The following is a 72,089-nucleotide window of genomic DNA, read 5'->3' as shown; positions in this document are numbered from 1 at the left end:
GCATGAGAGGTTAGTGGAAATCTATGCAACCCTCATTCCCCATGTTTTATCCATCGCTAAGTTCTGTAGCTTGTTTTACTTCCATAGGCTTCTTGCTCCTTAAACTTCCAGCGTGCGTTTTATTCCACTCTCGGCTCATAACTCATTTATTTTAATGACAAAATTGAAGCACCCTAAAACACTCTTTAAGTTCCCACCACCTTAACAAATTTAGAAGCAAAAGGGCCCATGCATCCTGGTTTCTTTTCTGTTAATTAAAGATAAAGTTTCTCCTCCTCCCATCTAAGACTCCTCTCCTTGTGCCTTGGATGTTTGCAATTTCTCTCCCTCTTCTGCATCCTGTCTTTACCCTCCTCACAAATCATTCCCTTCAACATTCAAACATATCATAATTTCTCACAACTTAAAAATGTTTTCTGTGTTCCGATTTCCATTTCAGGTAGTATGTCAGTTTTGTTCCCCTTTGTACTAAAGTTTTGTGGAAAAAAAAATTGTCTCCTCTTTCTCTATACTGCCTTTAATTTCTCTTCTTCACCTCTTAGGCCATCAGAATTAGACTTTCAGGCCAGGTGTTGTGGCTCATGCCTGTAATCCAAGCAATTTCGGAGGCCAAGGTGGGCAGATTACTTGAGGTTAGGAGTTTGAGACTAGCCTGGCTAACATGGTGAAAGCCCATCTCTACAAAAAATACAAAAATTAGCCAGGCATGGTGGTGCATGCCTATTCCTAGCTACTTGGGAGGCTGAGGCAGGAGAATTGCTTGAACCCAGGAGGTGAAGGTTGCAGTGAGCCAAGATCGCACCACTGCACTTCAGCCTGGGTGAGAGGGCTAGACTCTGTCTCAAAAAAAAAAAAAAAAAAAAAAAAAAAATTAGTCATTCAGCCCCATCATGCCAACCAAACTGTCATCTCTAATGTAGAGTTCAGGAAGCAGAGCTACATCCAGCAAAAGAGGCTGAAAAGGGCACGCCAGTGTGATAGGAGGAAATAAGTGTGCTGCCCTGGAAATCAAGGAGCAAAAGTAATTCAAAAGGAAGAAAACGATGGCCTGATTCAAACACTGCAGAGGATGGAATAAGATGAGGAATGGAAAATGGCCATTGGACTGGGCAATCTGGAGGTCACTATGACCTTGATAAAAGTGAATTCCATAGAGACACTGAAATGAAAAACTTAATAAATGGGCTCAAAAGAGAATGGGAAGTGAGGACTGTAACAGAGTCCCCAAGGTCACAATACTCAGGGAGAACGCACAATGCTCAGCATATCGTTGTGTTTACGGTTATGATTTATTGCAGGAACAGGACACAAAACAAATACAATTGGCAAAAGGAAGACGTGTAAGGAGTGAAGTCTAGGGGGAAATCAGGCATGAGCTTCCAAGTGTTCTCTCTCAGTAGAATCATGTATTTAATTCTCCCAGCAATGAGTTGTGAGAAATGTTACCAACTAGAGAAGGTCATTAGAGTCTCACAACCCGAAAGTTTTATCGGACACTGGTTGTGTGGGCAGTCTTTGACTGATGCATACCAAAATTCCAAATTCCCAGAGTGACAGCAGGTGTCTGACATGAACCATATTGTTTGTGTAAACAGTTTGTATCCAATGAACCACTCTTATGGTTAATGGTGGTGGGAACTCTCCTGAAATCCAAATTCCATTATAAGCAGGTCATTTAAAGTCAGGCTTCTCATATGAACTCTTTTCTGCACAAGCAGAGAGAGTAAGCAGACAGAAACTACTCTTCTGATGAATTTTGCTACAAAAGAGTTAAGAGAAATCAGATGGCAGTTGGAAAGAATATAGAATGTTAAAGGATTTTATTTTTTATTTCCTTATTTTTAATATGAGTGAGTTTCCCGGATGTTTGTATGATGACAGGAATGATACAGTAGAAGAGGAAATTTGGTGAGGCAGGACAGAGGGGGATATTTGAGTGGAAAAGGAGAATGGGATTCAACTCAGAATTAAAACATAAGCCTGGCGGGGTGCGGTGGCTCAGGCCCCTAATACCAGCACTTTGGGAAGCCAAGGCCCCCCGCTCTAATCACGAGGTCAGGAGATGGAGACCATCCTGGCTAACATGGTGAAACCCCGTCTCTACTAAAAATACAAAAAAATTAGCCAGGCGTGGCAGCGGACGCCTGTAGTCCCAGCTACTGGGGAGGCTGAGGCAGGAGAATGACCTGAACCCAGGGGGCAGAGCGTGCAGTGAGCCGAGATCGCGCCACTGCCCTCCAGCCTGGGCGACAGAGCAAGACTCCATCTCAAAAGAAAGAAAGAAAGAAAGAAGCGTAAGCCTACGAGACAACAGGGTAAGTTCAACCATCATATGAGTAATTATGATTGTCAATAGACATACTAAATATGTGTCTACTTCAGTTATAAATTGTATTAACAAGAGAGTTTTGTATGGTGACAACTAATATGATTAAGTATACAAAATCAATAACTATCCTATTTAAAAAATCTAGTGAGAAAGGAAAGATCACCATTCATGGTATCAGTAGGAAAAATACACTTATTTGGTACATGGAGAACTTATATGAAAAAATGCTGTAAAATATCACGAACAGGCATAAAATAGGCAAGAATAAGTGGAGAAATACATCAATCAATGTTCTTGAAAAGAAACACTAAATATTGTAATAAAGTATTTTCCTCTCAAATTAATTTAATCAAATGTACTCATTCAAATCAAAACCAATTTCACAGTGAGGAAGGTTAAAATAATGATTTAAAACTTTTTATTAACTAAATTATCCTCAAGTTATCTGAATCAAATTAGGTTTATTGATTCACATCAAAATTAATTGGATTTTATAGAAGTCAAGCAAGTACTAAATTTTTTCCTCAATATCATTTATTTTGTATTATACAAATAATATATATTGATTGTAGAAAATTTTAAAGTACAAATAAGAATGTTTTAAAAAACACAAAATACAACTATCCGGAAATGTAAGACCCAGCAAACAGCCCCTTCCTCTTTACATTTTATTGCATGTTCTTCCAAGTTTTTCTTAGGCTTGCAGTCCTTGACATGCATGGTTCTGATATGCAAAACTTTCTGTTACCATAGTTCTGTTGTAAGTCAGTCCCCCGCATCTTAGGTTGGAATTTCAGTCACTGCATTATGTTAACTGTGAGTAATTGCATAAACTACAAACTTTACTTCTTGCTCTTCTGTCCACCAATCCCTTTGCATATAACATATGCACCTCAAAAATCAGTGACCAAAGATAACACCTCTTTCAAAGTCTGTCAGTAATTAGTCACTGCACATTTGTTATTCAGCTCATACACAGACAGCAAAGCTTATATGATGCCTCTGTGTTTCCCAGCGATAAACCCATGTAACGTTTTATAGAAATGGATAATTGAAAGAGAGAATTGACCAATAAAGTGAAAGATCAGCAAAGAAACGAAGAGTCATCACGTTGGAAGTGCAATTCAAATAGAATGTAAATGGAATTATAGAAGAAATAGCTAACCCTGGGAACACTGGCACTGTTGCCACTGAAGAGAAGTTTAGTGGGGGCAAGTATATACACATGAATGAGGAGTGTAGTTGTGACAGGAAGGATGAAGATGTCCCAGAGAGGATGATGCCAGTAAAAATACTTGTGTTAAAGAAACTCTCAGAAATATTTCATGACATTGAAAGGGCAAAAGATTTCATGTTGGAAGCCCATCCAAACTTAAAGGGAATATGACAACTGGCCAAGGCATAGAAAAGATGCTTGCTCCATGTCAAAAGTTACGTGACTTCAAGGCAGGCACTATTCAAACTACTCTTCATAATTTTTTTTTTTTTTTTTTTTTTTTTTGAGACTGCATCTCGCTCTGTCACCCAGGCTGGAGTGCAGTGGTGTGATCTCGGCTCACTGCAACCTTCACCTCCTGGGTTCAAGCGATTCTTGTGCCTCAGCCTCTGAGTAGCTGGGATTAAAAGCATTTACCACTATGCCTGGTTAATTTTGTATTTTTAGTAGAGACAGGGTTTCACCATGTTAGCCAGGTTGGTCTTGAACTCCTGCCCTCAAGTGATCTTCCCTTCTCTCCCTCCCAAAGTGCTGAGATTACAGGCATGAGCCACCACACCTGGCCTATAATTTTTATTAATCAATAAAACATTTTAATTCCTAATGCTTCTAATGTGTTATATTAGAGGGTATTAAATAGACACGGTCATGCCTTGTGTAATGACATTTTGGTCAACAATGGACTGCAATGATGGTGGTGCCATAAGATTATAGTGGAACTGAAAAATTCCTGTCATCTAGTGACATCATAGCCGTTGTACCATTACCATGTAGTGCAACACACTGTATTTTTCATGTTTAGATACACAAATATGCACCGTTGGGTTACAACTGCCTACAGTATTCAGTACAGTAACATGCTGTACAGGTTTGTAGCACAGGAGCAATAGTCTATATCATACAGCTTAGGCGTATAGTAGGCTATACATTCTAGGTTTGGGTAAGTACACTCCATTATTTTCAAACAATGATGAAATTGCCTAAGGAGGCATTTCTCAGAATGTATTCTCATTGTTAAGCCACACATGACAGTATTTCATTTCTGTATATAACTTAGACAGCAAGAAACAATTTGTGTAGTCATTTTTACAATTTCACACTACCATACCATGCAAGGTGTGCCAGTATATAGGAAATTATTTCCTTCTTTCTCTTTCCCTCTCTCTTTCTCTCTTTCTTTTTCTCTCCTTCTCTCTGCTTCATCTCTTGACCATCTCCTAATAGTGTATGTACTTTAACAAAAATGGGGCCATAAGGAAACCATTGTTTTAAATTCTACTTTATTGTTTCACATATAATACATTATTTTCACATTAACAAATATAAATAAACATCATTTTACATTTAGTAAATGCAGAATATTCCACTGATTGACTGTGCCAAAACTCATTCAACTATTCTCTCTATAAACGTTTAAATTATTGCTTTTGTTTAGTAGTATGGGCAGAGCAGCAAAGAGCTTTCTAGAAGCTTAATTGCTGAATCAAACAGTATATGTATGCATTTTTAAATTTGATACATACTGTTGAACATATTACTAAACTGAATTTCCAAAAGTTACCCCAATTTATACTTCCAAGAGTGAAGAAGAATCCAACGCTCAGAATCCATATCAACAGTAGCTATTTTTAGCCTTTTTAATCATTGATAATCTGAAAAGTAAATTTTTGCATTTTTTAAATTGTTCCACTGAATTAAATTTGTGTGGTGTCATGTTATATATATTGGTTTTTATCCACAGTTCCTGTCTCCTAACTTCTACGGTACTTTTTATACTCTTGAGCCACTTTAGGCCTCAGGAAACAGAATCTCTCTCTCTGGCCTTCTCCTGACTTCTTTCACCTGCCCAAGGCAGGACTCTAATCTGATCGTGAGTCAAAAGACCCTCATTTCAGAGAGAGTCCTGCCCATAGTCTGGAGGAGGGAATGCTTCATGGAGAGACCTAGAAGAATCTGAACAGACAGGTCTTTCTGGGTTTAGATCATACTGTTTTTGCCCAATCACATTTTGACACAGTTACTCATGCTTCCATCATGGACAACCGATGAAGTCTCCATAAAAGGCCCAAAGGACAGGATTTGAGGAGCTTCTGGATAGCTGAACATGTGGAGCTTCCTGGAGGGTGTGTACCAATGCATCTCTTCATTTGTATCCTTTGCAATATCCTTAATAATAAACTGGTAAACGTAAGTTCTGTGGGCCATTCCAGCAAATTAATCGAATCCAAAGAGGGGATTTTGGGAACCTCAACTTGAAGTTGGTCGGTCAGAAGTTTTGGAGGCCCAGACTTGAGACTGGGGGGAAAGAGGGGGTGGTCTTGTGGGACCGAGCCCTTAACCTGTAGAATCTGATGCTATCTCTGATGCTATCTCTGTCAGAACTGAGTTGAAAGACGTTGATGTGGTGTCCACTGCTTGGTGTGTGGGAAAAAGACCCACATCTTTGGTCACAGAGGTCTTCTGTGTTGATGATTATTGTGATGTGAGAGCAGAGGACAAATTTAGTTTAGGAGAGTTTTTCCCCAACACAATTTGTATTGGAGCAAAATGAGAGACCGTGGCAAATTTCTGTTTTCCATTCAGAAGCATACAATTTTAGGTCATATGGTTTAAAGTTACTCATATTCAAAGAGACTTTTTTGCAGTTCTTCAAAGACAGCTTTTATAGAATCCGATGTTATCTCAGCCTTTACAGACTAGAAAATAGGGGCTACCAGAAACAGAATACAAGTTTTAGATTCTATGTATTGTTCTTTTTACTGACCTGTTTGCCATAGATGTCTAGGCATTCATCATAATCCACTTGGATGTTGTTGTATGCTAAACATGCTTCCAACACTGGAATCCCTAGAAAACAATGCAGGGATTGACACATATTGATTTTGACATTGACTTTATATCAGGAGTAAAAACATAACACTAAGAGTGGACAGAAGTAAGGAAAAAAAAGTTAAAATAAAAGTGAGCAATAAATCAAATGTACTTAAATATCACAGGGTTAATTATCAACTTTATTACAACAAAAACATCTTCAATGTTTAGCAATAGCTTTATATTTATTCTGTGATAAAATGATACCCTTGCTATTTATGAGGTTTGGGTAGCATAGTAGATTTTTAGTAGTTGGGAAAATTTTAACACTGGAAATGTTCAAATTTCCAAGTTTTCTTGAATCCTCAAAAATTCTGATAAGATGAGAACTCTCATTCTTACATGGCAAATACAGACAGGAGCTGAAAAGTAACTGCTTCCTTTACTAAAGAACAAATTTAGTAATGTCTAACTTAACTTCTTTTTTCAATTATATCGCCTGCCTACCCTTTGCTTAAGAAAATAAATCAATCTCGAACCTCCTTGTAAATTTATATTACTAGAAAAAACAAAAGAAAACTCATTATGGACCTTGATTAACCTATCAATTACACTTCAAAGGGATAGCAAATAAGCTTATTATTCTCTTTAGACATTTTATTTCAGGAAATTATTTTTTTCTTCAACGTTGTTCTGCTAAGTTCTTTCCAACTACCTGACCAAAGAGATGACCTAATGCTGACATACCCTGAGTAAATGTGCTGTTTAGGGCTTACACAGGTTTCCACAGAAGTTTCCATGGTCCTAATGAAAGCATTTATCCAACTTGATGTCACTGGACTCTGCTTTGCAGCTGAGAAACTTAGTCCTTTTATTTATCAGCCCCACAAATATCAGCCCACTTTTCCCTAAGAAGAGGGTATATGTAATCTGCCTAAAGTCACTCTCAGTATTTTGTAGGTAAATGTCAATGTCCTCTGAGAAGGTTATGCTCTTCCACTCCAGATGTAAATTATTTGCTTCAGAATTGACTTGGCTCTGAGAAAATTCTTAAAATGTGTGTTTTAGATAAGTAAGTAAACTTATGGCCCTTATTCCTTTCTACCCCCAAGTAACCTTCAAATTCTCAAAGGAAGGAAATAAAGAAAGACAGGGTACAAAAATATTTAACCAGCCATCAGGAGGATGATCCTCCTCTAACCCTTCCCCTGGATCTTGCTGAGGCAGGACACTTCACACCCAGGTATAACACACACTGTTGGAACTGTGCTGAATTTCCCCCCAGCTTCTGCACACTCCCTCCTCCTCCTCCTCCTCCTCCTTCTCCTCCTCCTCCTCCTGCTACTGCTGCTGTTCCTTGTCTTCTTCTCATTTTCCTCCTCCTTCTCTTTCCTATTCCTCTTTTTCTTCTCATCCTTCTCCTTCTCCTCCTGCTTCAACTTCTCCTTCTTCTCCTTGAAATAAGGATCACATAAGTTTATTCCTGTACCTACTCACAAAAAAATCAACACGAATTCCAAGAAAATACAAAATTGGTGTGTTGCTTTGGTCACTTAGTTATCACAAGTTACAATCAGTGTTGTGATTTGCCAAAAGAATGAACATTTCTTGTTAAAGCTCTACAAATAACAAAGTACAATATTCCCTTAACTTCCACTACCATTCCATTTCTAGAAAAATCAATCTATGCTAAAACCATGCAAAATGTATAATTTGTGTTGATATGTAAAATGGGGTTAAGTTCTAGGTTAAGATAAGTGGTTTTTTACCTCAATGAATGTCTGGTGGAATATTAGATTGCCATGCTACTGGGGACTTTTTCACTGTATGATGATGAAAACACCGACATCTTTGTCTCTAGCCTATTAAATGACACTGTTGCCTCCTATTCTTTTGACAACTAGTAAAGCCTCTGAAATTTTTTGAGACATGCCCTAGGACTGAGCAGTATCTCCCTGTTGAGAATGATTGCCCCAGACTTTCTCGTTAACAATAGCTGGAAAACCCCCTTCATCCCAATTTCAAGAGTTCTGCTCTCTCAGTGGACATTACTTCTCTCTAGGTCATTTCCTACTACCCTGGTACTGGCAATTCTTTAATTCCAGTAGGACCTACAATTCAGTAAACATAGTGCTTCTTCGCTGTCCCTCAACCTCCTCATGTCCCTCTTCGCCCTATTTAAAATCCATTTGTTTCTTACACTTTGCACCTGGAGACTCCTTCCAAAGGCTGCGCCTGAGCTCTGCAACCACTTTCCCCATTCATAGCAAGCCAGAAGTGCCTGGGAGTATGGCGTGTTTGCCATAGGCAGTCAAAGACTGATTGGTCCCAGAGTATAAAAACCTCGTTCCTTTGCTCCAAGGCTTGACAAGGCCTAAGGTGTGATTAATTTATTCTCCAGAACTCCCCCACTGAATCAAGGCAAAGCAGGGAGTTCACCTGTAATCACACCACTGTGTGGCTTATTCTCCTTCCTTGCCCTGCATCCTTCACTCCTTTGCTGGTCTTTCCTGGGGAACATCTCTTTGTTAACAATTTGAACATGCCTATTCATCCCGAAGCCTGCTTCTGGAGAATCCAACCAAAGATACTGAACAGAATAACAAACAACCTCACTTCTGAAGATACGTGGCAGGACTTCAAGGAATGGTCTTGTACTGCTTTACAAAGTCGAGACAATGAGCACCTGGAATCTTAACTCATCTCTCCCTGAGTCTATCTGCCCAGAGTTAGTTATGCTACCCTAATCTTTCTTAGATAAGGAACCCTTGGAAGATAAGCACATCCCTCAAAGCAACCATCACCGAGCAAAGACACTGTGCTGGCCCAGCCGTTTCTGTAAGAAGATTCTAGAAGAACTCCAATTTTGAGTCTTATTGATTTTACAAAGATTAGAGAGAATAAAAGATAGCTAGCTGGTTTCTCATTAAGGAAATAGAATTCGTCATGGCAATGAACAGAGGCAAGAACAATCTAGGGTTAGAATGTTGTTTCTCAGCTCCCTAAAATGAATGCTTGTTAATTAGGTCCAATCACTCTTTTCTCGAAGATCTCGTAGCACATTGTGTGTTCCTTAATAAAGTCTCTTGTTTTGATTCTGTGACATACAGCTACATTTTTACTAATTGCCAGGGGTCTTTATCTTCATCATCTTTATAGATGCTCCACAACAACTAACTTCTTGGTCCTCCCAAAGTAAGCTCTCAGTAAATGTCAGTCTGTTGACTGACTCACATAGTGATTGACTGAATATCCTTTTCATGCTCCTGTTGTGGGAGGGTATAACTCTCTTATTCATCAAGTCAATCACATTCTCCCATTAGCACTAGTGTCTGTCTTATCCACCCTTCTCTCTCACTTCATCCCTCCTGTCATAGCCCAGGATCAGGGCTGTGGTATATCTCACCCAAACTCTTGAAATTTCAGCCCTGTTGTCCTCCCTGTCACTGATCATTTTCAGCTCCAGTCCAACTTTCTTATTGTGGTCTCACTCTAAAATCAGAGCATGCCACTCATGTAAACCCTTTAGTGCGCCCTACACGCCTCTCTAACTTCATTTCCCATCACACCTGTGATCCTCTTATAAATTCCAGCTTTTCTGAACAATGTCCCAACATGCCACCTCTTCCAGAGGCATTTCCACAGGCCACTGCCTCGAATTGGAATGTGCACCCTCTTCCTGTGAGCTTGGGAATGCCCCCTCCCCTCAGTTCTTTTCAGCTCCAAAGTGCCTTCTTTGAAACCTTGTTACTTCTCTAGGAAAACCCATGAAAATTCACTATTATTGGCACATATCTCCAATGCAGTTCTCCAGACATGGTAATGAAATTTCTGTTTGGAAGTGTTTTTCACCCATAGACTGTGAATTCCTCCAAGAAGGAGGTTGTCTCTGTTCTGATTTGCATTCCTGGAACTTGGTAATGACAGGTTGAGGGAGTTTTGCACAGAAAAGGTACTCAATCCATTCTGGTGGAATGCAGGGAAGAATGAGGGTTGACTAGCCATTTCTTGAGAACTTCGTTTATTCATTCATTCATTCTTCATTCATTCATCTCTTCATTTTGATTATTATTTTATTGGGTGATTCCTAAAAATGGGTAGAGTATTATAATGGAAGCTCGTGAGAGACCTAATATCATAAAACATGAGGCTACTTGTCAGAGCCAGAAACACTGAAAGCCAAGATCACTTATCTCAGGATTTTGCTTACAGCCAACCATGTAAATATAATATAAATTTACATTATTATAATATAAATATAAATAATATAAATAATATAATTATTATAAATATAATATAAATAATATATAAATATAAATAATCATAATAACATGATCTCACATGCATATATCACTTAACAGTTTTAAAGTACTTAAATGTTTTCACTCTATTTATCACATTTTACGTCATCAGAAAAATTTGGGAGAGGCTTCTGGGTTATAATCACCCCCATATTATTGACAGCAGAACTGATTACATGACTTGTCTAAGTTTACTTGTGTGATGGAGTGTGAAAATAGGCCAGTTTTTCACCCATTTTGGTGCCTATGGTTCTGGCTAGATAACTTTGCAATACTCCTACTCAGACTCCGGCTCCAGCCACATGACTTTCTTTAGTCCATGGAATGTCAGTGAGTCTGACAGGGTCTTGAGGGGTCTTGAAGAGACCCTGTACAACTAGGCTTGCTCACTTTTGCCCTCACCATAACCATGGAAAGGACCTGACCAGGCTAGGCTGCTGTTAACAGGGAAGAAAGAAAACTACCTACAGCAGAGACCAGCTACATCAGTCATCCCAATCAAGGTTAAGAGTCCAGATATATGAGTGACCCAGCCAAGACTAGAAGAGCTGCCCAGATGACGTCGGACTAAATCACCAGCCCTCAGAGTCATTAGTTAATTATATCTTATTGTTTTAAGCCTCTTAATTTTGAGGTGGTTCTTTATAAAATATTATTGTGATGATCCATCCATTTAATAAAAGCAAAGGTAGAACTAGAGAAGATAATGACTAAAATGTTATTTTTATAGCAGTATCTCTTTATAGATACTGGCTGCTCTGTTGGCCATTAGTGGCCCAGGCATTGAAGATGCAACATATCCAATTTAAAGAGTTTCTATTTCCCTCCATTCCCTGAAGGATTATCCATCTTGAGTAGCTCTGTGACTTCTCAGTGGGAAAGTACAGAGATACTTATTTACATCATGGACTTCTCATGATTTTCTAACTTCCAAATTATCTTTCTTATTGGAAATGTAATTTTTTAATAGCCAATTATCCCTAGCTACCCTACATTGAGAAATATGTACCTAGTCCAGTTGTGAGTGGCGACCTATGGAGATGATGGCATTCACTCATGGGAGGCAAGACAGAAGTTTTATATGTAAGTTTCAGGGGCAGAAATGTAAGATATGAAGAGATGGATAGAGAGTCTGTAGAGGAGGTTTATTCCAAGTTCCCTCTTACAATCAGGTATGAAGAGCCCAGAGAGAGAGAGAGAGAAGAAGATCACAAGGCATGAGCTGAAATGAGGGATTTGGATGGGGCTTGGCCAGCTGGATCATGGCAGGATTTGGGAAGGAGGCAGAGATAATGCTCTGGAGCCCAAGTAACAACCTTTTTCAGTGGAACATGGGTCTCATGAAATGAGAACAGAATGGAACACAGCATATGCTTGTCAGTAGCCTTGGACTTTAACAGCAGTTGAACAACTGACAAAATCCATTTTGGTGGGGGCACAATACCTACTTATAGGGCTTGGCATCCATGATTCTGATGCAAGCACTTGTCACATGCCTTATGGGTACCAAACACTGATGAAATGAGAAGATTTCTACAGATTCAATGGATAACCCAGAATAATTGCATGACTTTGAAGTGGGCGTTAACGCCCTGCATTTATGTAGGTGTGGGCAAGGGGCAGCAAGTTTTGGTGTTAAAATAAATGTTTAACCTACAGGCTGGTGATGTCAGAATATTTGGGTTTCAATTATTAAAATTAAAATTGAAACAAAATATCACCATGATGTGTTACCATATCTAAGAGAATGGCTGTGATGAAAAAGGACAGATAATACCAAGTGATGACAGGGATAAAATGCAACAGAAAGTCTCACAGAATGTTGGTAGGAGTGTAAATTTGTACAAACACTGTTGCCCAGTACCCACTAATGCAGAATCTATGCTTATTCTCTGACCCAGCACTTCTGCTCTTAGATATAAACTCAATAGAAATATGTACCTATGTTCACCAGAAGATGTATAGAAAAAAAGTTCATGGCACTTCTTCTTGCCATAGGCAAAAACTGAAGACAACACAAATGGCCATCAGATGATCAAATGAATAAATAAATTCTGAAATGGTCACACAGGAAATAGTATAGAACAATGAGAATCAACAATTTGCAGCAACATTCAATAATCTGAATGAAGCCCACAAACTTAATATTGACCAAGAAGAGAACATCAGAGGGCATGCGATATAATTCCATTTATATAAAATTCAAAAACAGGCAAAATGAAACAGAGCTGTCAGAAGTGAAGATAATTGGTTATCTTGAGAGAAATAGGCAGTGGTATCTAAAAGCGGAATGAGGGGTTTTGGAGAGGATGGCTATGCTCTGGTTCTTGATCTGGGTGCTGGTTACGTGGGTGTTTTTAGGTTATGAAAATTCGTAGAGTTGCACGCTTTTGATTTGTACACTATTCTGTATGTATATTATACTGGAATTAAACATCAAGTGAAAGTAATATGATGTGATAAAAATGTGGTTGTCTTACAAAGAGTTGACACTCTGTGTCTTCATTGCTGAACTAGTAAATTACGATCTCTGAGTTTTAGCTTTCTTGTTTTAAAAATGGGGATAATGCTATCTGTTCTGTTTATTCATGTGGTTGATTTAAAAATCAAGTGAGTTAATGGACATTTAAATAAAAGAAGCTTTGTAAATGGTATAAATGTATACACATGGAAGTTATCCTTATTGGAACAAAAGCAAAAGAGGGTTGTCATTTTAATGTTTAAATGATTTTGCACTGTTAAGGAATACCTCCCTTTGGCAAATGATAGTAATTGTACGTGTTTTGGATCAAGTTTTAAAAAGCAGGTTTGTCAATTATATAATAGTCTTTAATGCACCCAGATTGTTGCTTTTGTTTCAGAAAACAGAAAATTACATGATAGCTTGTAAATGGCACACTCAATTTCACACACTGAGAATGCTTGGAAAGTGAAAGGTCCACACATAATGCAGGAACTCAAATTTAATGGCATCAAATGATACATAATTTGAGGCGTTCAACCACATTTGCAGAAATTAATCACTGAGTGTCAGCGTCTTTCCATCCTTCATGACTTGGTACATCAAAAGAAAACTGCCCTTTTTTGCCATTGCACTACTAATCAGTAATAGTTAGTTCTTTCCATTTAGCATTTCAATCCTATGTTCAGCATCTGGAAACATTTTTAAAGGTTAAACTGCTACTCCCTTATTCAATGTAGTAAAGTTTCAAAAACCATAATGAGCTTTCTTTTTGTGCCTCCCAACATGCTTAGAATCACCTTTAGAAATCAATGGAAACTTTGCATGTTAGAGTAAAAACTGAAAGTAAAGATTAGGAGAGAAAACTAGAATGCATGACCTGCAGTTTCTTCCTCTTCCACTGATGTTTCTTTAGATCAGGGTTTTCCAACAGCATCACAATGGAACTTTGAGGATGGCTATGGTTATGTGCATTGTCCTGTGCCTTGTAGAATGTTTAGCAGCATTCCTGGCCTCTAAGCACCTGATGCCAGTAGCACCTCTCCCCCAACTGTAGCAAGCAAAACCAAATATTTCCAGCTATTGCCAAATATCCCTGGGGCAGGGCAGGTGTTGGATAGTGTGTAAAATCTCCTCCAATTGAGAATCACTGTTCTAGATGAATATCTGCTAGGACCTTTGTCTTCAGATCTGCTTCCTCACATCTACGCCTTCATGCAATTTCTTCCAGACTTTCTGGAAATCATCTGCATCTAAGGTGCCTTGATCAGAGAGTATACACGTAGCCTGATGGTTTCGCAAACCCTGTATTTTTGCCTTGTTCACTGGGCGCAGTGGGTCACTGTCTACTATCTCCACCTTCAGAGCATACTTCTGTTGAAGGTATTAAAATTTGAGAGGATCAGAGAGGGCAGTAAAGACAATATAGGAAAGAAGGCAATCCTTTAAGAGAATAAGGTAATATTCAGGTGTGCCTGGGAAAGACCTTCATGATGCTATGCTGTGTGTCTCTGCGTACCTGGTGCATACTGGTGTAAGAGTCTCTTACACATTCAGGTGCAAGAGGGATGACTTCCGATTACCAGCAAATAAGATTCTTTGCCTTTTCTTTTCTTATTTTTTTTTTCCGGCCATAGAACCATGTTCAGCTCATGAGCAGGGGCTGAATGTAGGTGCCAGGAAACTAGTTTTCTGAGAACAACCCACAGTCTTCGATAGATGGAAACTGGCAGATAATGATTTCAGTTCTTTTGTCCCTTGATGAATGGGAGTTAGTAAATAATGATTCCAGCTCCCTCCACCCTTCATCAGGATCATCAGGATATCCCAGCCAATTCCCCCAGGCAGGATTGAGCTCCAGCTGACCACAGTAACATGGTTGCCTCCTCTTGTTTGTTTCACTTCCCTACTTCACTACAGTTTCCTCTGATCATTGCAGAATAAATTACTTTCCCTTGAATCCTGTTTAGGAGGTTGGTTCTGAGGAAAACTAAAGCAAGAGCATGTGGTGGGATATGGATTTGTGCTGTTACATTTGCCTCCTGTATGCTCCAAGACTGTGAAGCTCATCTTGAGAAAATCCAAATCCATGGGGCTTCTCCTGGTCCAAGTATTATTTGATCAGAAAGAATACTTTCTCCAGTTATACACAGAGAATTTAGTCTTTTCTTCCTTGCTAGGATTTGCATAACAATACATATTTTCAAAGGGTAAACAATATAACATAACTAGGTGATGTTTTCTTAGTCTATTTTGTCATTTACTCAGATAGGCATAAAATGTTGCATGGTAATTCAAAGCTCTTTAAATCTTATAAGGTTATATTCTAGGAACAAATAATTTACGATGACTGTATAATGGGGAAAAGTAATTCTATAGGATTCTGAAACACCACAGACACAAAATAAGTCATCCTAGAGGAGAAAATGTACTTGTTTTACTTTTTAAACATAGTTTAGTCATATTTCCAGTTGATAAAATGCAATGCTTTTTACTCTAACGTCCAAGTTTGAGAATCTCTCCATATACAACTCTTTAGCATGTTTGCATCAAAATTCAACCAGAAATGATTTTACATGATGAATTGAGCTGATTGTGAAAGACTGCAGTTGAAAATGTACATGCAAATTACAAACGTTGACTGGACAATGAGTGGCAGGAAGGGAACATTTATCAATACTGTATGCCTATGAGGTCTTATTTATCTAATCTTTTTGAAATTAGGTTGTCTTTAAACATTTTTGGAATTCAAGACAAAGCATAAAGTCTTTTAAACACATTGCATCTGTTTACTGACTGCTTACTTGAGCAAAGATTACAGTCATTTTTATTATTTATTCATATACTCAAGTTTAAACAGGCATTTTAAAAGTATAAAAAAGACTGACTCACAAAAAAAGAAATAGTTCCAAACAACAGGATACTAATAAAACTTGAAGGGAAGACATTTAGTTTGAAAAAAAAAAAGATATTCAACACTGCAATAACTAAGATAATGTTTCAGAATGAGAGCAACTGGAATGGACAGAATAAAACATGGTAGGGCTAATTGCATAAAGCACTATGCATAGCAGAGTGAATATGCTAATACCGGTATCCATTCCCTTTGGTAGTGTACTCCCACATTGACTCTGGGCTTGTCCTTGGGAATTGCTTTGGCCATTGAGACAGTGGAAACCTGATGCAATCAGACTTGAACGTGTACTTCCTGCTCCACATAGTCTCTCATGCTCCAGCAGGCTAGCCTGGTTTTGTTCTCAGAGCAGTGGCAGCCTTCCAACAGAGACCACATGGAGCAGTACTGAGTTGTTTCATTTGAGGCTGTCCTAGACCAACTAGCCTCCAGGTATCCACCAGCTAAATGTCAATGCTTGAGAGAGCCTAGGAGAGATTACTGGAGACTGACCCAGAAACAAAACTTTCCAGCAGACCCACAGACTTAATGGAAGTAATGAAGATGATTTTAAAGTCACTAAGTCTTGAAGTACTCAGCAATATTAAGTATACCTACTAGGTACAGATAATGAATAATCACTGGAGTAGAAAATAAGATGGGAAATATTTGTTAAGCAGGTGGATTAGCCTTCATACTTATCATTCAGGGTATTGGACGCAAGAGTTAACACACCAAATAAATATAGCCATGATGAAAAGTTTTCCTGACCCACTGTCAGAGACACTTTCTCTATTAGGAGGTTTGCTAAACAATTACAAAGTTAAAAAATCTTTGGGACCAACTTGGGTTCCAGAATTGATACAAAAATTATTTTAAAATAAAGATATTTGTGATTCAACAGATACAGAAAGAAGGTTTCCCAGGGCTTCCCTTATCTCAGTAAAAACAAAAGTTCTGGGAATGAGGCTGCTATAAATCCCCTCTCTGAGGGAGTTTTATGGCTATGAAGAAAAAAATGGAGAAGACCATTTGGATCTGCATAAACAAACAGCGTCACAAACTTTTATCTCCCATTGGTTTTCCTAGAAACCCATTTGTTTTTCCCATAGAAGTCTTTTCTCCACACACCATAAAATTATGTATATAAACCCTCATCTTTAGCTATTTATAGAGCCACAGCTTTCGTGCATTCCCACATGCATATGGATACACTTTGTTTATTTTCCTGCAAATATGTCAGTTTCAATTTAGTTCACATGTCCCCAAACACTGAACTTAAGAGGGTAGATGCAGTTTTTCCTCCTCAATAGAACACACCCAGAAGTCCCATTACTCAACAGTTCAAGTGCTGAGACTAAATTCTCACCTGGAGGCTAGGCATGATGTGGCTCAGGCCTCTAATCCTAGCACTTTGGGAGGCTAATGGATCCCTTGAGCTCAGGAGTTTGAGACCAGCTTGTGCAACCCTGGTGAGAGCCATGAGGAAACCCTGTCTCTAACAAAAAATTAAAAAATTAGCTGGGAGTGGTGGCCTGCACCTGTGGTCCCAGATACTTGGGAGGTTGAGGGCCAGGTGGAGGTCTCAATAAGCTGAGATCGTGCCACTGCACTCCAGCCTGGGTGACAGAGTGAGACCCTGTCCCAAAAAAGAAAAAAAAAAAGGAAAAAATCCTTACTTGGAATCATTCATGTTACATTTGAACCCATGGCCAAATTAAAGTGTTGACATTTTATTAGCAATTATTAATTTTATTAAAATATACCAGTGATGTACATATACCATGTATGCTATTTCAGCACCAGTATGTTTCAACATGATTTTTAGATAATGTTGGTTTTAAATAAAGAAAATGTAAGAATAATTGCCACGGATTTCATACTTGCCACGGATTTCATACTTGCCACAGATTTCATAATATCAAAGTTCTGATCATGCTTTTCTAAATATGTAAATAAGTGAGACTAGCAATTCTTAAACGTTGCTACATATTAGAATCACCTAAATACCTTTAAAAAGACTCTCAATGCCCCAGTAGCACCCCAGAACAAATATGCTGGAATTATGGAACTGTGATATAGATATCAAAAATGTTTCCCTTGAACCTGGGAGGCAGAGGTTGCAGTGAGCCGAGGTCATGCCATTGCACTCCAGCCTGGGGAACAAGAGCCAAACTGCATCTCAAAAAAAAAAAAAAAAAAACTTCAAGTTTGTCAGGTAATTCCAATGTGCAATCAAGTTTGAGAATCAACAACTTAGTCCTAGATCTGTGCTTTCCAATACAATAGCCCTGAGTCACATGTGGCTAACTTTAAAACAGTTTTTTCCAATTCTGTGAAGAAAGTCATTGGTAGCTTAATGGGGATGGCATTGAATCTATAAATTACCTTGGGCCGTATGGCCATTTTCACTATATTGATTCTTCCTATCCATGAGCATGGTATGTTCTTCCATTTGTTTGTGTCCTCTTTTATTTCACTGAGCAGTGGTTTGTAGTTCTCCTTGAAGAGGTCCTTCACATCCCTAGTAAGTTGGATTCCTAGGTATTTTATTCTCTTTGAAGCAATTGTGAATGGGAGTTCATTCATCATTTGGCTCTGTGTTTATCTGTTATTGGTGTATAGGAATGCTCGTGATTTTTGCACATTGATTTTGTATCCTGAGACTTTGCTGAAGTTGCTTATCAGCTTAGGGAGATTTTGGGCTGAGACGATGGGGTTTTCTAAATAGACAATCATGTCATCTGTAAACAGGGACAATTTGACTTCTTCTTTTCCTAATTGAATACCCTTTATTTGTTTCTCTTGCCTGATTGCCCTAGCCAGAACTTCCAACACTATGTTGAATAGGAGTGGTGAGAGAGGGCATCCCTGTCTTGCGCCAGATTTCAAAGGGAACGCTTCCAGTTTTTGCCCATTCAGTATGATATTGGCTGTGGGTTTGTCATAAATAGCTCTTATTTTTTTGAGATACGTTCCATCAATGCCGAATTTATTGAAAGTTTTTAGCAGAAGGGTTGTTGAATTTTGTCAAAGGCCTTTTCTGCATCTATTGAGGTAATCATGTGATTTTTGTTGTTGGTTCTGTTTATATGCTGGATTATGTTTATCGATTTGCATATGTTGAACCAGTCTTGCTGAATAAAATCTTAAAGGAATAAGGGAGATAGAACTTCTAAACAATAATCAATATTGTTCCTGCTAGCCATTTTATTAAATTCGGATTTTTTCATGGTCAAATATTTTTCCACAGATGCTCCTCAACTTACAATGGAGTAACAGCCCAAGAAACCCATCATAAGTTGAAAGCATAGTAATTGGAAAATGCATTTGATGTACCTAACCTACAAACATCGTAGCTTAGCTTAGCCTATCTTAAATGTGGTTGGAACACTTAGCTTAGGGTTGGGCAAAGTCATCTAACACAAATACTGTTTTATAATAAAGTGTTCAATATATCATGTAATTTGCAGACTGTAGTACACTGTAGAGTATCAGCTGTTACCCTTGTGATCAAGTAGCTGGCTGGGAGCTGTGGCTGACTTCTCAGCATAGTGAGAGAGTGTCGAACCAAATATTGCTAGCCTGGGAACATGCTGTAATTCAAATTACAGTTTCTACTGAACTCACACCACCATAAAGTCGAAAAGTTGTAAATCTAATCATTAAAAGTTGGGGACCATTTGCTCTAAGAAACCCCTACATTACTATTCTCTTTATTGAGTGGACAACAGTCTACCTGCGATACTGATGTGGTTGAATTTTTTTGAACAGCATCAATAAAAAGAAAGACCATGAAAGGGAGAATGCTGCATATGAATAATGTATGGCTAATTCTGTTTTCAGTCTAATTTTAAACCATTTAGAGCTAGCATACACACACACACACACACATATATATACACATATATATTTATATTTATATATAAAACTCTGGCCCAGGATATATTTTAACTTATTTCACATCTCCTAGTATCATGCTATTATTCATCAGGTATGGAGACAAAAGTGACTCCATCTTGGATGCTAATCTACAGTGTTAAATTCTGATCAGCCCCAGTCCCGTGAACACCACCTGATTGCTACTTTATTTACTGTCCCTAGTGTAAGAAACTCTACTCCTGCTTTTAGAGTAAAGCAACCTTGATGTTATCACACAAATTAGAGATTGTGACACACATAGCATTCCTTCTTGTTTTGGAGAGCTGCCTTTCATTGTCTTGCTGGAATATGTATACCTTTTCCCTATAGTAGATAAACCTTGGGTCTGGGGAGTAACAGGTGCAGAGATCTACTTGTCTTGTGGCTACCCAAGGCCATGCTTCTGTCTCTAAGTCCCCTAATAAATTCATCAACACCAACAAACTAAATTTGTCTGCCTTCTCTTTGGCTTCTTGGCTCCTTTAGCATTTGGGGGTCACTTTGCTTATATGACTCTTTCATGGAACATCAGATGAGAATTATCATCCATGGCTTGAGACCATTTCTTTCAATTTCTAAAACATTTTATTTTGTAGTACAGGGCTTCCTTTAGTTCCAGATACATTTATTTCCCAAGTCACTGTGACAAAACTTGTAAAATTAATATATTCACAAATTCTCATAATAAAATACCTTTCTCATTATTTAAAATATACTAAAATGTGTATTTTCCCCAAATCATTTGTTTTTGTCACTCCTGGAGTTTGTTTGTACTTATGCATGGTGGAGTATTTCGTTGTCAGCCAAAAGGAAAAAGGAGTCACCTTGTGACAATGCTGGTTATAGGACAAACATGATTGTCATCTTTGTCCCCCTGGTTAATGGTTTCCAACTCAATCATTCATCACCCTTTCATAAATCTAAGCCCCGCCTTTTGTTATTTTCATGTTAGTTTTTATGTATTTTGCTCATAAATCTTCATTAAGTCAGAAAAATTACCTGTATTTTTTGTTTTTCACTCTAAAGTTAAATCTGCCTTAAATGAAACAGCCAAGACAAATAATGAGGAAGAAAAGGATAAACTGTTACATTTGAATGGATTGTGCTTCTCCTGCTTCACCCTCTGAATGTGAACTCAGAAGTAAAAGAGTCAGTGGAATGAGAATGTTGACTTGATATTTACCAACTTTGCTCAAAACATATTTACACGATGCTCATGCATTTCATTGGCTTTCACCATAAGAAAATATGCAAAGCTGGGAACCACTGTGGAGACATGATTAGGAAAGTGAGCCCTCAGCATTAAACTACCTGAGCAAGGTACAATTGGCCCAACCATTTATGTTCCCCTGAAGGCACTTGTCACATTCTGCCTTAAATTATAGTTACAGTTATGCATTTTTCTATGCTATTTGATAAATTCTCTGAGGGCAGGATGCTGCCTAGTACATAAAAACTGGTAATATTTGTAGAATAAATGGAATATTTTAAGCACTTTTGCATGCTCCCCAGAACAATCAGCTCATCCAGAAGCCTATTCACCAAACACATTGATTGAGTGCTCTAGCATGCACCTACTCTGTGACATTGGAATTATTTCAAAAGTAAACTCCTTCCAGGTTTCTCCTTCCTAGTAGCAAGCAGAGTGAATTCAAGTGGAACTCAAATTGGAGTAAACTGTTTAGATATGACTTCATATCGCTGCTTTGCATGTTTGGTGTTGGAGAGTACAGCTAGAGTCTATCTTTAGTTAATGGTTCTTAAGGAATTTATGCAAGTAATTGTAATATTTATCACATTTTTAGTGTGTCAGAGCTAGGGACACCAAAATTTTCTTTTACCTCTTAAATCTGTTTTTTACATATTTATTACCCAGTGAACTGAGAAAAGGCTTTCAAAGTGCTAATATCTATCCTATCTCTTTGTTTTTTCCCTTCAGTGTTCATTCACAAGTAATAGTAGCTGTCATTTACTCAGGTTCTGCTATGAACTGGGTGCTTCACGCACTTGTGTTTCATTTTTTACAGCCTCACAAATTAAAGATTATAATGCTTGTTTTTCAGATGAGAATTAATTTACATAATTTTCACAACCTTTCAAGGTGTATTAGCCAGAGTTCTCCAGAGAAACAGAGGCAACAGGATGGATATGTATCTGTGTATCTATTTTAAATATATGTCAATTTAAAAAATTCACCAAATTGAGTTTCAAAAATCTGATTGGCTTTTATTAGCAATTCATGAACTGGGCAGCATCCAGTCTACAAACTAGAAAGAAACTGATGGGCTAAACAGAGTGGGTGAGTTTTATCAGCAGAAAAAAGAAGAGGAAAGCAGAAAAAAAGAGCAAATAGATGGTTGGTCATTTCAAGGTTACTTTTCTTCTACAGATGTAAGCAACATCTTGTTGGCCTAATTGGATTTCACTGTTATCTCTCTTCTGATTTCTCACAAGGTCAGATCTTGCAAAGAAATAACGCAAGTTTTGGTTTGGTTATGTGACACTAGTATGAGTGACTCCATTTTGGACCTGCTGTCTGTTTTTTTGTTTCGTTTTGTTTTGTTTTTGCAGTTTAAGAGTGAGAAAAAGAGAAGGAGAAAGGTATTGGCTTGTATGATTGTGGCTTATTTTAAGGTATTGGCTTACATGATTGTGGAGGCTTGGCAACCCCAAAATCTGCAGAGTAGGTAGGCGGGCTGCAGGCTCAGGCAAAAGGTGCAAGTCAATGGCTGTTTGCTGCCAGTCTTCCTTCTTGCTTAGGGGAAGTCAGCATTTTTCTACTAAGGTCTTCAGCTGATTGGATGAAAATCATACACATTATTAAGAGTAATCAGCTTTACTCAAAGTCTACTGATTTCATTGTAAATCTCATCTAAAAAATACCTTCACTGAAACATCTAGACTGTTTGTCCAAATATCTGGATACCATGATCTAGCCAAGTTGACACATAAAACTTACCATTATACAAGGTAAATATCATGATCTCGTGTTACAGATGAACACAGGAAGGCTCACAGATAATAACTAATTTGGACAATATAGTTTATTATGAGGTATTTGGACTTTATCAAAGGGGTTTTTGTTTTCCAAAGCCTAGGTGTCTTTCACTATATCTGTTGTCTCTCAAATTAATGATTTTCCAACTGAGCAGAAATATGTTCTCCCAGGGCCAAACTCATGCTAAAAGAAGCATCTACTGGTCCTAACAGTATTGTATAGGTCTAATTTATCCACTGATACACATTTTGCCAAGGATGATGATCTAATCTAATGAAGTAGGCGCCTGTCATGATAAACATCTCAGCAGTGACATAAGTAAGGGCATCATTCTGTCCTTCACAGTCTCTGGAAACTTTTCGACCCTTTCCATGCCTGATACCAACCCTTGAACTTAGGACTCTACTACTCCTTACCTAGAACATACACTACAGCATTTCATATCTCTAGCCTTCACTTTATATTCCTAAATTTTGCATTTAATCAAGCCACCACCAGGCTCCCCTTCTCCCCTTCTTCTGTGCCTCTCAATTATCCACGGAATAAGGGTGAAGTCGTGCTAAGCATTAAAGATTATTTCCAGATGAGCTGAAACTACCTTTCCGGCCGCCGTTTTCATCTTTCACTAAGAACAATACACTCAGATTAAACTTGTCCCCGACAGGGTGCATGGATTCATATGCTGTTTAAGTTTTCATGATTAACCCAACCAGCAGCTACTCTCCTTCCCCAGATCACTGAAGAGTGTAGTCGTTAGGTATTACGAGACCTCTATTTATGCACCCTCCTTATCTGTTAGAGAGAGGGCTGGCATCAGCGCCTGAAAAGGAGCCCCAAAGCCAAATGTATTCGGCCCCCTATTACCGGAGGATGCGCTGTATCCCGCACATCCGCTCTGCCAATGCAAGTGTTCAATAAATGCTTAATATATTCATTGATGAATGCCCCAGAGAGAAAAAATGCAGTTTGTGGGACAAGGACGAAGTCGCCTCTCAGAGATGGGGGAGTGCTGGCTCTCCTCCACCCTCCCCGCCTCCTCCAGGCCAGGGTTCCCGCCCACCCCTCACTCCTACTTTAGGAAAGGGCAGACATTGCGCATGCCCCGTATCCAGGGCCGCCTCCGGGAGCACCGCCCATGTTGCCCCGCTCCCTCCCGGTGCTCGGGCACGCGCGCTCGCTCCCGCAGAGCGTGCCCTGCGTGCGGGTGCCCGCCAAGCCCGCCGGGCGCTGGATCTCCGAGTGCCCCGGCCGGGGCCTGAGGAGCGGGCACAGGGCAAGGCGGCGGACGGCTGCGTCGCCCGAGGCGAGGAGGAGCGCGGGCGGTGAGTGAGGGCGCCGCGGGCGAGCGGGCCGGCGCCTCCGCGCGTGCGCGGCGCGGGACCGCCCGGGCAGGGGCGCGCGCCCGGCGGCCGGCCGGAGGGGCCAAGCGAAGCGAGGAGAAGCTGGGCCGGGGGGCGCAGGTCGGCCTCGGACCCAGGGGTCCGGTGGATCCCATATCCGCCCCCCGGGCTCCAGAGTCGCTCGCCGCGTGGGTTGGCTTCCCGAGGGGTTCCCAGTGGGGTGCGTCGGGCCCGTGCGGTGGTCCTGGTGCCCGGGGCGGAGGGGCAGGGCCGCCTCAGCCGAGGGACCCCGGGAGGGGCGCATGAGCCCTCCTGGCAGTGCGGACGCCCGCGGGGTGCGCGACCCCGGAGGTGGCGGAGGTCCAAGCAGGGGGCGCGGTCGGGAAGCCTTGGCGCCTAGCAGGTGGCGGGGGCCGCGCCCCTCTCCCGGGGAGGCGCGCGGTGGGAAGCGGAGCAAACTTCCCCTAAGTAACTTTCCTGAGGCGCTGCCGGCGGGGCGCGGTGAGCAGGGTCCGGGGGGGACTCCGGGGACCGACGCTCCGGGTTTGCGCGGCCTCAGGCGCCGCGGCAACCCAGCGAGTGGCGGCGGGCGATGGCGGGGGCGGCTTCCTCCTGAGGCTGGAACTCGTCCTCCGAGTTCTGAGTGGCATTCGTGGCCCGTTTGCTCTTAAAATAGACGTATAAGTTTGGTGTTCGGGAAGAAGGATGTTTGCTCTCTTGGGAAGAGAAGGCTTCTACCTCCTGGCGTTTTCAAAGAAAGTATTGTTCCGGCCTGCTGGGGATCCCTATTTATCAAGCAGCCCATTGTCCTGTGTGTGCCTGCTGAAAGCGAGCTAATTCTATTATTAGGCCTCAAAAGACCAAGGGAGATCACGGTGCTTTTTCTTTTTTAAACATTCCCCGCCACCTCGCCAAATCCTGTAATACGGCTTCCCCAAACTTGGCTGCACAGAGGAGTCGCTGGAGAGTTTTAAAACTCTTCATGCCTAATCGCACACCAGACCAATTAACACAGTGTGTTTTTTAAAGATCCCCAGGTGATCGCGCAGCCGAGTTTGGAAATACTGGTTTAATGTAAGAAAGTCAAGAGTTTAGTTTCACATAGTAAGTAGCATGCGGTTTGTAATTGGTGAGATGAAACTCAAATTCATTTTCCTAGACAGGAACTCACAAAGGGGGGTTTGTTTCCCACCAGGGAGGGCGGGAAGTGTCTCTAATGGTTCAAACTTTATGAACTATAATGTGACTCTAGCACTCAAAACAATTGTTCTAAGTGCTGTTTTGAATTTCTGTTGGGGTTACTAAGCCCGCTTTCACTGACCCCATGCCCAGCCAAAGGCTTTCCCCTTCTTTTAACCCTACCTCAGTCCTCCACTCAACCCTCCGCCAGATCCCCTCTTTTAACTTTAACCTCGGGGAGGATCTTCTTCCCCTGTAGGTTACTGGCTTTACAGGGTTACTGCGGGTTCCCATAGCAACGAGTCCTCCAGGGGAAGTGGGCGGGTCCTCTTACCCTTGGGTTTCTGAATAGGACTCTTCCTTTTCAGAAGATTTTTGAATCACCCTTTTTCATTTCTTGGCCTCAGCGCAGGTAAGGGTGAGCTTATACAGTTCCAAGATTTTCTTTCTAAGATACTTACAGATTAGTTATTAATGCCGTTGTATGGGATGGTAACTACTAGCAGCTATGTTCTTTCTTGATTTTTCATTCTTTTCCAATCCTTGCATTGATAACTTGTTTAACGGGCTTCCAAAATGAAGTGGAAACAATGTTTTCTTTTCTTCTTCTTTTTTTTTTTTTTAGCACGTTTTCTTGGAGGTGCACATGCCTAAGAATTGTATGCACTATTTCTCTAAAGTCCTAAGTTACACCTTATATTTAAAAATTAAAGTGAAATATAACTCCACATCTGTGCGGAAAACTTTTGATAATCTGTGGCAAAAATGCTATTAGCTTTTAAATTGTTTTGTTCCTAGAAAGTACTCTGCCTGATAATCTGTGGCAAAAATGTTATTATTAGCTTTTAAATTGTGTTCCTAGAAAGTACTCTGCCAACATTCTTTACAAAATATTAAAACTGCTTGTAATATTATACTTTAACAAAGGAAAGGCACAATTAGGCTACACATTCTCCTACTTACCTGCTGAAACACATGCATCCAAAGATCAATTGGAAAAAATGTTCATTTTTTTTTTAACGCTCAAAATAGGTCTTCTATAGACATCTAATTCCCTTTTGCCTTGCAAGGAACTGTTAAAACTCTTCTGAATAAAATAGTACAGAAATGGGTCATTTACACATTTGTTTTTAATTATTTTTTAAAAAAATCTTTTAAACTTTGCTCTGTAAGTTACCAGAATTTAGTTAATTCCAAAATGCCTTTAGGATTCCAATGATTTTTGAGTTTGTGTTGGGAGTTGAAATGGTTTTCTCTTACTAAAATCTATTTTATGTGCTGTTTAAATTTCTGTTAACTGGGCTATCAAGCAAATTCTGTAAGGTGAATTTTTCCCGTTTACTATGAGAAAGGAATAATGGTGGAAACCCCTCTCATGTGATGGACCTTGTAGTTCCAGCAGTGATGCTGGGCTGCTAAAATAGTGATCTCTCACCTAATCTTCCCTTCTTTCATCACACATTTAAAAATTACGTTTAAGCCTTTTCAATTTAGTATCTCTTTCAACGTAGTTGTCCAGTCTCAAATTCCTTGAAGGTGTGCATTAATGTACACTTATCGACATGTCCTTTGTTTATTCAAATTAAGCAAATACAGTTGAGAATTTCTGTTGTTGCTTTGTTTCCCTTAAAAAAATTAAATAAAAAAGTATTTCCTGTTGGGAGACATTTTGGGAATCACTGAAAAAAATAAAGTAAAAATCACCATCACATCATCCAGAAACAAACAACTGGTAATTAGATGATGTGCTTCCATTTTACCCTTTTTGTTTGTCTGCACAGACATACTTCTAAACAAAATTGGCTTTTAATTTTATCTGTAGTTTTAAATATTCCTCTCTTATTTAGTATGAAGTAAATATTAGAGATGTTTCCTTTTTGCATAAACCCTTTGAAAGTAAGGTTTTTAATGATGAGTACATGCAAGTTTATTGAACTAGTTTTCTGTTGTTTTACATATTATTTTTATTTGTAGTGGCTGAGAATACAGTATTAAACCCTCTGGTTGCAAGTCCTACCATGGCCACTTCCTAAGTAACCTTAATTACCTCTTTAATCGCATTTCCTTGGAATAAGGGTCATTGTACCTGCACCATAGAGTTTTGGTGAGATGGAATGAACTAAGTAGAGGAAGGCCAGCAGGGTTGACCAAAGGATGTAGGGTCAGTAAGTAAGAGTGGACACACAGGTGGAGCTGAGAAAAATGCCCTTGTCTGAAAGTTTAAGTATTTCAGACTTACTCAGGTTACATTTATAGCAGTAGAAATCCTGGGGCAGAGGTGAACTCTGTTATGAGTCTTGTGGCTTGTTGCCAAATTGCTTATGCTGTAACATTCCCTTACAGAGTGTATGGTCTACCTGTAGTGTGTCAACACTCCAGTGTTCATCATCTTTCCTGATTTTTCTATAAAAATATGATATTTTAATTTTTTTTTTGGTAACTATTGAAATTGATAATCTTTTTTTTTGTTGTTTTTCTTTTGTTTTTCTTTTGGGAGCTCTCTCTTCTGGTATTTTGCCTACTTTACTTTTAAGTGGTGATTTTAAAAAAATGACATACCTGTTTTATATAAAAAAGATTGCACCTTTATTGTATTTTTAGTGGGTTTTTTTTTTTTCTTCAAAGGCCATTATTTAATTCACTTTTTGGCATTTTTCAAACAATAAAATACTTTTATTTCTATATAAACAGGTCTCTACCTTGTCCTTTATGATTTTTTTCCTTGTATTTGTTCATGCTTGGAAAGCCCAGAAAGACCCTGCAAATGGCCCCAGTGAAAAATTCAGGAGAAGCAGTAAGCAGTCAAAAGTGGCTGCCGCTGGGGAGGAAGACTAAGGCAATGAGGAAGACCACTCATTTTACAATAGGGCTTTTAGACTTTAAAACTGTATGCATGTATTAAATTTAATAATCTTTATCTGAAAGGTGAGATAAATGAAGCAACATTTTGGAAATATAGTAGATCTTTTTACATTTAATTCTATAATTGTATGTGGATATGAAGCACTCCCATACCGCTGCCTCCTCCTCCTTTTCCCTAGTTAGTGAGTTATACCAGCACTGTTTGTTAATTAGTTCCTCCTTTCTTCTTTGCTTTGTGGTCTTTATTGTTTTTTAAGATCTTGACTAACTGGGGTCTGCTTCGGTTTTAGGTCTCCTCATTTGTGTGTTGATCTGTAGTCTTAATGCCACATCTTTTTAATCATAGATTTAGAATACTTAGAAATATCTGGCAGAGCAAGTCACACTGTCCTTTTAACATTACAATTATATGCACCTGTCCTTTCAGATAAGGATTATTGTATTTAATACATGCACGGCTTTAAAAGTCCAAGAGGCTTATTGTAAAATAAATGGTCTTTCATCTGCCTCTTCTTCCCCATCCCTTACTCTCCCTCCCCAGTGGCAGCCAATTTGGACTGTTCACTGTTTCTCCTGAGTTTTTCACTGGGGCCGTTTGTAGGGTCTTCTCGGGCTGATCAGAGAGTGGTCTTCCAGTAAAGTTTTGCACTGAGGAAAGAGTGTAGGTTTCACTGTTCATGGAGGAGTCTGGCTGGGGTTTCACCATTCTCTGTGTAGTCACTTTGGAGAAGGTTCACCATGCAGACTTACCTATTTACCTACTCTTCCAAGAACAAATCTCTAGTCTTCCTGGGTTCTGGGGTTGTCTGCCAATGGTCTACAGTGAGGAGGTGGGGAAGGCATCTTGGAATTTTAGAGCTTCTCATACAGCTTTTACTAATCTTATTTTAACCCGTCGCCCTTTTACCCTCAGTCTTTTGAGTAGACTGGAGTGAGTGCTTCCCGGCTTTTCTCACTGTTAGTATAGCATTCCCTCTCTCAAGTTGGCTGAGACAGTTGCCACTTGTCCATCTACTTTCTACTTTCATGATTTGTAGTTTCTATTTCAATTCTTTAAGTCCTTGGGTCTCTATGTCTTCTAGAAAGATCCCTTACTGTCACTTAAGTGGAGTTTAGGGGAAGGGTGTAATTGGATATGTGTGTTAAATTTGCCATCTTAATCTGGAAGGCTTGGAAGATGAATCCTTAGAACTAAAAAAATACCGGATCATGTTGCATTTTGTTTGGTTGGCAAGGACTGCCATCTGTAATCAGTATTTCTTTTAAGGGTCATGAAAGATTATTCAGACCTTTTATCTCTCAGCAGAGTTGTTTTCTTCATCTGAGTCCTAATGTTTCCTGTTAGAGTTCTTAGGTATCTGTTTTTGTTACTTTGTGATGGGCTTTTCAGATTGGCTGTTGGTAGACTAAGATGGTGGTTGATTTTGGTGTATTTATTTTATAGCTGGCACTTATGCTAAAAGCTTTGCAGTTTATTTTTGTATGTTCCCAAGTTATATAATCAGTAGCAGATAATGACACTTTTATCTACTTTTAATAGTTAAAACTTTTATTTTGGTTCGGTGGCAGTTTGCATTAGATTTAGCTTTCTGTAACGTTATAACAAGTTTCTGGAACGTGTTTCTGGAACATTATGGAATAGTAATGGTGGTAATGTACAAACTTGTTGTTGTTCTTTATTTTAGTAGGAGAAAGAATAGTAGAATATTGGCTTTTTGGTTTATCATAGTTCTTCATCAGGACAAAGAAAATCTGTCCTTTCATTTCCAAGTTGCCTAGAGGTAATTTTATGTTTTTAAGACATGGGAATTGAATATTAGCAAGTGATCATTAGCATCTGCAGTTTATCAACTGGTATTTCTAAAACGTCTACTGATTTGAGTCCCAAATATTAAATTGGATCAAAATTTTTCTTATGGATGGTTCTTTAGAAAAACAAGTTGAATGCCTGGGAAGAATGAAGTATAACATATTCAATGCATGAGCATATTGTCTTGGTTGTGGTGGTATAGGAGATAGTCACTAGGGAATTTTCACAAGCAAATATTCCAAGTTATATCTGACACTCAAGTCACATCTTTACCTGTTGGCAGTATTTGATGTAATTTGTTATTCCTTCTGTTTTAATATTCTCTCTTCATTTGTTTCTTGAGGACACCACACTGTGTTGTCTTTCCTTCTATACCGTTGTCCTTCTGGTTTGTTTTTAAATTTGTGCTGGTTTTGTCTTTTTACCTGCCTATGAATTTAGAATGTGCCAAGGCCTAGTTCTTGCCAGCTTGTTGGCACAAATAGTCACAGGGCTTTAATAAAATACTGTGCAGCTACTTAAAACTCCTAAATGAATATTTCCACCTCAGACACCTCCAACTACTTTTTTGACTTCTTAACATGAATATGTGAAAGGTACTTCAACCTAAATATGGCCAGAACAAAATTTCTGATCTTTCTCTGCAAACCTACTCCACCTGTAGCCTGCCCCATTTTATTAGGTTGGTGCAAAAGTAATCGTGTTTTTTTGCCGTTAATGGCAAATTACTTTTGCACCAACCTAATGGGTGTTAGCTCCATTTTTTTCAGGTTATTTAAGCAAAAACAAAACAAAACAAAACGTGGAATCCTCCTGACTCTTCTCTTTCTCTCCAACTCTATTTCCAGGTTGTCAGCAAATCCTGTTCTGTCTTCAAAATGTCTCCAGAATCAGTTTAACTACTTTTCCCATCCGTACTACCAGCGTCTTTATCCAAGTCTCCAGCATTTCTTTCCTGGATTATTGCTGTGGCCTCCTAACAGATCACTGGTCTCCTTTTCCTTCCCTGGCTTCTCTTTAATTTTCTATCAGCTTAACATCAGAGTGATCTTTTAAAAACACAAGTCACATTATGCTTAAAACCCTCCAGTGGCTTCCATGTCACTCAGAATAAAGTCCAGTTTTCTTACAATGATTCATAAAACCTTACATGATCTGGGCCGGGTGTGGTGGTTCACGCCTGTAATCCCAGCACTTTGGTAGGTTGGAGTGGGCAGATTGCTTGAGGTCAGGAGTTCAAGACTAGCCCAGCCAACATGGTGAAACCCCATGTCTACTAAAAATACAAAAATTAGCCGGACGTGATGGCATACACCTGTAATTCCAGCTACTCGGGAGGCTGAGGCAGGAGAATCTCTCGAACCTGGGAGGTGGAGGTTGCAGTGAGCCGAGATCGTGCCATTGCACTCCAGCCTGGGGGACAGAGTGAGACTCTGTCTCAAAACAAATAAGGAAATAAAAATTAAAAATAAAGCGCTACATCATCTGATTCTCACTAACTGACCTCTTCTCCCACTTGTCTCCCACTCAGCGCTTTCCATTCCAGCCGTCCTTACTTCCTTACTAATCCTTGAACATGGCAGGTACATTTTCATTTTAGGTCTTTGCACTGGATTTTTTCCTCTGCCTATAATATTTTATCCTACCCCCCAGCTCCCGGATATATTCGTGGTCAACTCCCTCATCTCTTTCAGGTCTTCACTAAAATAGCATTTTGTCTGTGCGATTACTCTAGTTATAATTGCAATCTGCATCCCGTATGTCTCTTGCAGTGCTCTGCATTTTATTTTTCTATCGCATCTATTACCTTCTAAGTTACTATGTATTTATTTACTTATTTATTTTGTGAATTGCCTCTCTTTCCTACGTCTGCTAGACTATAACTTCCTTGAGGGTGAGTATGTTTATTAATGTGTCCCAAGTGCCTAGCACATAGAAGATGCTCAGTAAATATTTTTTGAATAAATGAATATAGTCTATCTTCTCCATTTTTTTCAGTGAATTTCCCATAAAGCAACATATGCATAGTGTTTTAGCATTTGTAGATCTAACATTGACTTATCCCACCAGCAAGGGAGAAGTTCAAGAACATTTATAATTCATAATGGAGATAATAATACAGAGAGTGTTTATGAGAATTAAATAGGGTGCTCTCTGTGAAGTACTAAACTGTATTAATGGATAGGTCCAGGTCACTTAACTGACAAAAAAGCCTAACCAAGTGCCCCGATTCACATCTGAATTATGTGAATTGTATTCTAGAATTTTCTCTGTTTATATTTCAGTTTTTAATCAAGAGTAGGCATGGCATCACCTGGGAGGTTTTCAAAACATACCTGGTTCCCTGGTAAATATCAGTGATATACTGTTACTATATTTTGTTTTTTAACCAGTCTGCAGTATTTTGTCCCTTAGTGTGGGCAATAACCATTTGCTCTCCCCTTTTTAATGCCTTCTTGCTGTTTGGGACATCTTTCATGGCCCTTTTAATGCCTTCTTGCTTTTTGGGACATCTTTCATGACCCCTTCTAGCCTTTTTACCTATGAGGTTCTTGCTGAAATCACTTCTAAGGTGATTTTGAAATCCTCAGAGCCACCTAGATGCATATAATTTAACCTTTTACTAAATCCACAAAATCAAAGGATCTTAGTCCTTTACCTTCAGTTTTCCAGACAAGAGAATGTTGTAGTCATCCCTACAGCAATCCTTATATCAGTCATTTTATTATTTTTAAAATACTTGATTTTTATATTTTTCATATGAATTATATTAAATAATTATTATGCCCCCTGTAGTCCTCACACAAATCTGAGAAGTGGATGAGCACTGTATTTGATCTCTTGGACACTTCTCGTTATTTTCCATGGCTCCTGTGTGTCAGACCCTTGAAGTATTTGCATTCTTTTCTTTTCTTTTTTTTCTAATTATATTTTATTTTAACTTCCAGGATACATGTGCAGGACATGAAGGTTTGTTACATAGGTAAATGTGTGCTGTGGTGGTTTGCTGCACTTATCAAGCAGTCATTTTCAAGTTTTGCTTACTGTGTTTCTAGGCTCCTTTTGTGTCCTTCAAATCCAGGAATATCTCAAAACCAGACTCCCCTTCCTTCTCTTTCTTAATAGAGCAAGAAATATTTGTAGATTTTTACTGTGCAAGCAAGTGGTGTGATTTGCAAGAAAAGAAGATGATTATTTTAGAGATTGTTTATGCAACTGAAGAACACACAATGAACAAAAACCATGATGTATGTTGTCTTTAGAAATGGATAAGCCCAATAGCTGTTACCTATACACAAAAATGTGAAAATTTTCTTCAACTCTACTGTCAAAATAATTCAAGATATACCTAGCTCCTTGTGTATATTTGATCTCTCCTTAATTTTTCTATGATGCTAGATAAGTAAGAACATTCCCCATATTTAATTAGGTGTAAACATTTTAGCAATGATTACCATGCACATTAGAAATAAAATTTCACAAGTTCCAGTGCTTTTAATGCATCTATCCTACCTGATGAATTTGCCTTGCCTTTGTAACTCTGACTAGATCTACTTTTTGTTGTCGTGAAGACTCATTCTTTTGAAAATAGTACTGTCACAAATTCATTTTATACTGAACCCTAAGTATTCAGTACTGCTGGCCAAAGCTGAATGGAAAGCATTGAGCTATGTATCTTTCTGATGATAAATCACATTGCCCTCAGTTTAGGCCATTAATGGACAGCCCAGTTCGAAAACACATCTTGCTTAAAGTTCTACACCTGCTTTGGAGACTCTTGTAAGTATTTGTTGCCTTTGTGAGAGTTTTTGTCTTTTAATGCCACCTAATTTCTTCTACTTACCTAGTTTTTTTGAAAGCAGCGGTCTTGCCTACCCATCACCAGCAAACATACCTACTCTATAGTAAGGGACTGATTTTGGCCCTCTGCTATTATTTTGTACTTTAGGTCTCTGTGGATAGAGAAGGACTTCTAATGTAGACTGTCACCTATTTTCAGACCTTTGTTCATGGAGAATGTAGCAAAAAGTCAAATTCAATAAAGTCCATCTACTTTTTATTTATTTTTATTTATTTTTTTGAGACGGAGTGTCACTCTGTAACCCATGCTGGAGTGCGGTGGCGCCAACTCGGCTTACTGCAAGCTCCGCCTCCCGGGTTCACACCATTCTGCCTCAGCCTCCCGAGTAGCTGGGACTACAGGCGCCTGCCACCATGCCCAGCTAATTTTGTTTTTGTATTTTTAGTAGAGACGGGGTTTCACCATGTTAGCCAAGATGGTCTCAGTCTCCTGACCTGGTGATCCGCCTGCCACAGCCTCGCAAAGTGCTGGGATTAAGGCTTGAGCCACCGCACTCGGCCAAAGTCCATCTACATGTAATGTGTTGTTGGAGAATGATCTGTATTCCTAGAAAACCCGGAAATTGGTAAAATTCTTAATTGAGGTTATATCAGGTGACTTTTCCCAAAATAAATCTTATTTTCAATGGAAAAAAATGGTGAGACGCTACCCAGAAGTCCCTCCTTCTGCTCAGGATGCAGGTTCAGGCTACAGGGAGCTGTTGGTAGCATTCTCTTGCATAGCCCCTCCCCGCTCCACCACTTAGACACCAGTGTTGGTGGAGGTGCATTCCAGAGTGCTCTGGCTCTTCCTGTGGTTTTTTCACCGTCTTTTGTGGCCTTGGGAGACAGGATGAATAAGTGCTTGAAGCTGGAGCTCATCTATTGGAGGGTGGGTTGTTACTGAAAGTGGTCGGCAGTGGAGGGAGCATGCACATGTGCAGTCACTTCTGCAGTCACTTTTGATCCCTGTGCAGCCGCAGTCAGTCTCTTATGGCGAACTTCCTCACCCCTCCCCAAGATGATTTCAGCACCTATTTAATAAATGCTGTATAATTTCTTTATTTAAATTAGTAGATTGTGTAGTTAATTTAATACCATTCAACAAGTATTTCTGTGGGATCAGTGGGGATCAGCTCACGCGTACTTGAATTTTTTTTTTTTTTTTTTTTTTTTTGAGTTAGAGTTGCTCTGTCCCCCAGCTGGAGTGCAGTGGTATGATCTCGGCTCACTGCAAGCTCCGCCTCCCGAGTTTACTTAACGCCATTCTCCTGCCTCAGCCTCCCAAGTAGCTGGGACTACAGGCTTCAGCCACTACGCCCGGCTAATTTTTTGTGTTTTTAGTAGAGACGGGGTTTCACTGTGTTAGCCAGGATGGTCTCGATGTCCTAACCTCGTGATCCGCCCGCCTCGGCCTCCCAAAGTGCTGGGTTTACAAGCGTGAGCCACCGCGCCCGGCCGCGTACTTGAAATTTATTACTTTGTTAGCTATTTTCTCTTATCAGTGATCTCCCCAAAATGTCAGAATGAGTTCTGAACTCTTAGCTAGCGAATATCTCCTAGCAAGTACTCAAAATCGTCACCAGGCAGTGACGGATTTGACTAGGTGGGTGTGGGTTAGGGATGTCAATATATAATGGTGTTTGGGTTGGCTTATAGGAAAATGAGATGCTCAAGATAAGGACAACCTATATTAATTTTGATTTTACGGTGTTTCTATAGTATTATATAGTTATTGAGTGTGAAGTAGTTGTGAGGATCAGAATCCTACTAAAATGTACAACCTCTTAAAATTTTTTTAAGAGTTAAGATGGGAAAGTGTTTGGAGACTAGCTCTAGTAAAAGACTTGAACAACTTGAGCATAAAGAGGCACTGATGCCCCCCCGACCGCCACCTCCCACCCGCACAGTTGAAAATCCATGTGTAACTTTTGACTCACAAATGCTTAACTGCTAAGAGCTTACTGTTGACCAGAAGTTTTATTGAGAACATAAACAGTCAACACATATTTTATATGTCATATATATTATATACTACATTCTTACAATAAACTAGGGAAAATGTTATGAAAATCATAAGGAAGTGAAAATACATTTATAGAACTGTACTGTATTCATCAATATTGTGAGTTTACATCATCTGTTTACAAGATGAGTCATCTCTCTGAAATGGTGAGTGACCACAGCTACAGACCTCAATCTACCATACATATCAAGCAATTCAACTTTTTTCTTGTAATGTATTTTCTATGCTTCTTGGAAGCACTTCCAGCATCACTAGTGGCACTTTGTATGGGTCTCGTGGTGTTATTCGTGGTATACTGTATTGCACTAAACATGATGAGAAATACGCAAGAACCACCAGAGATCACATTTTACTGCCATAAGCAATATATTGGGGAGTGAAAGTGCTCATGCTGAGATGATTAGCGTCATACGGCATTTTAGGCAGATACTGGCGACACTTGAGTTCACCACAGGAGTAACAGGAGATGGCTGTGAAATTATTACAGTAGAATAGTATGTACTACAGTTAATTTTATGCCTTTGTGATTTAATGCTGCCTTTTTACATTTGTTTACATTTCTCTGGACTGGGAATGGCACTATATACCGTCAGTATGTGTGTGCATAAATTTTGATAACTCTGATAGATGTGTGTATGTTTTGTGGTAGTAAATGATAAAACAGATTAATAGCTACATGTTTTATCCATTAACAAAATACAAAACTTAAAAAAAAAGTTTTGATATATCTAGGCTGTGCAGTTCATCGGGTTTTTTTTTGAATTGTTACACAAATCTCCCAACTAATTTTCCAATACAGTTATTGAAAAAAATCTAAATATAAGTGGACCAGAGCAGTTTAAACCCATAGCATTCAAGGGTTCCCTGTATTTTTAAATGAAATGTTATTGCTGGTAGATTAAGTATTCCTTTTGGACTTTTACAAAGTCCTAACCTAAACTTTATTTCCAACAAATCATTTTCTTCTACTTAGTATGTAGGAATATTTTGATATGGTATAGTGTCAAATGCCATACTCTGTAGATATAATATTAAAATGGCCCTGTAGGAAGAGGCAGTTTCTGCCTGATATGTCTCTCTTTAAATGAAAGAAAAAAGTTAACAAATTATCTTAAACATTGGCAGCCATACTTGCTTTAGGAGAACACCAAAGATCGCTACCCTCGATTCTCCTAAGGAAATACGATGTAGGAGAAAGCAAATTTTCGGAGAAAGATGTTTGTTTTCTTGCTGGTTTATGTGAAGTTTGTAGGTGTACTTGTCTACCTCAAAGCTCATTTACAATGTTTTTCTTAATGTCTTCAAAGAGGATGTCAATTAATACGATCTTGCACCCTGTATTCTGTTAGTTTTCTGAGGTTGGGGTATTAACGAGATGCCAACCAGTGCCATTGAACAGATGGAATAGTAGCTCTTTGACTGCTTTTAATTTTTTTTTTTTTTCCCCGAGACGGAGTTTCGCTCTTATTGCCCAGGCTGGAGTGCAATGGCACGATCTCGGCTTACTGTAGCCTCCACCTCCTGGGTTCAAGTGATTCTCCTGCTTCAGCGTCCTGAGTAGCTGGGATTACAGGCGCCCGCCACCACGCCCAGCTAATTTTCTGTATTTTTAGTAGAGACAGTGTTTCGTCGTATTGGCCAGGCTGGTCTTGAACTCCTGACCTCGGGTGATCTGCCTGCCTTGGCCTCCCAAAATGCTGGGATTACAAGCGTGAGCCACCGCTCTTAATTTTTGTGGCAGAGATTGGTTCTTGTATCCTTCATTCTGTCTGTAATGTGCAAAAATATATTTTGGAGTGAATGGTTGAGAATTGTGCTCTGAGAATTAGTTACTGTTTTCTAGGAGAATAAAAGGGAAAAAGCAGGTATGTGTAAGAACTTGGCCCTGATCTTGTATATAGTTCATTAAGAATTTTTTTTTGTTGTTAATAGCTCTATGAGTCCGTTCTAACACTGCTGTAAAGCAGCTACCTGAGACTGTTTAATTTATAAAGAAAAGAGGTTTAATTGGCTCACGTGTTTATAGGGGTCATATCTATTAATATTTAGTCGAAATTAAAGAAAAAAATTAAGTGTTTATTTAAAAATAAATGTTTTCATTGAAGCATATGAAGAAAATCTGGCCTCATACAGATGTATAGCTGGAAAAGAATATTTTAATAGCATTTTCAGATGATTGTGGATATTTGATACCTCACCAAAGCTTCATAAATAGTAGTTTCTTAAATTGCCATGTAGAATCTAAAACCATATCAGTGAATGTTTTGTACACTTGTTATACTTTAAATCCATTGGTCAGTCTTGTACTTTGGATCTTTTACCAATGCATGATTTTATATTGTAATTGCATTCTTATTAGAAAAGGTTGGTTCACTGAGTTATGCAAATCTTTCAAGTGTTGACACATTTCATTATACAGTATCAAAAATCATGTTCATTTAATATCACTACTCTTATCAGAACAGTCTTTTGAGTATCGGGAAGCTGTCAGGCTCGTGGTGGTGTAATCAAGGTTTCCAAATTCTAATTTTTGCTTGAAGCCTTGAATTTTATTATCAGCGATAAATACTGTCAGTTTTCCTTGCAGTGACAGGCTCACTTCATTCATTTTTGAGAAAATGTCTGCCAAATACCTTAGTCTGAATAAGCATACTTTGCTGCTTCTGTCAAGTAACAATGGTATTTCAAGAAGAAAGCTGCTGGTTTGACTTGTAACACAAATAGTTGTACACATGTTTTTTCTCAAGGAAACCATTCTATTTCAATTTCCCCAGAAATGCTTTGTGCACACTTCCCAATTTCATGATGTAGAATATTTTAAAAGTGTGTACTCAACAGCTGAAGTTTAATAAAATCAATAATTTTTACTGTTGCATCTCCCAGAGATTCCCCATGAAACAATACGTTGATTATTGCAAAGGGGAATGCACAGTAGCTATTTTGCATTTACCCAGGCCATGTTACCACTATGCCTAAATCCCCCATCATTCAGGTGTGGGTGAGGAGGACTGGGGAAAAGTAAGGTGACTTTACTGCTCCTTTGGCACTGTTCATTTTTGCTCAAGAGTCACTGGGGGACCTTCAGATGGCTTAGAAACCAACAGCATCAATAGTAAGAAAAGTTACAGAGCGAACTATGGGGCAATTTCTATGTTTTGTAGTTCCTGGAGAAACTCTTGCCTTTTCTGTTAGGAGCAAATGATCCCTATGGCAGTCTTTGTTCTGCATCACCACTAGCAGATGTTGCTGGGAGGTTGCAGAGGGATTTGGTCACTTGTTCTGCTTAGATATTTTCTTGACCAGTGCAAGTCAGAACTGCTTAAAAGGCTTCATACTTTTAATTCATATACACATCAAACGACAGGCACACATGGAATGAATTTTCCTCACCCTGCCTTCTAAGAAATATACTTTTATAGCCAGTGAATTCGTTATTGAAAAATTCAAGCAGATTTATTTATTTATTTATTTAGGCCAACATGAGTTTAAAACAGTTTGTTTACATTTTCAACACTCTTAATGGTTTTTAAAATCATTGCTGGTGGTAAAGGTTCCATAAACACACTGGCCCAGCAAGAGACTTTCCAGCTTTGGCCAAAAATAAGTTATTCCACTACTGATACCATAATTTCCATTTATTTTTACTCCTTTTTTTTTGAGACGGAGTCTCGTTCTGTAGCACAGGATGGAGTGCAATGGCGTGGTCTGTGCTCACTGCAACCTCTGCCTCCCAGGCTCAAGCTATTCTCCTGTCTCAGCCTCCCAAGTAGCTGGGATTACAGGCACGTGCCACCATGCCTGGCTAATTGTTGTATTTGTAGTAGAGATGGGGTTTCACCACGTTGTCCAGGCTGGTCTCGAATGCCTGACCTCAGGTGATCCTCCCGGCTCGGCCTCCCAAAGTGCAAGGATTACAGGCGTGAGCCACCACACCTGGCCTGTTACTTCAGTGTTGTAAGGGAATGTATAGATGGAAGTTGAGAATTCTTTATTTTTTTGTAAAAAAGTCAAGCACCTGATTACTTGTCTGATACCTCTCGGTGAAGTGAGACACAGAGACTTACACATGTAAGCACTATACTTTTCTGCTTGTGCTTTTGCTCTGCAGTAATCTGAAATGAGACATTGCCCATCTTAGAATTGTGGTGTATTTGCAGGGGAGGCATGCATTTTCCTACTGTCCTGTACACACAAGCCCATTTTATTACTTTGTTTGAAGATTGGGTATGTCTAATGTAGTGGAAATTCATCGATTCAATGTTAAGTACAGATGAAACACATTTCAGGACCACATTAGAAAGTCTTTTTAATTATCCTTTTTTTTTTTTTTTTGATTATTCATATGACTGCTTTCCTCTTTTCACGTGAATTGCTGAGAATTTATCATCCTTTCCAGTTCATTAAATCATTAAAATGCTTTACTAGCACTATAAATAAATATGCCAGGCCATGAATTGAGGCTGGTTGATAAAGGCAGCTTTGTCCTGTTAATAGTTCTTGTTCCTGGTTAACCCACACTTCCCTGTGAATATCTATATTACATTAAATTTTAGACTTTTAATGTTGCAAAGCCTTACTCTAAGCATGTAGGGACTTGCTTTAAGTTGAGCTTTGGTGTTTACTGTTGGATTAGCTGTGAGATTAATGTAGTATTATAATACTGCATTTGTGCTTAGACATGTTCAGGAGAGCCCCAGGACACATTTAATAGGTATTCAGGTTCTTTGCCACTCTACCTAGTCTAAGCTTGCATTTCAGTCAGCTAGAAACACCGTACACCTTAGTTTCAGACCGTTTTGATCTAGGACCAGTTGCACTCCACAAGTGTGATCTAGAGTTCTCATTGGACTTGGAAGGATTGGGCTTTAACCTCCTTTTGTATAAACATTGAAAGCCAGGTGTGTGAGCATGGCACTGTTGCAAATATGGAGATGCAGTCCTCAGAGTAAGCACACTTTAATCAGGCAACATAAGGCAAGATAGAATGTGAGAAAGTACTGCAGTTGGGCATGATGAGTCTGGAAGCATCAGGAAACTTTCCTTGCTGAGGTATCCTTTGGACTGCATCTTGAAGAATGGGTGGGTAGGCTTTTGATAAGTAGGGTCGTACAGAAGAAAGCGCAGTGAGGATGGCAGGAAGCAGTGGACCATTTGTAGTGTGGGAATAGTCTGGTTTGCAGGGTGGGTGAATGAAGAGGATGAGTCAAAAGATCTAATTGTGAATTGAGCCAGGCCTTGGAGCTCTAAAATGAATTGCAAACCATGCTTCCTCTCACTGGTAAAGGTGAGGTGGAATTTCTTCCCTTTCTCTGGGGCAGATGCTTGCTTGCATTCCTGTGGCATGTAAGAAGAGACCTTCCTCAGTTTAGATGCTAGCCCCTTAGGGAAGAGCATTACAGAGTACAGTTAAGATTTGACCACATGCCTCTTTTTGTCTCATTTATGATGCTATATTTTAAATTTTACAAGAGGGTGTTACTTCAATCAAATACTGACATCACCCAGGTCTCTTAGTAGACCTGGAACTACGTAGACCTCTACTACGGAACTCTTAGTAGAAATCATGGCATTTCCACAGATGACAAGTAAAATCCTTATGCAGAGAGACCTGACTCAGGTGTAAATTGTGATCACTATTTTCAGAGATTGTCCTTCCTTGGTCTGGTTCCAGTCATCATCACCATGGATCTAGTATGAGTTCATATCTCTGTTAACTGTGGTGGAGTGGTTGCTTCTCTATGTATTATTTTTTTAAAAAATTAAGATACTGACAGTTGAGTTGCCACTCTTTGAAGATGTATTTTGGCTTTAATGTTTTTAATCTGTTTATTATGGTTAATGTTCATATGTATTATAAATGCTGTCCTCCCTACTGTTATGTGGTGCAGAGATTGAAGAAACTCAAATTTAAGAACACGTTTTCATGAATAGTCCCCACTTTAAGGGAGACTTATTTTAGCATTATTTCATGAGCAGTTAGTTTATTTTACTCTAAATCTCTGGGCAGTTCAAGTACTGACCTACTTATATAGTAGCTCTTAATTAAAAAAATAATTATTTGTATTTTAGAGAATATTATTAGAGAATTGAATTATTTTGACATACTCTATTTTCTTAGTTCTAATACATGTGATCAAGCTAGGTATAGAACTGCAATTTTTATTCTGATTATAATAGCATGAGAGGTTGAAGCAACAAAGAAGTACTTTATCAGTGTCAGATTATTATTTCCTGCAGCAAATGGTGGTAGTCTGTGAATGTTACTTGGTGTTGTTATATTTAAAATTATACTAACATTTAAAGTACACTGTGCCTTTCTATTGTATGCTTCACAACAGTTGATGGGGACTGTATACTTTTAAGCTAATTAAAAGCATAAAACGGCCAGGCGTGGTGGCTCACACCTGTAATTCCAGCACTTTGGGAGGCCTAGGCAGGTAGATCACACGAGGTCAGGAGTTTCGAAACCAGCCTGACCAACATGGTGAAACCCCATCTCTACTAAAAATAGAAACTTAGCCAGGCATGGTGGCACATGCCTGTAATCTCAGCTATTTGGGAAGTTGAGGCAGGAGAATTGCTTGAACCCGGGAGGCGGAGGTTCCAGTGAGCCGAGATTGTGCCATTGTACTCCAGCCTGGGCAACAAGAGTGAAACCCCCCTCAAAAAAAAAAAAAAAAAAAAAAAAAAAAAAGGTAGCATAAAACATATCTTTTAATTTGGTTCTAGAAGAGCTTTTACTTTGAGTTTTTGCCAGAAACTGGTTTCTATAATAACGCTGTGTAATGGCCTTCTAATTCTACTTGAATTTTTTGTTAGGGAATATTATTGTTACTTATTTTAGAAATGTATGTGCCTTTTTTTCATTTTTATTTGGTGATAGCTACTCGAGAGAAGGTATGTTAGAAATTGAGTGTGAAGCTGCGTTGTAACTTCATGGATGTTTATGTTTTACCACAGCAAGATTTCTCAGATTTCACTCAGCATAGCAGACCTCTTAGTGTTAGATCTTGTATTGTTTGCCCAAAATAACTAGATTTCATTCTGATCATATATATTGTAAAACAAAGGAAGGCATTTCATTAAATATAATTAATTGAGACCTTGTGGATATGTGTATAGTGATTGTCAAAATGTGAAATTGTAACTGGTCTTTTCTATGTGGTTTTGCCAAAAAAAAAAAAGTTTTTTCTGGCCTTGCCTTTCCCGACCTGTCCTGTTCATTTTACAGTGAGCACAATTTAAAATCTAAGATAATTGATATCATTCAGGTGTTTTGGTGTTGATGGTTAGGAGGCAGTAAATTGTAAGGACAGGAGACTTCATAAGTACTGAGTGACTAAAGGTATAGAACTTACACTTAGAACCGCACTAATAATCAGGAGTGACGTAGAGTATCTGGTTGTCTGGATTCTTTCTTCCCATGCCATGTGTTCCTTGGAAAAGGTGTTTTTCCCAAATAGAACAAGATACTCCGGTAACCAAATGAGAGAAGCTTTGGACTTTGATGATCTGATTGAGGAGATGTTCTTGGTGACTATCTTTCGAATATCAGAGAAAAAAAAAGCTATTACTAGCCAAAGTATAACATATCTTTGGAAACGCTTTTCTTTTTCTTTGACCAAAACATATTATTTTCTTCTTCTGTTTTTTAAAGCCAACAAATGACCTGGAGAAAGCCACAGCAATGGTTGGGTGAGGTTGTTCCATTCCAGCATTCCCAGTAGGATTGAAGTCTTCTATTGGAACAGCCCCATTCAAGCCTTTTTGAAAGGGACCTGCTGAGCCTTGATTTTACTTTTCTTTGGATAGACTATTTTCAAGTACCTAGTAGAGAGTCATATATATATAGGGATCATTTTATTACGATAATGTTTCTCTCTCTTAAGCTAACATGTTAATATGGATTCTATTTGTTTGAAAGTAAGCAATGTCTTCTAAGGAGTCATTTAGCTCTAGATTTAACCTATGTATAAAGTAGTTTTAAGTTAATAAATTTTGAATTGATTGATAAAATATCTTTAGCAAGTATTACCCAGAGAGTTACAGGCTTATACTGATCAGTTTTATGTACATTTTATGTACAGTTTTATGTACAATTGTGTGGCATGAGAAAATATTAGAAATGCATTATATTAATGCTGGAACTCTTACCCGTCCTGGCAATGCAAATTCTCATTTTGAGATTTCCATCTAGATATTCTACCATATCAATGGTTGTCATAGTAGCAGTCTCAATTGAGAATTGTGATTATATACTTTATCAAATAACTACTTGATGAAAGCTCAATTATTCTAATGTAGTTCAGCCAGAATTCTGAGCCATCATCTTGCCTGGTTAAGGAAATAATTAAGCAATCTAAAAAAAATATTTCTTTCTTTCTGTTGAATTGTACAGATTTTACCGTATTTCACTGACTGGAGGGTGCCATCAGGTGTAAGACATGCCATTACTTTATGTACCACTAAGAAAGGAAAAAAAAAGCCTAATAGTTATACTCATGAGATGACATCAATTAAAAAACACAAGCCAGTTCTAGAGATGTTAAAGTGGCAAGGGTAGGAGAGGCACAAGGAATGTACAATCCATAAAATACGGCACATATATACATATAGAGTTTTAGTTGGCTATTGGTCATAATCATATTAAAATGTAAAGAAAATTAAGCAAATCGCTATTTCTGCCAAATATTGTACAGATTTTTTAAATCCTAGAAACCTATAATTGGAAAAGATAGGCGATCGTGTAGTCAATACTTACACCTGAGGAAAGGCACCATGAGATCATCTAGAGCAGAGCTGTCTAATCTTTTGGCTTCCCTGGGCCACGCTGCAAGAATTGTCTTGAGCCACACATAAAATATGGTAACACTGATGATAGCCCATGAACTAAAAAAATTGCAGAAAAAAAAATTCTCATAATGTTTTAAGAAAGGTTACGAATTTGTTTGGGGCGCATTCAAAGCCATTCTAGGCCTCTTGCGGGGCTGTGGGTTGGACAAGCTTGATGCAGAGTATGTAAAATGTAGCAATTGATTGCCTTTTTATTGAAGTACCTTCAACTTTACAAAAGAAAGTATAATATTCCTTTAAATAGCCATCTTCAGAGTATCTCCTGGTAAACTTTATATACCCCTTTTCAAGATCACTAAATGTATGGAAGAGAATAATTTGGGATTTAGATGAGTTGTTTAGTATTCCAAACGAGGTGCACACTGAGACACAGTGTGTATGTAAGAGCTAGAATCGTCAAATGTCACGGTAAGTGCCATATGGAATTTTAAAAAGAATCATCGTTCCCTGCCTTCTAAGAATTACCACATTCTACCTTTGGGCATTCCCCCCCACCCCCTGCCCACCCCAAATCTAAAGTACAATTCAAGGTTAACTGGAGCTCTATGTGGTGAAAAGGTGACTTAATGAAACTGACCATGAACCTTATCCTTGTGGACAGCACTGAAGTATGCCTTGACCAAATACTTGGCCTTAGTTATCACCCTTAGTGCTGGAATTCAAACTGGGTCATTGTCGAGAGAGGCCAAATTGAATTGCTAGTGAGATATGGCTGGGTGGCTAGATGGACTACTTGCAGGAGGCTGTCTCAGGAGGTGGGTACAGCAGTGCATCAGCCAACAGGTGGCCTCATGGAGGTTTGAAGTCCACAGTGGGCACCCAGCCTGAAGTGTGGGTTCAAGTGCAGGTTTGGAAATAATACTGTGGGATTTGGACATTGGGTGTGGACCCGATCACAGTGCACAGCACAGATCTTGATTATTATTGAACCTTCTCTGCAAAATCAGATTCACAGCAAAATGGGACCTGGTTGGCCCACAGGTGGGGCTAGAGGAAGCCTGCAGATAGGATGAAATGTCAGTAGCTGTAGTGTCTGAATGAGTACAAGGATGAGGAGCTAGATTAATCTTTGAGTTTTTGTGTTTTAGATGATTGCATCACAAATGTTTCCTCCTTTGGGTACAATTGCTGCTAATGGTGAGAGCTTACCTTTGTAAAGTGTTTTTGACTAAAGTGCTTTCACAAAACATATAATCTTGCCTTCACAATAAACCTGAGGGAGAAGCTGGGTCTAATTACCCCATTTGGCAGATGAGGAAAATGAGGCTCACAGATACTAACCTTAAGGTCACTTGTTATTGGCTCTTGCTTTTTTCACTATGCTATGCTGCCAGCACTTGACTCCATATTTGTTTCCAAATTTAGAAAGCATATATAGTCTGTTTTCCAGCAGCTGCTGCTGACTTTGGGGACTGCCAACATTTTGTTGCTTATCTTTTTACCTCCCAAATCAAAAGCATAATTTTTGCTCAGTATTGAAGGGACAAACAAGCAAAAAACAAAACACTATTCCCTCATAACTTACCAGGTTAAACTACTCTCTTCTGTGAGGTTATGTTACTCACTTTTGGAAGTGGTAGGTATTTCTTCAGTCTACCTTACCTTGTTTAAACCTCTGTTAACCTCACTGCTATTACTTTTTAGGTGCCTTGTAGTAAACCATGTACAAGTCCAGACAAGGAGTCCAGAGTTAGAGCAAGTTAAACAAGAGTTGCCAGCATTATTAGTTGTTGATGTAGAAGTTGGTGTTAACCGTGAATAGCTGGTTTCTAACTTTATTTTACCTGGAGAGCCTCTTCTGTTTTCGAGCAGCGTCCTCACTGCGGTTCCTTCCTTCCATCTCATTCCACAAGTATCCTTTCCGCATCGTTACCTGTAGTGTGCCCCTACAGGGGTGCAGACTACATATGTTCATGGTGTTCATCTTTGTAAACTTTAAAAGAAAGCTTTTTATTTTAAAGTAGTTTCGAAATATAACAATCATATGTGAGGTAATTACTATGGGTGAATATTAGAGTGAATGAAGCAAACAACATGACAAGCCGTGAGATCCGCCTTGTAATCCAGGTGTTGCCCCACTTCTTTACTATGGAATTTTCACAAACCCCTTAAACTTCTGACACCCAGTTGCCATACCCGTGAGAAAAGAGTTGCATTAAATGATTTCTGGAATCCCTTTCAGTTTCAAACCTCATTCAAGTCTGCAAACTGAATATGTAAGATTGTATTAAATAAAGGTAGGATTGCTGACAAACCTTCCAGTGGTGAAAAGGATGATCTAAGTGAGCTTAAATTCTGTTGATAATTTTGTTGTGATTGAGAATTGAATGGAAATAAGTTAATAGTGATTCAGCTTTCTGGCAATTATAAAATCAACTGAAACCCACTATTATTAGCTAACCTTTTAAGTTTGGTTTCTAATCTTGCTCACCACTGTATGCCCAACACCTAATACATGGCTTGGTCGGTATGTTTTATTTTGGGAATACTTTCATACAAATTTGATGGGCTTCTTGGCCTATATTTACCTCATTAGGGCAGACAGCTCTAAAATTCAGGAGGTCTAGAAACAGGTGATAAAATGCCAACTGGAAAGAAATTTTAGGAGTAAAATGTGGCAGTAGGCATCAGGCTGCTATCCTTTTTTACCCGTCAACCCAGTGGGTGATGTTTCTGGGTTACAGACTCAACCGATGGAGTTTTAACTATTTATATTTAATCAAGGAGGAAAAGAAGCCATAATTTGTATTTAATGTAGTAGACAATAGAAATGAAAGAATAAAGTGATACCAAAATTTTGTATATTCAAATAAGTCTTAAAGTTTTATAACATTTTAACCCTAACATTTTATTGTATTCTGGGTTGCAATTACTCAGGGCTGATGAAAGCCGTCACTTCTCTTTCTAGAAAAATAAATGCACACATACTGCCAATTTCACATGAAGTTTGAAGAGTTTCATGAACTTGTCGTCATCTGGTGGTCCCTAGTCCAAATTCTTGATAGAAAAGAACCTAGTGTGTTAAACCTTAAATGCCCTTACAAGTAACCTAGACCAGCGTTTATTAAACTGTGGTCATGAGATCAGTTGAATGGATTATGACCAACATTAAAAAGAAAAGAAGAAAGAAGAAAATATGAAATATCAGATTGTATATCATAACACGCTAAGAGTAGGTTTTGTTTTTTGAACCACCTCTTTCCATTTGTGTGCCTGTATGTGTGTTTATGTTTAGTACTAAGTCAGAATATAAAATGCCTTTCTGACTGTGGATTGAGTGTAAAGTTTGAAAAACATTCATTCTGGGTGAATCTCTTCCATCTTATAGCTGAGGAAAACTGAGGTCCTTAAAGGCTAAATGATTTGTTCACATACTTGCCTTTCTGTATTTTAAGTGGCCCAGCCAGGACTGAACTAGATTGATTGCTGATTTTACCATGCTACATTGCTAATTTGTTGAAATAGAATAGTGAAGTAGACCATTTTAAAATACTAAGTGATTTGTCTGCTTCATAGTTGACATTTTTTAATTCCTTATTTTTCCGCCTGAAATCATCACTGTCATTATCTTTTAAAATAATTGGGGCCTGTGCTTCCTTTCCAGAAAATATCTTGGTCCCTCTCAGTTGGCTGTCTGCACACCTCAATCCTGGAATTTGACATTTGGGGCCTAATCAGAAGAATTTTAGAACAAGATGTGAGGGGTTGTTAAGTTTTTAATGTCCAAACCAAATTAAATTATTTTGAATTATTTTCAATTCACTTAATAGTTGAATGCAACATATGGCACCAGATGTTGGTACTGGATCATTGGGAAGACATCTAGTAGTCGGCAGTTATCTATGTGAGGTTTTTTTCAACCTTGAATACCATATGAAATGCAGATTCTGATCCAGAGTCTGGCTGAGATTGTGGGTTACTAACAGGCTCCCTGTAGATGCTGCTGCTGATCCTTCAACTGCATTTTCAGTAGCAAGAACCTGTATTACCTGCCTTATTACCGTGGTAAGAAAAAGTAGCTGTCAGACAATTTTTTTCTCTTGATTTTAAACAGCCATGCTCATCAGTCCTTACATACATTGGAGTAATAATGCCCCTCTTTGTAGCACTGTTGTAGATGATTCACATTTAGCACTACTTCATTTAACTAGTATTGTCAGAATTTTCTACAAAACTTACTTTTCTAAATAACTGAAATCTTTAATTTTAGAAAACTTGTTCTATAATATTGCATAATTCTCTTTCTCATAAAGTTACGTGCACTTTACTTTTTTTTCTTTAACTTAGTGGTGTAAGAGCCATGTTTTTTGGAGACTTCTTGGTGATGGATATTGAGCTATATATAGCAAAATGAGTAAAGATCACAAACCCTTCTAAGTTCTTGTATCTGTGTTTTGTGTTTTTTCTCTTTTGTCTGCATCCAGCTACCAATTAATAGTATGTCTGCCTCAAAGCAGCTGGTTTCCCTTTCCATTCTAATTGATTACTTCTGACCTGAAAAGCCAGATAGTAGATTTGTTAGAAATATTTATGAGATTAATCCCAGTCAGAAAGGCCTACCTGGCATGGGGGCTTTCCTGTGAGGAAGCGGTCAGGAAGTTCAGTAGCACTTGAGCAGGAGAGAAATCCTTTAGTATTAACCCTATTCTGAATAATTAGGTCAATAGGAGCTTACTTGTTCTTGACTTTCTCTATGTGCTTTTTAAGCTGGTTTCTAGATCCCTCTCTAACATTGTGTGTTAAAAGTGCGTGTGAAGATGATTTGGAGGCGTCTGTATGTATGTGTGTGTTCTGGTATTGAGAATATGATAAACATAATAAGCAGTGCTTCAGGATCCATCTAAAATGGAGACAGGTACCTGCTAAAGGCCGTGGTTCTCTTACAGAGGCTTTGCAAATGGTGTTAAGAATAATAACAACAATAAAGAGGATATTTCTTGGTTCAATTTAGTGTTCTAGGGATTTAAAGACTGATTTCTGGTGACTGACTTTAGCAGATTATTAATTATAACAATAACAATCATAACTCTTGTTTGCTGAGCCCTCACTGTGTCAGGCAGCCATTCAGACAAATGTTACAACAAGGAGGGCTGTGGTCATGAAGGGTGCATTTGCCTGGGGGGTAGCAAATGGCTGCTTTGAACAAATGAGAGTGATCCAAGGTGAGATTAAATATTTCCATTAGTCCCTCTTTACAGTAAATAAGCATATGTAGAACCTATAGCAGGTGTTTTTTTGTTTTTTTACTCACCAATGGTAGAAATTGTTGGAGGGTTCACACCCATAAAAATCAAATAGTAGCTTATATTCTTCTAATTCAAAGCAGAGAGAACCTGTTTACATTTTAATTAGGTGGAATCCAAACATTTATCATTTTGAATAGCCTTGTTATTGGTTCTGTGTTAGAAGTTGTGGATTATATTCTTTAAAATTAAGACAAGACTAAATGTAGCCTTAACAGTTAAGTTGAATTTTGAGATCCTGAACAGGACCCCATCTGAAATATTTTTAGTGAATTACAGACTTTAAACATTGATCAACAGATTTGTTTTTATTTTTGCTTCTAGAATTTATCTTATGCTTCAGTGTGCTTGGGTGTACTGGTATAATCTTAATCTAATTAACAGTATTTTGTGACCTGAGACTACTGTCAAAGTCCGTTATAGAAGCTAGAAAACATTGGGAGGTAAACTGAACACATGGCCTCAGTTCTCTTATTTAGCACTAGACTATGACTTACACTCAAAAGAGGCTAAGAAAAAGAAGAATAACATCCTTAGCCTTTAAAGTGTAATAAATGTGTTTTGCTATTAATAACGCTTTTCAGTTTATAGACTGGAGGATTTTGTTTTAAGTATTTGAAACTAAATGCTGCCGGGAAAAAGATTTTAGTAGAAATATAGAGTAGATATCTGTCCCTACCCTTTGTTAATTGATTCTGCTTAACTGGGAACATAATGTATGTCTACTGAAGAGAAATCTGTGGGCATAAACTCCTCCCTTCCTGTTGTCAAATATATTTCATATGTTATTTATCTTATTTAAAAATACAGTAGAGGAGAAAATGCAACTGCTGTTCCTTTAATATCAGAACTATGCATGTTACAATAGGTGTCACTGTTTTGCTTGGTCCAATCATGATTGGTGACTTCAGCTATTGGCTCGGAGCACTGGCTGTCTGACTCCATCTGCAGGGCTGTAATACCTACTCTCCTCCGATCCATTCACCACACAACTTCAGCCGGCTGAACAGACTCACGCAGCTCCAGACCATCTTGCTAACCTAATTCAGAAAACAAGTGCTACAGCTCTGTGCCTGTCATCTTTGCAGTGTAGCATTTTCAGGTGATCTAGGAAACAGTTATTTTTATGAGCAAATAAGAGAAACAGGAATCATGATGGGGATATATTTAACAGACCCAGTACTGGATAAAACTTAAAGCCAGTTTCTATTCAACATAGTGAAAAGGTCACCTTGCCTGGCTGAGAAAAGCAGCAAAATATCAGCTTTGTTGGTTTCAGTTAACCTCTTAGCTCGGGCTAATCTCTTTTCCTTGATGCTCAAACCAATTTGGGATATCTAACTCTAAAGAGAGACACACTGTACTCATGGTAGATGACAAGGAAAAGAACATGAAATGTCTCACCTTCTTCTTGATGCTTCCAGAGACGGTAAAGAACAGGTCCAAGAAAAGCCCGAAGAAAGCAAATACCAGCAGCAGCAGTAGCAACAGCAGCAAGTTGCCGCCAGTTTGTTATGAAATAATTACCTTGAAGACTAAAAAGAAGAAGATGGCTGCTGATATATTCCCCCGTAAAAAGCCAGCCAACTCCAGCAGCACCAGCGTCCAGCAGTACCACCAGCAGAATCTCAGTAACAACAACCTTATCCCGGCCCCAAACTGGCAGGGTCTTTATCCCACCATTAGAGAGAGGTAAGTGTCGGGCTAGTCTATTTACTTTAAAAGTTTTCCTGTGTTGAAGTTTCTGCTTTTGCAAAACCTATAATGTATTTTAACACAAATCTGTGTTTCCTCTTTTCCCAGAAGCTTTTTATTGGTAATGGAAAATTGCCTTGTATCTTTTCCAAAACAGTACAGCTGTTTTCCTCTTAGATAAAAATGTTTTTGCAAGCTGCAACATTTAAGTGACAGAGTTGTCTGTGGGCCATAGAAAATAAGAACCTTTTATTTGTCCTTAGCTTTATTAAAAGTTTGTATAACTTTTATTTTAAACTTTAGTTACTTCCTGTGTGTTTGCAATGATTATGAACAGTTGTTTAGTTAGAACCTTTATTTGTTGTTTTGCCTTGAAGTTACTGAACTGTTGCTTAGCTTGCAAGTCTTTTGTGGGTTTTGTATATTGGGGAAGGGGTATTAAAAATGCAGGCTGCTGTGAATTAATGAGTTGCCTCTGTTTATAGAAATGCGGTGATGTTCAATAATGATTTGATGGCAGATGTACATTTTGTGGTTGGGCCACCAGGTGGGACTCAGCGGTTGCCAGGACACAAAGTAAGCAACAGCTGCATGACCGGTTTAGTCCTGACGTTTACAAAGAGGGACCCTCTCCATAAGCCTGTAACTTGGTGTGGGCAGCTTGCCGATGTCAGGCAGTGCATGTTTTACTCGATTAGGGAGAGAGCGCACCCTCTCCAGAGGGCTTTGCCACGCTTAATTTTTTCTTTGTTTCCTTCTATACTGCTTTATATCTCACACATCCCCTCTTAACCCTCCAGTCATGGGAAGTTGTTGTGACAAGTCAGGAAAGTCGTATATTTACCCTTCTCCTAGAAATCAGTTATGTAAGCTTTTATTGTATGTATTTAGTAATGAGGGGACGTGTGCATTAATCTCTTAAAGCTTTGAAATAATTAGCAGCATGGTCTTATGCTTCCATGGCAAGCTACCCTGTGTACCTTGGCTTTTTCAAAGCAGTGGGTTTAGGTACGCTATGTTTACTAAACCTGATTGCCTAGGGTTGTTTTTCTGCATTGATTTGCTGGAAATGCCTTCAATTTAGTGTATGAAATAAGATTTCCCTTTCTACACAGTATGTTTTAGCTGTTGGGAGCTCTGTGTTCCATGCGATGTTTTACGGAGAACTTGCAGAGGACAAAGATGAAATCCGTATACCAGATGTCGAACCTGCTGCTTTTCTTGCTATGCTGAAGTAAGCATCATTCGTGTTTTTGGAAAGAGTTTGTTTATGCTGTATTTGTACCCTGCTGGTTTCACAGAATTTAAGTTCTGCATAACAGAAAAGAAGACTGATGAAGAAAGAGGGTGCTGCTTACCTTATAAATGTTTTTGGAAAAAAACACTTTATCTTTCCGTGGAAAGCATATGGAATTATGCAGCATTTATAATCACACCTTGACATAGAATTTGGGAGCAAGTGGCATGTGTAGTGTTGATTTTTAACAACTTAGAATTAAAGACAAATAACTTTCTGGTATTAGCATTATCTAATAGAAGATGTTCTCTCTGAAAGCATTGTGTGTGAAAAAGTCTTTGAAGAAGTAAATGTTCTTGCTTCACAATTTCAGAAATTAAGTACCTTATTTAAGTACCACCAGTTGGGAGATTTCTGAGTATTCTAAGAGTTATTGTCTCCTAAGAGCAAATGAAAAACTTACTATCTGTTGAAATAATCTGATCTTTGTGTATACATACGTATACATACTCATAAAATCAGACACTCTCAAGGTTAAAAAGTATTTGCATTTGAAATTAGAGGGGAAACCTTAGAAAGATATGGATAGTCTCGTACAGTTTCATGTGGATTTATACAGAAAAACTTTCATTTGTAATATAGAAATATGAAACTGTAAGATACGTTATGTATTTATAAAAAAGATAGTTTTCTGTCTGGTGGATCTTCTGCAGGCTCCAGTTTATGTTAACCACGTTATAGAATCAGCTTCTTTATCATATACGGTACTAGACAATGTGGTAGTCCACCAAGTGATCAAAATCTAATTATTATTCTAAATAGTATTTATATGATTTTTCCTAATCTTTATTCTAGCACAGCAAAGTATATCACTTTAAGGTTATCGTTATCTGTTGCTCTAGGGATTTCAGTTCATTGGAATAAGTAAAATATTTGTTGAGAAAAGTATTCAGTGGGTCAACAAGTTGAACAATACTCCTACATATAGTTAAAATGTTGCCGTACATTACTGTCTCCTGAAAAATAAGTACTATGGTTAGTTCTAGAACCTAAAAGTATTTAATTCCTTATTCATTTTACAGTATTGAAATCTAATTGTCACTGACAAGAACTTTCACAGTGGGAGATAGGGAAATTAAAGGCAAGTGAGCATGTGAAGTACCAAAATGTAAACTAATCTGCTACTTTTAACCTTTATAATCTTTTGGAGATGTATGTACAGAAACCACTTTTACCTGCGAGGATCCCCACTACGTGAAGTCAGCTTTATATTTTTTACAGCGTTTTCTGTTGCTGAGGAGATTGCTAGCACTAGTTCAGCATTTTGTCTTCTCTGCAATCAAGTAGGATGTTGTATCATTCCTGATGTATACATAATTAGGAAACATGAACAAGAATGGCAGAGAATTACATCTCACCTAAGTCATTTGATTAATCATTTGACAAGTATCTTTTCCCACAGATGCATTGCCTACAGTATATGTTGATACAGCTTTATAAAATTATACATGCAGTCCACAAAATGTAAGATCAGAAATGAGTCAGGTGCCATTTGCTCTAATGCTGTAGTTGTGAAAGTGGTGGCCTGCTTCATCGAGTATGAGTAGCCAGTATTCCTGGGGTTGTCAGAAAAAGAGAACAGCTGCTCCCCCTTGACAGTTCCAGGGTAAGAGCTCGAAAGTGCTGACCGTGCTCTAGGATCCTCCCCAGGGTCCTGGCTCGCGGTCAGAGCATCACTGAGTCGCAGGTGTCTTATCAAGTGGCCTTGCCATCAGTGGGTGACTTAGCCTATCATAGAAGAGAAAGGTTCCTGTGAGCAAACAGGCAGGTTTCATTTGTGATCGTGGACATTTTTCTCATTGCCATCCTTGTGTTTTTTTACTTCCTTATAGAAGCTATTGCTAATTTCTTAAGTTATACGTGGTTCGCTAAGGTGAAATACAATAACTAAAGGAAAACTCAAGATAAAGTAGCTGTAGACCTCAGTTAGAAGAGAAGCAGATGATGACTACCTTTCCATGCCTCTTTGGGAGACTGCTACTGTCTCCCACAAAGTATATCCCATGAAGTGTTTTATCTCCTGAAATAAGGACAGAAGCACAGAATTAATACATATTTAAGCTTTCCTACTTTGTCTTTAAATATATCTGGAAATAATGTAATCTTTAATTCTGAAGGTAGAAGGAATGTGTGGAGAAGGAAGAGTTTTGAGTTTAAAAAACAAAAACAAATAAAAAGTCTATTGCTTTCTATGTAAAGTTAACTGGAAGACAATATTGCAGTCCATACTTGATAATCCTTTGAACTTGGAACTATTTGGAAAATATTTAATCTCAGGTTTTATTTTGTGTTTAGGAAAACTCCAAAAGCATGAAGATGCAATAATTGCTCTTAAAATATAATGAGACTATTCTTGATTAAATATAATATAGTATATATAGTAGAATTTTGCTATTTTTTTGTAATGTTGACTATTCAATATGCAGTTCTTTTTCAGTTTCAATAGCTTCTGTTTTGTTGAGATGACACTGAGTGCAGCTTAGAAAATAGAGGCTAGAATGGTAGCACAAAGTTAATATCTTTAATTACTTTACAAACTTTACTACTGGGTTGAAATATTAATGATGTATTAGTATGTTTCAGATGTTCCTTTACTCTCCAAATATATTTGTAATAACTGTCACATAAGATGATGTTCTCAGAACAAACTTGAAAGTGGTTGTATCTTTTCAAATGAGTGGTTGTACTCATTTTGTGAAAATTCCACTTACATGTTATGTGCTTTTTACAGATATATCTATTGTGATGAAATTGACTTGGCTGCTGACACAGTGCTGGCCACACTTTATGCTGCCAAAAAGTACATTGTCCCTCACCTTGCCAGAGCCTGTGTTAATTTCCTGGAGACCAGCCTGAGTGCCAAGAATGCCTGTGTGCTCCTTTCTCAGAGCTGCCTGTTCGAGGAGCCAGACCTGACCCAGCGTTGCTGGGAGGTGATTGATGCCCAGGCTGAGTTAGCTCTCAAGTCTGAGGGATTCTGCGATATCGACTTCCAGACACTAGAAAGTATTCTCCGTAGGGAAACTCTGAATGCCAAAGAAATTGTGGTTTTTGAGGCAGCTCTCAACTGGGCTGAAGTAGAATGCCAACGACAAGATCTAGCGTTGAGCATTGAAAATAAACGCAAGGTCCTAGGAAAGGCACTTTACTTGATCCGCATACCCACAATGGCCCTCGATGATTTTGCAAATGGTGCTGCACAGTCCGGAGTATTAACTCTCAATGAGACCAACGACATCTTCCTCTGGTATACTGCAGCCAAAAAGCCTGAGCTGCAGTTTGTGAGTAAAGCCCGCAAGGGCCTTGTCCCCCAGCGCTGTCACCGATTCCAGTCATGTGCCTATCGAAGCAACCAGTGGCGCTATCGGGGTCGCTGTGACAGCATCCAGTTTGCAGTTGATAAAAGAGTGTTCATTGCTGGCTTTGGGCTGTATGGCTCCAGCTGTGGTTCTGCAGAATACAGTGCCAAGATTGAACTTAAGCGGCAGGGCGTTGTCCTGGGGCAGAACTTGAGCAAGTACTTCTCAGATGGGTCCAGCAATACCTTTCCGGTGTGGTTTGAATACCCAGTGCAGATTGAGCCAGACACCTTCTACACAGCCAGTGTGATACTGGATGGCAATGAACTCAGCTACTTTGGACAAGAAGGCATGACAGAAGTTCAGTGTGGCAAAGTGACTGTCCAGTTTCAGTGCTCCTCAGATAGCACCAATGGCACTGGGGTACAGGGAGGGCAGATCCCCGAACTTATATTCTATGCTTGAAAACTCACTTCCTGAAGCAGCGTGAGCTCCAAAGTGCACATCTGGTTCCAACTTGCTTGATGCTTAGCTCATCTGCAAATATGTGATCAGTGCCGGTAATTTGTAATGAATGAAGCAGTAGGCAGATTCTAATTTCTTTTAACCTTTTAATTATGTACAGGCAAAAATGCAGCATTCCGCTTTTAACTATATGCTTAAAAGAGCTAACGTTCTTATTAAGGCTTTGTGGTTTTTAGAGTTGCGTCTATGAACCTGGGGAGATTATGTGCTTTCCCAAGCGTTCCACCATCCTCTCAGTTTTGTCCCTCTGAAGATAATTTTGGATCACCTTGAATTTCCTTTTGGATGCTATTTGATGAACAGAAATAAAGTGATAACAAGAGTTATTTTTAAAAAGAACTCCTCTTACCCCCCAAAACAGATAAACCTCAGTGTACAATTTTGAAAGAAGTTTTGCCTTGTAATGAGTAATAATTTAGAAAGTAGACAGTGGTCATGTTTGGCTCTTGTTTTATTCCTTTTACATTTGTTGCTTCTGGGATTTAAAAAAAATTCTAAATTCATAAGATTGTTGGGTATTAAACACTTCAGAGTATCAATGTAAAATTGGAAAATAAGGAATTGGGGGCATTTGTTTAGGCCATGACTTCTACAAGCAGATTTATTTTCTTTTAGTTTAGAAGACAAAAAATTTCAATACGGATACTTCTTTTAGAAGTAAATTTTTAAATTTTATTGTTAGTAGAAAAAAGTTAAAGTCCTACTTATTTAAACTAAGACAGTTTAAAAAGGAAGCCTAAAAAAGACTCAGACTACAAATAATTGATGGCACATAAGAATATGCAGTTTGAAAAAGCCAAACTCTTCTCTCCACTTAGCTTTTGATCCCCACTGTTTGCTTATTTGTATAAGTCATACTGTGTAGAATTTCTATTTTCTTTCTCCCCATTAAAAGAGGACCAAACAATTCTTTATACAAATGGAGTAGCAACTAGTTTTGTAGCACTACATTTAATGTAATGAGATACCTTTGTTCATTTTTTAAAATTTGAAATATTACTTTACCTGATCCACTTTGATTATATACTATATTATTTGTTAATTTTAATTTTGTCCTGTTCCTAGACTGCTAGAATCTGGCCCCTGGCCATCTTAAAGTGCCAACATATGCCTGCAGGGTTTGTAAAAAATGGTCTGGAGTGACACATTTGATTATACCTAATATTCACTGCATCAGCATCCACATCTAGCTCTCTTACTTGTCCACAGATAATGTAAACAAAGCAGGGAAAAGCTTATTAAAAAATTCTCCTTCGCTGCTGGCTTGTGCTGGTTTAGTGCCTGTGTCCCTGGAAGTGTCCAGTGTGTTCGCTTCCAGTTGAAGTATCCATGTGTTTCTGGGCAGCTTTCCTGCTCAGTGTGATCCTGAGATGGCTTCCCCCCCGCCACCCAGAGTGTGGTCCTTGGCCGCCTCCTGCTCCTGCTCTGCAAGCCTGAAACTGGCTTGTCTGGAGCCAGGAGTTAGTCCTGGGGTGTGTGTGTGCCTGCGCACCCATGCGCATGCAAGTGTGTTTGCCAGCTCAGGAACTGTCTCCTCTCTACCTGGCTAGTAAGAGGTAAGACAGTAATGGTCCTCCTGCTGGCCCCAGCAAGGCCCATAAGTGACTGCCCTTACTTACTCACTGTGCCTCTGGGCCACTTCTTCCCCTGTAGATGTGGGCTTGTTGCCTTCAGCTGACTTCCCTGAGGGAGGAGAACACTGGATTATTGGAAATGTTTTAATCACTCTTGCCATTACCTACATCTATTAGCATTGATGATGAAAAGCTGTTACTGATGATTATAGATTAGTATTTCCAGGACAACTTTCTAAAATTATAATTATTTCTTATTAGGGAGCTGACAGGTAGTTTGGCAAAGCATTGATGTACAAAGGTACATTTTCAATTAAAAAGCATACTTCTACAAAAGATTTGGTTTTTAAATTATGGTTAAACATTTCAGTAATTCATAGCTACCATGCAAGTTGGTAGACCTTATAAGAAGGCACTTGTTTTTAAGCCAGAGGAGAAGAAACTTTAATTGCATCCTATCAGATTGTTGAGGTGGGTGTGATAGTCTTCGAGTGCAGAGCGTTCATTCACTAACACTCAATGTCAGTGCCCATGTTAGCTCGCTGCCTCCATGTGACTAGCGAGCTGCTGGTGAAAGTCGTGTGAAGTCCTGTACACTGTGTATAATGTAATTTTATGTTAATTGTTAATTACTTTAAAAAAAAATCTACCATCTGATTGGCTGGAACCGAGAGCTGTGGGTAAAATTTGAAAATTGTATTTAGAGTAAGAAGTTTTACATTTTAAACCCTATTCTCCTTTATGCATTTTCAATGAAATGGAATGAAGGCTAATGTGCTTGCTTTATTTTCTTTTGTAATCTTGGATTTTGTAGCTTTTAAAACTAGAAACCATTGTTCTAACAAAGCAGGCAACTCTACTCTATAAACACAACTTTATTAAGCAGAATACACTGTAGATGCTTTTCCCCAATGTATCTGGCTGGCAGTCTTTGTCGTTGTTCATCCTGGGGATAAAGGGGAACTAGGCTAGCAGTTCTAATGTGACATTCTTTAAGCATATCTTAAAATAGTATTTAAGTAAATGGTCTAATTTCTACATAATTATTGCACTGAACTGTCTTTTTTGTTTATTAAGGTGTTTAAATAAGCTCAGCTAATTCAAGACACTGTAGCCACTTGTGCATCAGCGTGCTTGAATTTAGTAGCTTACAGCATTATTTATGAAGGAAAAAATACATAAATATGAAGTACCTCATGTTGAATGTTATTGTACTGTATTTTTAATGTAACAGTGCAGATCTTGTTAGACACATGAATGTGTATAATCATGTTAAATGCAAATAAAATAAAACTAGTTCATAGATTTGTTTTCCTTAGTGTTTTTGTCACACCCTTGAAATAGTCAAAAATTCATTCTGGCACTTTTGATGCCACTACATTTTGCAGAGATGGTTTCGCAGAGGCATTTGTTAGCTAAGTGTTCAGATATCTTTGATCCCTAAAGAAGTAAAAATTTGAGGCAAAAGGATAGCAGAACAATGAATATGTTAATGACTTGCATTGTTCAAAGCCTGACTGTTAATGAGGAGTGAATGGATGCATTTATATTTCTGTTATGGAATTCCTGGTTGGCCGGTATTCTGAAGCTATAGTTGCTTAAGTGTCTGGATCTTCCTGTACTAAGCAGGGTGTTGATACTGAATGACATCTGGCTTCTGATATGACCAATGCTGCTTTTTCCTTTGTTACGGTAGCTTAAGTCTAGGAATTAAAAAAAAAATGGCATGTAAGAATTTTGAGTATAGTTTTTACATGCTCAACTAGTTTTCCATTGTATTTCTTTATATCAAGTATTTATATACACACACATCCACATACTCATACATAATTACACACATACACTTTTTTTTCCCTGCAGTTTCTGATGCTTTTCTACTGCAGTTTAGTGTGAAACCCTGTATATTTGCTTAACCACTTCATCTACTCAGGGTTCAGTTTCCATAGCCTACCTGCCCAGAGGAGTTTTGGAATTACTCCAAAGAACAAAGGCACTGGAACTCCCCACTCTCATCAGTTCAATCACAGTTATAACCTGAGTTACAAAGATCTTTAATCTCTGAAAGCCTTAGCCATTATCTCTTCTTTGTTGCCACTTAATCCATATATGTTTATTTTCATTATGCCAAGACAATTGGGAACAATCCTTCATTGTTGGGACTTGGGATCTACATGTCAAGGACACTGTCTTCCCAGTTGACTCTGTAACTTGCCTGTGAAAGCCAAGGGCTTACACTTGGAAGAAAGCAGGAAGGAGAAAAGCATTCCTGAAGAACTAAATGGTATAAAATGTGGAGGCCAAAACAAGCAAGTTGCCCTGAAAACCTGTAGTTAAGTGTTTATTAGAGCAGGGTTTTGAGTGCCTTTGAGGTGCTTCAGTGAAGATGAACACACTTTGTGGATTCCTCATTAGTACATTTCAACATTTTTATGGAACCATTTACATTTATTGACCAACTATTCCCTTTGCTCTACGCTTCACTTACCCTCTTCTTTTCAGAATATGTGTTCTAAAAGACTAATACCAGGGAAAATTTCCAAAAATAGCTTCTTCATTTATTTCCATAACCAACATAAACACTGGTGAAAAGCTTCTCAACTAAGAAATTGCCAGGGAGGTGAGATGGAAATACCTGTGAAGAAGTGAAGACTGTGGCCGTCCCTGCCACACTTCAAGCAGTGTAAGGCACTGGCAGCTACGGATTGGTCTCCGGAGAATGCACACTTTCCGAACTTGGGCATCTCCCCCTGATGCCTCTTAAATGTTTTTTGAGACGTGAAGGGCAGTAGGGAAGGTGTAATTCCTATGTTTGCCGACCCGAACTATCCTCATGATCATTGTTTACATGCCCATCTACTTCAGTGTCCGGTGGACAGCAGTTTTACTAGCAGATGCTGCTGTTTTATGCTCTGCCATCCAAAAAGTCCCTAACCTCAAGACAGGTAGTGAAACAAAACAACCCACTCTTTGTCAAACTTGTACTTTAAATACATCTGTGTGTAGGACATAATAAAAGTTACCTAGTAGACTACTAGCCCTTAAACAATACTCTTAAGATCTCCCTTTAAGCTGTTGGTAGTAACCAGAGTGGGCATGTGTTCAAAGTTACTGTAAGGATGATGTCCTTTTTTACTTCATATGACAACAGTACGGAAAGTTACTTCAAATTAAGACATATTTTTGTTTTTATGACTGGTGGGCAGTTTTATATTTAGTAAACTCTCTTTGATTTCAATGGTTTTAGAGTAAAATTACACCTGAAAGAAATTAAAGATAAGTCATACTAGTGGCCTCCATGTTAGCTTTGACATGGAGTACTGCAGCAAATTAGTGAGCAGCCTGGAGTATGAAGACTCTTTTGTGAGAAACTAGGAAAGTCTATAAAATATTTTGATATGTAGCAGCCTTTACTGTGGCTATACGATATGAAGTTTCTTTCCTAAACTATGTTCAAAAAGTCAAAAGAAAGATAGTGACTATTTAGGGAAACACAAATAATCTTTCAAAGCTTAAAGCAGAGGGTACATTCTGCTATACTGTAGAGTGTGTAAAAATGTGCTTTTGAAAGACATTCTAGTTGTCTTAGGGAATTTTCATTTTTGTGCTTGTCTTAATACTAAACTTTAAATTATTTTAGCACCCCTTATAATTGTGTTGATACAGTGCACTGAACGTTAACTCAAAATTAAAGGCTGTCATAGATCTTCAGTCTTCAAGAAAAACTCCAAGAACATTTGGAGGCATTAATGGAATAAAGAATAATTTTTTTAATTTTGTTGCATAATTTAGCTCCCCAGAAGAGATAGAAGGTTTAATGAATCATTCAAGGGATCAACCCACCGTTCATTCATTCACCAATCATTTATTTATCCTTTGCTTCATCCCAGGCAGTCACAGAGGTGCCGGAGAGTCAGCGACCAGTAAGAGGTGATGCGGCATGCCTTGGGGTAGAACAGGAAGTTTCCCAGAGAAAATGACGCTTGAGCCGGGTTATAAAGGATGCATTAGAATGATCTTCGTGAAGACTGGTGATGCAAATTGTCATGAGAGGGAAGGAGGGGGATGAAGGGAATTCTGGAAGAGGAAATATCAGTGGGGACAGAATGGCAGACAGCTTAATACAGTTCAGTAAAGGGAACCTGTGGAAGAATGAGGCCACCTACTGTGTGCCAGGTTTGGAGTAGGATGATCAACTGGGCAGAGGCGTGAAGTAAGCACTTTGTGGATTCAGCTAAATTATCTGGCTTTTATCCACAAAATAAATCAGTGGCATAGAGATTCGCGTATATAGAAAACAACAGTTTGGTGTTTTAGAAACAGCTTTGGGAAGGGTATACTGGATCAGGCTGGAGGAAAGGAGCAGTTCGGGCTGAGAGATCCATGCCAATGCCAGTGAAGGCCAGAGGGGCTGGGGATGGAGAGAAGGATGGAGGTCCTAGAAGTGTGGAGGGGAGATCCCCAGGGTGCAGTGGGGTTTTCAATATCCAGTCAGAAAAGGGCTTGCTGAAGTGGGACACAACCTCTTGCCTTCCATTTATCCTATGGAGAGGGAAGGCAGTTTTTTCTCTACCATCCTCTGTAGGGAGTGGTATGTAGATATCCACCCTTGATTGTGTCTTTACAGTCTTTTAGGAAGAAGGTAAAACGAGTCCACAGGGTAGAGGTTAGTAGCTCAGACCCTAGAGCCAGACCACGGCCTGGTTTTGACCATGGCTCTAACCGCAGGTGACTTCGGAGAAGTTACTTCACCTCTCTGAGCCTCAGTTCCCTCAAGAATGACGGCAGTAACAATAGTGCTTTCTCAAAATGGCATCATGACTATGAAATACATTATTTCTAAAGCACTTACAATAGTACCTGGCAAACAGGAAGTGCCACATAAGTGTTCATTAAGTGAAACAAAATGTTAAAAGCCACAGATTAAACCCACACACTTGCCTCATTTGCATTTATGAGAACCAGTTTACTTATAGTTTGTACATTTAACAATTTAGATCAATGCAGACAATTAAAAAGTGATTTTGTTGCTTTTTAAAATTGCTATGGTCAATAGGAAGAATATAAAGCTACAGAGAGCTGGGTTATTGAGGAATCTCATACTCTAACCAAACTTCTTATAAATATTTCAATTTTGTCATGTTAATGAGATGGGAATGATTTATTCTGATTAGATGGATTCTAGCACATCAGACAGCTTCTCTGCTAGAGAATTGTGTAGGATTTCTCAGAAAATTACTTTGTAAAAGCTGAACGTGTGTGTGCATAACAAGTTTTTGAGACATTTTCCAAGAAGAGTCTATTTTGCAGGAAAAAAGTATTAATATTAATATCACCTTTACTAGTTATGCTAGAGTCAAAGTAAGGTCTTTTTGTGGCCTACAGTCTTACGCAATTTTAGATACAGCCCCTTCTCCAAATATTTTGAGATTGAAATCAGTTTTAGCATTGACATTATTATGTGTTGAGGGCAGGTTTGACCTTTATTTTAAGTAATGTGAATGTTACAGGGAATATTTGAATGGCTAATTGTTTTTATTCAAGTAAACACAGGTGTGCCTGAAGCACTCACAACTTTATTTGGGTGTACCCATGGTTGTTGGCACTTCATCTCTGTCTTCCCCACGAATGTCCCCATCTGCAGTCTCAGTTCATGAGCCAGCACTTGGACCTCTTTTCCCTAGGGCTCTATGATCCCAGAAGCTAATTCTCTGTCCCCTTTTCAGGACCAGATTCTCCTCTATTTCGCAAAGTAAACCTGTAAGAGCATCCTCCAGCCTTTCCCCAGAGATTCTCATTTAGGAGGTCTTGGGCGCAGCCAGTCCCGTTTGTTTATATGAAGCTGCTGACGGGTAGTCAGGTTTCTGCTAATGCGCGTGAAAGGTTGAGAACCCCGATGTAGACAAATCCTGGAACCTTCCTTTGTCACCACATGGACTTCCAGCTTCAGCATGTGATTCTTGCTGGGGACCCTGGCACCACATACTTCGGGAAATCAGTCTGGTGCTTATACCCTGAACCCATGACCTTGGAGCCAACTCCAATAAAACCACCATCTGCGTCTGGGAAAAACAGACTGGATCATGCTGGAGGCCAGAGGAGCAGTTAGGGGAGTGAGAGCCATGCCAATGAAGACCACAGGGGTCAGGGGATGGGGAGAAGGATGAAGATCTTGGAAGTGTGAAGATGAGATACCCAGGGTACAGTGGGGCTATCAAAGGCCCAGTCTCTGACTCTTAACTTTTTGATCCTGATCTCTGCTAGGTGACCTGGCTCCTGCCTGTTCATCTCCCTATACCCTCATCCTTCCGTTTGCTTCTCAGAAGCCCAGAGATCCTGTCTGATCAGCAGTGTGCTGATTCCAACTCATGCACTTGACATGCCACCTACTTAATGGTCTGATCACCATGAACTAGTCTTATTGCCTGCCAATGCTTGGGACTGTCTCGGTAACCATTGCACTTCTTCCAGATAGGTGCTGGCTTGCAGTGCATCCTCTCCCAGCCTCCAAAGCCAAGCTGACTTATCTGCCCACTAGGCTCCACAGGGCCCCTGTCCAGCCTGTTCTTTAGCCCCAATCTCTGTCTTTTTCCTTCTTGCCTCTGACCTACCACCCAGAATGTCAAAATTAAAATACGTTTGTGTCAGCTTTCTGTTGCCCACATAATACAAAACAAACACAACACCTCAATCGCATATTGCAATGCAACCTTCCACAGGTTGTCCAGGCAGCTTTGCAGGTCTTGACTAGGCTTACTCACACGTGTGATGGTTGACTGCCTTCTGCTAGGGCAGGTTTAGTCTGATTGTCTCTCATCCTACAGCGAGCTAGCCCAAGCACATCTTCATGGCTGTGGTGGAGGCACAAAAATATCACATGAAACAGGAAGAAACACATATGGCCTCTTGAGGCTTTGGCTCAAAACCCGTAAATTGTCACTTCCCCTGCATTCTATTGGCCAAAGCAAATCACAAGGCCTCCCAGGTGCATGGGGTAGAGAATTAGACTTCTTTACTGAAAAGGGCTGCAAGTCACACAGACAGGGCTGTGGGTACAAAGAGGGATGGCATATTTAGCCATATATACAGTCAAGCAGCCACAACTTTAACCTAGGCTTGGAGAAGCCTACAGATACTCACTCTGCTCCTTTTCAACCTGGACCCTAGACTTAACGCCACTTGAAGTTATCCACAGAGAATCTACTTGCAGAAAAAGCATTAGTGAACTGAAGATTTTACTGAAGGTTTTCTAGAGGAGAGGAGGAGAACTCTCCCTCATACTCAGCATAAACTGTCCAAATATCCATGTGGCAGTTCTCCTCCCATGTAACTAGTTGATTCTGCTGATAAGAGTTGCTTCTCAGGCCCCAACCCTCCAGCCACAGCTGTAGCTTTTCACTGGACTGTGTCTCACCCCCAAGCTCTGACTCCTGAAGCTGGAACTTGCATTTGGAGTTAGTAAACTCCTCATTAGATATAATTTTTATCCTGTCATTTATGAGCTTACTTCCATTCTCATATACTGCACTGCTTGCATCACTGCACAATTTAACCCAGGAAACCTGGCCCTAGTAAAGCAAAAAAAGGTTGTGGAGGTGAAGAGGAAGGATCTTTTCTCCTCTGTGTTTTATTACTGTTCACAGCAACACCCCAAAGGAAACCTTAGATGGTCCATGCTTCTTCCGGGTACAGGAATATGGGGCAAGACTGTGTGCTTTGAGAAAACAGCCCAGCCAACCCTTGGAGTCAGAGAGAACTGCAGAAGGAGGCTTGGCTGGAAGAGGGAGGAAGGATGGGGCTCAGATTAGTGAGAAGCCTCACACGGCTTTTTACTTAGAGCTTCTCTCCCATTTCTTCTCTTCAGGGTTCCTTGGCATGGGCCCAACTCTCAGTGTTCAACCTGGGAAAACTCAGCACATGGGGAAAGTCTAGATAGGGCTAGTTCACGAGCCACTGGTCTGGGCACATCACCCTTAACTCCTAAGCAGTGTTTGACAAGGAGTTCCTTAATCTTCTCTGCATTTTCTGACCATATCACCAAGGGCTCCTCAACAGGATAGGTTTCTTATGTGACTTTCCTACACTAGTGTGTCTTGTTTCCCTTTGACAGTTTCCACATGCATTTGCACGTCAGCTCCTTGCTCTGTGGTCTTGGGGGAGGTACAACAGTGCCATTGATCTTGTTTGTGTTCCTTTCCTTTCTGAAGCACCCTCCTCTGCCAATGGCCCTGGAGGGAAGCCCTGGCTGCTTTCTCACTATCCTTCTTCCACAGAACCAAAAGTTTTAACTTCTGGAGTGTCTCAGATCCTGCATTCCTTACTGTCCTAGACAGTTCAGACTATGATGACAAAACAACTAGGTAGTTGATAAACAACAGAAATTGATTTCTTACAGTTCTGGGGCTTGGAATTTCAAGATCAAAGTGCCAGCAGATTCAGTGTCTGGTGAGAGTCCACTCTTTAGTTCACAGGTAGCATCTTCCTGATGTATCCTCACAGGATGAAAGGGGCAAAGAGTCTCTCAGGCTTTTTTCTAAGGGTACTAATCCATTCATGAGGGCTTCACCCTCCTGACCTAACTACCTCCTGCTACCTGAAGACCCCACCTCATAATACCATCACATTGGAGGTTAGCATTTCAACATACGAGTTTTGAAAGCACAGAGACATTCAGGCTATAGCACTTACTGAGGAATCATATTTACTTATTGAACAGCCAAACAGTCAACTACAGAGTTGCTAAATCACTCCATTCCTTCCCCAAATTTGAGATTTTATTGGCCACATAGGTTTACCAGAAATTGAGAGAGGGCAGCTCAAGGAATTTAACTTGTTTGGGCTTTGAACACTTATTTTATCTATCTTAAGTGAAGATATATTTAACACTTATCTTAAAGATATATTAAAACAGAGCAATTGTGATATAGTAGAAATATTTTCAAGTTCACCAATGAGTGGTTTTACCTCCTATAAAAATGCCATGACTGTAGGTACAGCTTGCGTTGGTGGTAGCATTCAATGTGAATGGGAGTCACATGCCATGGTGGCTTCTCAGAGACTGGCTCCATCACTCACCCGAATCAGAAAACTAGGGCTGCAGTTGAGGATACTTCTCTTCCCAGCTGCGGAATGTTAAAGCTTCTCACCCGCTTTTTGTTACCCTCTCCTGCTACATTCAGGAGAAACCCATCTTCCCATAAAGACAAACACCCCAAGAAAGCATAACCAAGCAGAGGTAGTTACATCTATTTCTGATATGGTGGGTTTTCTTGTCATTCTTTAATGCCTCATTTACGGAGACAGAGTCTAGGTAGTAAGTGGACTGAACTTTTTCCTGTAGTTGCAAAGAAACACCCACCATGTCAGTTAAGCAGTTATTAGATCAGTAAAACCACATCTTCCACATATGCAAGTCACATTGGCCTCTGACTCAAGAAAAGTCCAGAAAGGAGCATGGATGTGGCCTAACTATAAACAGGATAGCACAGGTGTCTTAAGTTTATTTTGTGTTGCTATAACAGAGTATGGTAGGGTGGGTGACTTATAAAGAAAATAGGTTTATTTAGCTCATGATTCTGGAAAGTCCAAGAGCATGGCACTGGCATCTGCTCAGTTTCTGAAGAGAACCATATGCTGCATCAAGACATGGCAGAGAAGCAGAAAGACTAGCAGGTGTGTGCAAAGAGGGACCACACATGAGGAAGAAACTTGCTTTACAACAACCTGCTCTTGCAGTAATTAATCCATTCCCGAGAGAGCAGGGACTCACTCATTCTCACAAGATGGCATTAATCTATTGGTGAAGGATCTGTCCCTGTGACCACAAAATTACCCATTAAGCCTCACCTTCTAATGCTGCTGCACTGGCAATTAAACTTCAACATGAGTGTTGGTGGGAGCAAACCATATCCAAGCAATAGCCGCAGGCAAAATAAATCATGAAAGGACTGGGGGTGGAAAAGGGAGTGAGCACAGAGAGAGAGGAGAGAGAGAGAGAGAGAGAGCAAGAGCCAGACCATTTCCTCTGAGATGCAAAGCTGTTGGAAGAGGGATGAAGGAAAGGAGTCAGCTTCTTTTGGGTGAAGTGGGGGGATGTCACACAGTGACAAGCTGCCAGGGGTAGGGAGGTGTCTCTGTTAGACCTTGGTGGCCTACTTCCCAAACTCTATAAGGAGCCTTTGTGGATTTGCCAAGCCTTGGCTGGAGTCCCGTGAATGATCTTTGTAGATCTTTTCCTTGGGGGTTTTTCAGCTGCTGGGCCTCCAACTAGGGCCTGGAGTGCAGGCCAGATCCACCAGTCATTCAGGATAAAGAGAAGAGGTGAGAAACCAGGCCCCTCCTGACTCCTTCCACGGAGCACTGCCCTCAGGTCTTGCAGCAGCTGAAAAGATGTGTGGACTTTGTTGCTCACCAGAAAGTGCCTGGTCTTGCTCACAGCAGCTTGAGAAATACCCGGAGTCCAGAAGATGGTGTCAGTTTCTTTCCTGTCCACTTTGCTGTTCTCTCAGGCTGGGTAAAGCCAGCCTCACATGGGGAGCTAGAGGTCCTCTTGGATAGCCTCACCCCTCCTTTCTACCCTTCCTGCCTCAGGGGCCTCACCGGTGCTGCTCACTGACCTCCCGTTATAGCCTTTGGACTTGGGCAGCCTGTTCCACTTCCTGCCCCATCTTCATCCCCACATTCCTCAGCAAAGATTGAAGGTGAAAGAACATTTATCTTGCAGAATGGCATTCACATCTCAAGCTAAAAGACCACTTCACAACAGGTGGGAGGGTAAGGAGGGACCAGGGTGGTGGACGAGTCCGAGGGGGCCATGTTGTCACAGTGATGGAGTTGGGTGGGAAGAAACAGCTTAATGTCACCAGACACATGACAAGTGGCTTCTTACAGCCTAAATAAATAAAATGAGCCAGGTGTTGGGCTTTGCCATGTGACTGTCATTTGCACAGGAGCCATGCGGTTTACCCAAACCCCTGCTAAGTCACCCTGGTTAGAAAAACAAATTATCGTGTGCGGTCAGAATGCAGTCTTTCATAGGTCATTATCAGAACGGGTCTCTTGTCAATAGCATGTCTGATTGGGAGCAGCTCTCTGAGTCATTTAGCTTTTCTTGTCAGGGGAAGCTTTTTAAATGCTTCCTGCTGTCCTGTCATTTTGTGCTAACCCCAAATGGCTTTGTTAAATTGATGTCACCTTTCCAATTTCTTCCCAGAAGCATTTTCCTTTCTGGTTAACAATGGAAGCATTTATGCAATAATCAGGGGAGAAGAGTAGCCAAACATGAATGCTGTGAAAACCCATACGTGGAATGAATGCACTTATTTATCTGTAGATGTTCACTGGGGAGCAGGTCCCCATCATTCTGGTTGACACAAACAGGAAAGATGAAACTCATTCAGATAGCTAAAGAAAAAAAAAAAAAAGAAATAAAAGTAACCCCAAACCAAGAAAAAACCCCATTGCCTTCAGTCAAAAAGAGGATATTCTACTTCAGACTATTGTGGAATGATCACCAAACAAAAAATTGAAGGAAATGTTGGTGATTGTTGAAATGGGTGAGGGGTACATTGTTTCATTTTACAATCTATGTTTCTTTATCTTTGGAAATTTTCATAAGAAAAAATATTTTAAATTGTGGTAGGGATTGAATCAAAGAATTCATACATGGCATGCAATTCCTGAGCAGAGACAATGTTTCCCCTAAGTTTAATTTGCATTGCTAACAGGACCCACTCCAATAACTTATAGCTGAAAATATGTTGAAAGTAAACCTGGCTTGTTACAGACACTTCTGTGAACAAAGGGGTCTCTGTGATCAACCAAGCTCCAGCATCTTATAACATAGACTAATGTTTTTACAAACACTGGACTCCTGAATTTTAAAACTTAAATAATACATCCCATTAAATGCAGAGATGGAGATTTATGCATAGCTGCTTACTTGAGGACTCCTACTTCATAAAATCCCTAATTAAATAGAAAAGCATTCTCGATCTTTGTTAATCATATCTGGGAGAGGTCTGGAAGTTTAGATCATGATTTCATTAGAGCATTCTCACAGTTCCCTTGGTGGCAACATAATCTAATTTTTGCAAATTTTAATTGCCAATGCAGCATGGGTTTCCATGGATTGGAACTGAGGCTCAGATATCCTGGCTTCTGGAGGTAGTAACACTGTTCCACCTCAGACCCTTCACTTAACTATGCCCAACTCTAACAGGTAGAGAACCAAGAACAATTGAACAAATGTCTACCTACATATTATATGTCAAAATATTAAAAGTTATAAATTAAGCTAACAAACTGCTAAATAAAAATATATTCTAGCATCCTAATCAAGCTGAAAAACTGCTAAATAAAATATGTTCTAGTATTCTACCTTGACAAATACGACTTTGTAGCAACCTGGGAAGCCAGGTTCAAGTTTTGAATTCTCAGCTGCTCTAAATTCTGCACCAAGGAATGTGGTGATTGATGAGAGGTGGTTCCTGAGTCCTGGGCCCCTGCTCATAGCTTACTCCCTTTCTCTTACCACCCCTGACTTTATCTCAAAGCACAAGGGGTCTCCTTACTTATGTATGGTCTCCCCAGGTCACACATTCAACTCAGTCCCTCCCAATCCAACACCAAAGAACTGACCTTAGGAACCAGGGGTGCACACAATGGCTGCATGGCCTGTCTTTTTGAGGAAGGGAGCTCAAGATCACAAGGACAGAGAATGCCAGGTTCTGCATAACTGTGTAATGGAGAGGTTGAAGCATAAGTTCTAGGTAGGCACGTCCCCTTGACTAATTTGCGAGGGGCTTGGATGATCCATGGAAAAGAACTTTATTGCTTCTCTTTTATCACACTCCCTAAATGTTGGAGTGTCCCTGAGGGCTTGGTATTGAGCCCTGTAATCTTTCCTCTTGTACTTTCTCCCTAAGTGATCTCATCTAGTTCCATGGTTTTATATCCCTCATTCATTCATTCATTCATTCATTCAACAAATATACATCTTTCTAGGTACTAGGGTGTGACAGTTAATCTTATGTGTCAACTTGACTGGGCTAAGGGATGTCCAGATAGCTGGTAAAGCATTGTTTCTGGGTGTGCCCGTGAGGGTGTTTCCAGAAGAGATTAGCATTTGAATCAGTAGATTGAGTGAAGATCTGCTCTCACCAATAAGGATGGGCATCATCCAATCTATTGAGGGCCTGAATAGAACACAAAGGCAGAGGAACGATGAATTCTCCTTCCCTCTTCTCGATCTGGTACCTTTGACTTCTCTTGCCCTCAGACATTGGAGTTCCTGGTTGTCAGGCCTTTGGACTCTGGACCTTATACCAGAGGCTCTCCTGGTTCTCAGGCATTCAGATTCAGACAGAATTATACCACCAGTGTTCTGGCAGTCCAGCTTGCAAACAGCTGGCACGGAACTTCTCAGCCTCCACAATCATGTAAGCCAGTGCCCATAAGAAATCTCTTTTTAAATTATTTTTATTTTTTAAGAGATGAAGTCTCACTCTGTCTCCCAAGCTGGAGTGCAGTGGTACCATCATAGCTCACTGTAGCCTCAAACTCCTGGACTCAAGTCATCCTCCCCACTCAGCCTCCCAAGTAGCTGGCATGTACCACGA

The 72,089-nt window shown here is 39.3% G+C and overlaps 1 protein-coding gene across 10 annotated transcripts; it reads left to right on the top strand.

Moving 5' to 3' along the window:
• Positions 1–24,114: 24,114 nt before the first annotated feature.
• BTBD3 (BTB domain containing 3) lies at positions 24,115–59,776 on the top strand. Of its 10 annotated transcripts, XM_065522755.1 has the most exons (6): positions 24,115–24,252; positions 50,952–51,185; positions 51,508–51,775; positions 52,264–52,354; positions 52,894–53,012; positions 55,807–59,776. In XM_065522755.1, the coding sequence occupies exons 3-6, from the start codon at positions 51,633–51,635 to the stop codon at positions 56,837–56,839; spliced, it is 1,386 nt and encodes a 461-aa protein (XP_065378827.1). In that variant the 5' UTR covers positions 24,115–24,252; positions 50,952–51,185; positions 51,508–51,632; the 3' UTR covers positions 56,840–59,776. The 10 variants fall into 10 exon arrangements, with proteins under 10 accessions (XP_065378827.1, XP_045218434.1, XP_015313269.1 ...); XM_045362499.2 differs by lacking the exon at positions 50,952–51,185; XM_015457783.4 differs by lacking the exon at positions 50,952–51,185 and having other exon boundaries at positions 24,115–24,390.
• The last annotated feature ends 12,313 nt before the right edge of the window (positions 59,777–72,089 follow it).

This window comes from Macaca fascicularis, chromosome 10 (genome assembly GCF_037993035.2).
Source record: "Macaca fascicularis isolate 582-1 chromosome 10, T2T-MFA8v1.1".
Classification (NCBI taxonomy): domain Eukaryota; kingdom Metazoa; phylum Chordata; class Mammalia; order Primates; family Cercopithecidae; genus Macaca; species Macaca fascicularis.
The sequence above is the reverse complement of the archived record's forward strand: the minus strand, read 5'-3'. Positions and strand labels throughout refer to the sequence as shown.

Bases quoted from the DNA above. Each gene is read 5' to 3' on its own strand.
- BTBD3 (XM_074004766.1), top strand. From the start codon at position 51,450: ATGGTAGATGACAAGGAAAAGAACATGAAATGTCTCACCTTCTTCTTG. The intron at 51,776-52,263 runs GTAAGTGTCGGG...CTCTGTTTATAG, and splicing joins TATCCCACCATTAGAGAGAG to AAATGCGGTGATGTTCAATA. The intron at 53,013-55,806 runs GTAAGCATCATT...TGCTTTTTACAG, and splicing joins GCTTTTCTTGCTATGCTGAA to ATATATCTATTGTGATGAAA.